The 71,578-nt window shown below is 31.2% G+C and overlaps 5 protein-coding genes and 1 non-coding gene across 17 annotated transcripts; 4 read left to right on the top strand and 2 right to left on the bottom strand.

Annotated features, from left to right (window-relative positions):
* Window positions 1-4,915: 4,915 nt before the first annotated feature.
* Window positions 4,916-15,410, bottom strand: LOC109790365 (histone deacetylase 19). 3 transcript variants are annotated; one of them, XM_020349501.3, is made up of 8 exons: window positions 15,250-15,401; window positions 14,535-14,602; window positions 13,317-13,852; window positions 7,438-7,878; window positions 6,693-6,923; window positions 6,012-6,082; window positions 5,883-5,940; window positions 4,916-5,278 (listed from the first exon to the last, which is right to left on the bottom strand). In XM_020349501.3, exons 3-8 carry the CDS (start codon window positions 13,842-13,844, stop codon window positions 5,186-5,188), a joined length of 1,422 nt encoding a protein of 473 aa, XP_020205090.1. In that variant the 5' UTR covers window positions 13,845-13,852; window positions 14,535-14,602; window positions 15,250-15,401; the 3' UTR covers window positions 4,916-5,185. The 3 variants fall into 3 exon arrangements, with proteins under 3 accessions (XP_020205090.1, XP_020205088.1, XP_020205091.1); XM_020349499.3 differs by lacking the exon at window positions 14,535-14,602 and having other exon boundaries at window positions 15,250-15,410; XM_020349502.3 differs by lacking the exons at window positions 5,883-5,940; window positions 14,535-14,602 and having other exon boundaries at window positions 15,250-15,410.
* Window positions 15,411-20,290: 4,880 nt separating this feature from the next.
* LOC109790372 (Tetratricopeptide repeat (TPR)-like superfamily protein) lies at window positions 20,291-35,591 on the top strand. 5 transcript variants are annotated; one of them, XM_029269656.2, is made up of 22 exons: window positions 20,291-20,448; window positions 20,543-20,617; window positions 20,703-20,906; window positions 21,032-21,154; window positions 21,421-21,504; window positions 21,584-21,634; window positions 21,714-21,806; window positions 24,362-24,502; window positions 24,795-24,875; window positions 25,050-25,297; window positions 25,363-25,546; window positions 27,500-27,615; window positions 27,733-27,790; window positions 28,660-28,725; window positions 28,834-29,046; window positions 29,127-29,178; window positions 29,514-29,887; window positions 29,991-30,085; window positions 31,975-32,217; window positions 32,514-33,157; window positions 34,600-34,803; window positions 35,146-35,591. In XM_029269656.2, the coding sequence occupies exons 1-22, from the start codon at window positions 20,428-20,430 to the stop codon at window positions 35,328-35,330; spliced, it is 3,555 nt and encodes a 1,184-aa protein (XP_029125489.1). In that variant the 5' UTR covers window positions 20,291-20,427; the 3' UTR covers window positions 35,331-35,591. The 5 variants fall into 5 exon arrangements, with proteins under 5 accessions (XP_029125489.1, XP_082923343.1, XP_082923342.1 ...); XM_083067216.1 differs by having other exon boundaries at window positions 20,312-20,448; window positions 20,524-20,617; window positions 34,600-34,825; XM_083067214.1 differs by having other exon boundaries at window positions 20,316-20,448; window positions 20,524-20,617.
* Window positions 35,592-39,202: 3,611 nt separating this feature from the next.
* Window positions 39,203-40,675, top strand: LOC109790371 (pentatricopeptide repeat-containing protein At4g33170). The gene has a single exon (XM_020349509.3). It carries the CDS (start codon window positions 39,203-39,205, stop codon window positions 40,673-40,675), a length of 1,473 nt encoding a protein of 490 aa, XP_020205098.2.
* Window positions 40,676-44,047: 3,372 nt separating this feature from the next.
* On the bottom strand, window positions 44,048-47,140 carry LOC109790370 (uncharacterized). The gene is made up of 6 exons (XR_014430570.1): window positions 46,979-47,140; window positions 46,702-46,889; window positions 46,000-46,116; window positions 45,246-45,323; window positions 44,674-45,154; window positions 44,048-44,305 (listed from the first exon to the last, which is right to left on the bottom strand). It is a non-coding gene; the product is annotated as an uncharacterized LOC109790370 (transcript).
* A 4,085-nt stretch (window positions 47,141-51,225) lies between these two features.
* LOC109816467 (presequence protease 2, chloroplastic/mitochondrial) lies at window positions 51,226-63,002 on the top strand. The gene is made up of 19 exons (XM_020381503.3): window positions 51,226-51,554; window positions 51,630-51,813; window positions 51,892-52,066; window positions 52,163-52,295; window positions 52,374-52,444; window positions 52,819-52,902; window positions 53,174-53,264; window positions 55,866-56,383; window positions 56,463-56,627; window positions 56,721-56,939; window positions 57,494-57,621; window positions 59,822-60,011; window positions 60,112-60,195; window positions 60,305-60,402; window positions 60,910-61,174; window positions 61,317-61,479; window positions 61,743-61,923; window positions 62,144-62,215; window positions 62,633-63,002. Exons 1-19 carry the CDS (start codon window positions 51,290-51,292, stop codon window positions 62,772-62,774), a joined length of 3,228 nt encoding a protein of 1,075 aa, XP_020237092.1. The 5' UTR covers window positions 51,226-51,289; the 3' UTR covers window positions 62,775-63,002.
* A 1,266-nt stretch (window positions 63,003-64,268) lies between these two features.
* On the top strand, window positions 64,269-66,746 carry LOC109816480 (B3 domain-containing protein Os01g0234100). 6 transcript variants are annotated; one of them, XM_020381525.3, is made up of 7 exons: window positions 64,352-64,489; window positions 64,558-64,644; window positions 64,808-64,824; window positions 64,894-65,080; window positions 65,164-65,370; window positions 65,659-65,764; window positions 65,839-66,746. In XM_020381525.3, exons 1-7 carry the CDS (start codon window positions 64,466-64,468, stop codon window positions 66,495-66,497), a joined length of 1,287 nt encoding a protein of 428 aa, XP_020237114.1. In that variant the 5' UTR covers window positions 64,352-64,465; the 3' UTR covers window positions 66,498-66,746. The 6 variants fall into 6 exon arrangements, with proteins under 6 accessions (XP_029130862.1, XP_082922591.1, XP_029130863.1 ...); XM_020381526.3 differs by having other exon boundaries at window positions 64,353-64,489; window positions 64,918-65,080; XM_029275029.2 differs by having other exon boundaries at window positions 64,269-64,644.
* Window positions 66,747-71,578: the final 4,832 nt, after the last annotated feature.

Below are 71,578 nucleotides of genomic sequence, written 5' to 3'. Positions count from 1 at the left end.
AATACTTGCGAGCACACATAACCAGCCTATTGACTTGGGAAAGAGCAAGTCACTGAGGCTTTCGGCCAAATAATATTGATTGATATTACTTGGATATCTTCAGCTTTGTTGATGAATAGTTACTGTAACATCAGAAGGTTTCTTGTCACCGCAGAAGTACTGCGTGACTAATGAAAATGGCAAAAGTTGCCATTGATGTGGATAAAACTTTGCAAAGGTGATTATTAAGTACTAAATTTTCAAGTATAATTTTAATTTTAATTAAAGAATAACACACAAAGTAAATAAACCAAAGTTTTGTTGTTTTTTAAAACCATTTTAGACACATGCATTATGAAGTGTGCAATGGTTTGCTTATTGCAATATCATTGTTGGGTCCGAGGTTCATGACATGACATGCCCTCATCTCAACCAAAACCATCAACAACACAGCATAAACTATGAAGAATACCAGCAGCACATGCAAGATACTAGCAAGGCTATTTGTTGCACATCTTCTGCTTCACTCTCACTTTTGTGTTTTTCTTTCTCGTTTGTTACTATAATATCGTTGCTGATGGGTAGTTGGTCATTCTTTTTCCTTTGCATTTACTAGGGCATTACTTTGCTTGCTGAATAGGAGATTACGGCACAGGTGATCAGAATTTTACTTCTTAAGACTTCATTTATTATGGTTGTTGTAATTGAATTTTTTATTGTCTTCACTGGATTGAGGTTTCATGAGAGGCATTGAAGGTCATTGGTCTCTTCTTGTATCGTGGTCGTGGGTGCTCTGCTGAAATATCTTGCCTCCAAGGTTAGTTCTGTTTGATATAACTGAGTTACAGAAATCTCTTATTCTTTTATTCACCGTAATGTTTTTTACTCACTGAATTCTCGTGTTACTGAAATGTGCTTTGTTTGTGCACCACTTGTCTGCTATCTGTTACATTGTAATATTGTATATAACTCACCAAAATGTCATGCACTGAGGTTGCTTTATTACTCACCAAAATGACATGTACTGGTTGGTCAATGGTCACTTGACTACTAAAGCATTACATAGTTTTATTTTTAAAACTGTTGGATTAATGTAATATAAATAAAAGTGTAGGATTTAAAATTATTGTGTGGCTAGTATAACAATAGATCCTAAAACAACTGTTTTAATAATTTAAAATTATTAAAATTATAAATTATTAAAATTATAAATCATTAATATTATATCTTATTAAAATTATAAATTATTAATATTATATCTTATTAAAATTAAAAATTATTAGAAGTATAACTTATTAAAGTTATACTTATTAAATTTGTAACTTATTAAAATTATAAATTATTAAATTTATTACTTTGTAAAAGTATAAATTATTAACATTATTAATTTTTATAATTATAAATTATTTTATATACAAATTTATGTAATTAATAAAATAATTTTTACGTTAAAGAGGTTTAAGTCAGTAAATATTTAGATGGGAGGTTTATGTCAGGAATTTTTTTTTTTAAAAAGTATTATTAAAGTAAAAAAATTCACTATCTGTTACATTGTAATATTGTATATAACTTACCAAAATGTCATGCACTGATGTTGCTTTATTACTGACCAAAATGACATGTACTGGTTGGTCAATGGTCATTTGACTATTAAAGCATTACATAGTTTTATTTTTAAAACTGTTGGATTAATATAATATAAATAAAAGTGTAGGATTTAAAATTATTTTGTGGCTAGTATAACAACAGATCCTAAAACAATTGTTTAAACTTTAAAGTACGTAGTTTGAAGTGTTTATTATGGTGGATAGAAAAAAAAAATCTTTATTAAAGAATTAGGTAGGCAGAATAATATGGCAATTGGTAGTATAACAATAACTGATCCGCTGGGTAGAAAAGTCTTCTTAAAAAATGTCTACTTAAGAATAGTATGATTTTTAAAGTCCATTTGGATTCAAATTATAAATATTTTAAAGAATTTTTTTATTTAAAAATATATATTTATTTTTATAAAGAAACTCTTAAAAAAATTATAAATAAACTTATATTTAAACATACTCTTAATATTATTTAGCTTCAATCATAATCACTAGTTATATTTATGTCTTATATATATATATATATATATATCAATAGATCCTATAGCAATAGGCGACAAAAATCAAGTGGCTATGTGGTGTAATGAAAATGAGAATGTAATACGTAATTCAAATTATGTCTGCACTATAAATTAATACTTCAATCTTTTATGTTTTTCCTAATGATTGGTGATAATTGTCTCGTCAAAGATAGCTAGGGTGTTAGTGTGATTGTAGAAACATGTAAGTCACGTAATGAGTTGTGGTTAATGTATATATCAATGAAGTGATAGATGAATTTCAGATTTTACCTTAAGTTGTAAGGGAGATAACAAGTTGGGTTGGTTCGGGTCTCTAAAATAAAATTTTAAAAGTTGGATTGGTTCAGATCACTAGTATTTATGATAATAAAGAGGCACTAATATATATATTATCATTTTCAAATGGTAATCTTATGACTTTCTAATACTTGTATTATAAATGTAATGTGTTTTATTGTATATGACTTTTCCTTTTTCAAGTCAATCTTTTCTTCAAATATGATTATTAATTTAGTTTCGTACACTTAATAAACTAATAGAACCTCACTTTATCTAAATCTCGTTATAAAGCTTATTTTACTTCAAACAATAAGCACCGTGAGAAACTAACCGCATATATGATGAACAATCAACCTATGTTGAATATCATTTGATTGCATTACTCAACAAATAGAAAATTGTGTCATTATATTGCAACATAATTAAATATAATGAACAATCAACCCATATCAAGTTTAAGTGTGCAGTATTTACTACTAAATTTAACTCACAGAATATTATATACATGATTCTCGCTCAATCACGGATTGTCCCAAGATAATAGGCTGATATCACAATATTCAGCAAACTATTAGCTATCAGCCTAATACTCTCTCTTTTTTAATAATATTTGCCTATTTAAGTTTAATAAAATATTATTATAGATTAAATTAATAAGTTATTGTAATTTTTTCGGAAAATATTATTATAGGCAGAATAATATTTTTTTATTTTAATATTGTATTTCTAATTGTTTTTAAAAATTAAAGTATTTTATCGAATAAAAGAATGATACATAAAAGATATATATAATCAAAAAAGTAAAATTTAAAATAAATTAAATTTAATATTTAATTTAGATTTAGTGAAGACTAACTTAAAATGTCATCAACCTTAAAAGACTTATAGAAATATAAAATATGAATGATAACCATATTTATGTCAAAGCTAATTATCATTTTATAAACTTTACAAGTACTTAACAATATTATTGAAATGTTATAAAAATACCACTTTAGTAACATTTTTAAAATAGTCATTAATATATGAAAATATTACTACTAAAAGTTTTTAATAACATAAACTTTATCTAACATTTAATAAAAAGTTACAAAAATATATCGATAACATTTATTCATAATTTGACATTTTTATGCTGTTGCTTAAAAATACACATTGTTGTATTGAACAAACTCATATATAAGATCAAGAAAAAAAAAAGGAAAAAAGTTTAGATAGGAAAAAGAATGAGACTTTATATATATATAAATTAGTTGTTATATGTTAAATATGAATCATTATTTTGTATTAAAGTGTTTTAGAAAATTTTCTTTAACATGAATATTTGTAGGAATTATTTAAACTTCTTATCTAATTTAATTTTTATTTATAATAATTATTTATAAATTAATTATTAATATTTTAAAATAAATTATCAATAAAAAAAATTGTGCTACAATATAAATTATTTATCATAAATAAAAAATATGACTTATATGTTTAAAACTATCTATTTATACAAATTTTAAATACAATTTATATGTTCAAACATAGAGTATATATAGAGAGGAATAATTCACTTACTCTAAGAGTCAATTTACTTAGATATATTTTTGATGGAAGAGTATGAACCAAGGGTCCAACTACTAGAGCTATGGTTAGGAGATTGCATGAAGATTTGACTGCTTCAGAATTTGGTGGGCCTAGGATAATCTTCACATGGGCCTTACAGTGACCACCCTTTTATTATATTCATTGTCTTCATTGTGTAGTGTAGGAAAAATACATTTTGATCTTGTATTTTGGACCATTTAGATAAAGGTTTTTAGGCCTTAGGCTTAGTGGGTTTGTTTTCGAGCTTAATGGGTCTTGGGTATTTTAGTACCCAATATTGGACTCATTTTACTTCTTTTATTATTTCCTATTGTTTGTATTTGGTTAGCTATTGTATTTAGGCCTTTAGGGTAGGAATTTGAAAGATTACTAAAATAGGTAAGTGATGCTAAATCTAATTTCATTTAGGCCTTAGGCTTAGTGGGCCTGTTTTTGGGCTTAATGGGCCTTGAGTATTTTGGTACTCAATATTGGGCTCATTTTTCTTCTTTTATTATTTCCTATTGTTTGTATTTAGTTGACCATTATATTTAGGCCTTTAGAGTAGGAATTCAAGGATTACTAAATAGATAAGTGATGCTAAACCTAAGTTTCATTTAGGAACCATTTGAGTCACATGTTTTAAGCTAAGGGTGGCTGAACATGTGCACGGCCAAATCCCCTTCAAATGCTTGCTAAATGTAATTTAAATGCACCTAGGGACAATGATTCACAGACATGCACATGGAGACTGAAAATTTGAATTCAAAATTGCATTTGAATTCAAATTTTGGGCACCAATTGTGTGCCATGAGACTTGGTGCCAAGGAGGCCTAATCCGTGCCTATTTAAATGACGTGACTTCACTCTTGTATTCGGCATGTTTTCTTTTTAGGTATGAAGGAATATGTTTGTTTCAACATTTTCGTAGGAAACACAAGATAATTAGCTGCACCCTTTACGATATGTTTTGAAAAGGCTCCTGCCGTAGTAAAATATACAGTAAAAGTAAAATTACAAATGTTAGTGGCAACAAAGCTTTATCTTGCAGTAATAATAACATCAAAAGCCAAGGGAAGCTTGCACTATATATCACTTCAGTTTCCAGATAAAGCAAAATTTTGAAACACTACAAACGTCAGATGAATGAATGCCAGACTGCGGTAAGAGGAAACTATAATTTACAGGTCAACATACACTAGACAGGGAGAAGGTTGACCAATGTTTATTATTGCCTCATATTGACCTGTGATCAGAAAGCTCTTTTAAATTATCCTGCTCTTCTTTGATGGCTGGTTCATCCACCGCCATTGAGTCCACCCCTGACGCCTGAAGAGATGCAATTTTAACACCATCTGAGTGATCTTATCAAAGAAACTTTAGTTTATAAAGAACAAAACATTCAACCTTGGAGCATACAAATCTCCTAGAAAGGCGTAATAAATATCTTACACAGTCTAGATGTTCATGATAACTTTCCGGAAATTTAAAATATGCTCCTAATTTGTCAACCTTAAAGGAATTAATTCATCTTAAAATTGTGAAACTGGACAAATCACCGGACAAGCACATCCTTTGGCCATAAGAAGTGTCTCACCCAATCAATAGGAAAATAAATAAATAAAGGATACACTTTATCTTGAAAACATATATTTTGATTTGTTAAGCAATAATAATAGATAGTTGCATCTTTAAAAAGAACTCAATTCGGTGTTGGACAAATCCTTTTCATGGCTGAAAATTCTTAAACCTCAGTGACAACTGACAAGTCATCAACAAAGAACTGATATGAAATATAATTTTCATTAAATTTCACTATATTGTACTCGTTACTTATCTGATACTAATAGTTCATATGATTTCAATAATATTTGGATGATTATTTGGAACAATTTTATTGTTGTTAAGGTAAAGAAAACAGGTCGGGACATACTGCATCTTTATGCTCAGCTTCAACACATTCACTTTTCACCCTTCTGCGAACAGGATTGCTGTAAAATCAGATCTGTTAATAACCTCAAAAGAAACTGTCAAGATGGGCTGCAGAAGCAGGAGAATATACCTATCATCATCAACCTCCTTGTCAGAATCAGGGTCCCATCTTTCATCTCTATTATCTTGAACTTCATCTCTCTATATATGAAAAGTAGCAAGTAATTCTCAGTATTTACTCAACCACCGAGCTCATTCAATAATGGTAAATAAGAAAATAAAATCTAACTATGAAAGTAAAAATATAATAATCATTTGGATGCTCTTACATGTTCATGAACAGAATTTTTTTTTTAACTTTTATAATATACAATGCTCTAGACAGATTTCAACGTGATACGTGATAATTGCACTTCTAAAGCGTTTATAGTGCGGCCAAGTTTCTAACTGCATTTTGTCAAGCTGCCTCTAACATAAAAAATCTGCAGTTTTTTTTCCATTTCAATTGCAACCTTGACAGTTTGGCTATTAAACAAAGTTAAATATAGTAACTCCACTAGGATGACATTAATCTAAAAAATGGAATGATTTTAGATTTTGCTCTTTCAAGATCATCATTGAGAGAAAATATTTATTTCCTGAACAAAGTAGCAAGTTTACACCATGATATTTCCATTTCAAAGGATATTCAAGTGCTTTTCAACACATCTACGAGGAAAGTTGGCAACTACTTCAACAAATAATTAAGATATGACCTAACAAGAAGCGTTAAAAAAGTTGCATTGTATTTTTCAATAAATGCAAAAGCAACCTCTTGAAGCTCAGCATCAGGTGGTCGCTCCTGGAATGGAACACTTGGTGCATGTTGAAGCCTAGATAAATTATCGAGAAGTTTTGCTCTTATTTCATCCAATAAATGTCGGGAGTTCTTGTTTTCCATGTTACTTGGAGCAACATGAAGAGTATAGTCAGGACCAAAATATTCATAATACTCATGTTGAGGCATCTTATCATCTAGTTCAATCCCAAGAGCAACGCCAGTCTGATCAACAACCAATAGAAATTAAATTGTTATTCAGAGAACACTTTCTGCTTAAGAAAATATAATATTTTCACTTGGCACAAATATCAGGTATATAGATTACATAAACACTCAATGGTGCACGTACAGATTTCATATATTATGTTTCAATAAGACTGCTAAAAGCCAAAAAAAACATACGAAGGAAATACCTCCATTTTAAATTTAATTGCTGTTTTAGATGTTTTCAGTAACTTCATTTTAATAATGCTATACAACTAAATGGTCACCGCTGTTTGTGAGTTGTGGAGACCGCAGGGCATTTCTCACACCAGCAAAAGTGTATGCATGAACTATTGTGATATTTTCATTGATAATTTAGTGCCTGTATTCATGTCCATTGTATCCCATACTCTAAAATTATTACTAAGCACTTACTTATCAGGCATCAATATTCACCTTTTGAAGGGAGACAAAGACAACAATAAGATAATTCAACAAGGAAAAATATATGAAGGACCACACAACACAATACCTCGTAACACCAACAACGTGCCACATTTCTTATTGTATAGCCACCTCCCCCAAGCAATAGAAGGGGAACATTAAAAGATCTCATATATTTGACACACTCAGCATGACCTTTTATGGAAAGATTGAAACAACCTAATCTGTCCCCAGATAAAGAGTCGGCACCACATTGTAATACAACGGCACCAGGCCTAAAAATCTCCATAACCTTTCCCATTATTGGCTTAAACAAGGACTGATAGCTCTCATCATCAATTCCATCATCCAAGGGAACATTTAGTGAATAATATTTCCCTTTACCATATCCAATATCACGAATATCACCTGTTCCAGGAAAGTAATCCCCAAACTTATGAAATGAAACAGTCATGACCCTATCAGTGGTGTAAAAGGCCTCCTCTACACCATCACCATGGTGGATATCAATGTCCACATATAGAACACGCTGCACAGTGATAAAGAGAATGCAGATTACAATGAAAGAGCACTTAAGATAAAATATTTAATATAAAACATTTAAGGTTAATAAAATTCTAGAAGGCAATGTCTCCCAAAACCCACATCATAAACAAGTTCGAACGTAACCAGCTACATTAATGCAATAATGTCTGCCTCTAAAGTAAAAGCAAAATGCACATTAAATCCCCTTCAAAAACAGAAGGGAAAATCTAGCTCAAGAATCATCCTCAGGGACAGGAAAAGCAAATAGTCATCAAATGTTGACATAGAAGTAGGATAAGTTCTCTGAACTCAGATCTTGTTAAAAAGAAGTAAAATACTAATAAGTTTGTTGAAATAAGCAATATGGAAAGAAAACATCCTAAACAATTACTAATTAGTATTAGAGTTATTCTACTATGTATCTTTAGTTGTAAATTTTTCTTAAAGATGTAATTGTGTTGAGCTGTCACTTTCATGATAGCTGTCTTTGTAACGGAGTAGTTCTTTCCATTGTAGATGTGTTGAACAAGTCCCTTTCATGAAAGCTGTCCTTGTAATAAAATAGTCTTGTTTTTCTTTTACTCAGTGTAGCTATATGGACCCTCACAAATTGTAATTACTTTTCACTTTTCATCAATAATACTTTTTCTTTTCTCTCTCATTCTCTGAAACTTAATATGTTATCTAGACAAGGTTCGATTAGTAAGAACCATGGTTTCTGATTCTCCTCCTCCTCTGCCATTCAATGCGGAGCCTCGTTCTTTGTATCCGCTGTAAAACGCAGTGACGATAACTTTTCTCATTCTATTTTCAAGAAATTAGACTCGAAGAATTATCTTCTCTGGATTCAGCAAGTCTAACCAGTGATTAAAGGTTATCACCTTTAGCATTTTCTAGTAAATCCACAGATTCCACAAACATACCTCATGATTGAAGATCACAATGCATGCAAAGTCTCTGATCCGTATCGTGCATGGGAACAACAAGATCAACTTCTACTTTCATGGCTCCGGTCTTCAATATGGTGTGAGATGCTACCGCGAGTGATTGGATGCAAGTCTTCTTGGCAATTGTGGGATGAGATACATAACTATTTTCACTCTCATACAAATGCACGCGCTCGTCAATTGTGAACTGAATTACACAGCATTACTCTAGAGAACGATACTATTTTTGAGTTTCTTCTTCTAATTCAAACTCTCGTTGATGCTCTTACTGCCATTGGTGATGCAGTTTCTCTGAAAGAACTTGATATCATACTTAAAGGCTCACTAAGGAGTATGAATCTACTGTTTCTTTAATCAATAGCAAATTTTTTATCCTCTCTCCATTGATGATGTGGAGACTTTTCTTCTTGCACATGAATCTCTCCTTGAGAAATTCAAGAAGAAGACTCTGGCCTCTATTAATCTTACTGACTGAATCGAATTCTACAGTTGTTCCTTTATTCACGAATTCACCTCAAGCTAATATTGTTGAAAACAATTCTCAACCTAATTCTGATTTCTCTGTTGATCGAGGAAATTTCTCATATCAAGGTGGATGATTTGGTGGCCGCGGTGGTTGTTTTGGTCGAGTACGCTCGAATGTTCAATGTCAAGTATGTCACAAATATGGACATGATGCATCTACCTGTTAGCACAGATTTAAATGACATTACATTCCTATTGTTCCTCTTGATACTTCTGCTTCCAATAACTATACTATGACTCCATGGCACATGCCTAAGTGGCCTCCATATGCATTTCAATCTCCATTCTCCAATGAGTTTTGGTTATGCTCCTCCTATGGAACAACTTCGACCTCCATCTATGACATGGACCAAGCCAACATCATGACATAGTGGATCTGTTCAACAGACACAGTGGTATCCCGACTCAAGTGCCTCTTTTTGAAGGACCATATCAGATTATGATAAAGAATGGTCAAGGCCTTAATATTCCTTCCTTAGTGTTACAAAATTCTTTTCTCTTATTAATCCCACAATTCCTCTTGTTCTCAATAATTTGTTATATGTTCCTCAAATCACTAAAAATCTATTTAGTGTAAGCCAATTTTCCAAAGATAATTTTGTATTCTTTGAGTTTCATCCATATTTTTGTTTGGTGAAATCATTGGATACTAATGAATTTCTCCTTAGAGGCATTGTAGGTCCCGATGGTCTCTACAAATTTTTGTTGTTCTAACCTTCCTCAACTATTGCCTATCCTCATGTCCATAATTCTAGTAGCTTTAAAATGTTGAATGTAAATAATGTTATGGCCAATATAGCTTCTAGCGCTTTAGTACCTTTTTCTAGTTGGCATTCTAGATTAGGACATCCAAGTATTGATGTACAACATCTTGTTTTTCAACGATGTAATATCCCACCTATTAATAAAAGTACCTTTGACTTTTGTACACCATGTTGTATTGGAAAAGCTCACAGACTTCCCTCACCCATGTCTAAAGTTGTCTATAATAATCCTTTTGAATTAATATACAGTGACTTGTGGGGACCTGCACCCTTTACCTCTACATGTGGTTATAATTACTATCACCTTTGTGGATGCTTATACCCAATTCACCTAGAATTATCTACTTAAAAATAAATTAGAAGCTCTTAGCGTTTTCAAACAGTTTCACTTGATGATCGAAAAACAATTTCATTTTCCTATAAAAGTTATCTAAATCAGCATGGGATTCAACATCGTATAATATGTCTACACACTCATCACCAAAATGGAATTGTTGAACGAAAGCATAGACATATTGTTGACCTTGGACTTACTCTTCTTGCACAAGCTCTTCTTTCTCTTACCTTTTGGGATCATGCTTTCACAACCAATGTGTATCTCATAAACAGACTTCCCACTTCTTCACTTAATTTTGAAATTCCTTACTATAAACTCTTTGGTGGTACCAGACTATCTCTTCCTCAAAGTCTTTGGTTGCTCTTGTTTTCGTTATCAAGAAAGTCTTTTTGGGATACTCTACCTCACTTAAAGGGTATAAATGTCTTGCTCCAGATGGAAGGATTTACATCTCTAAGGATGTTATTTTCAATGAACTAAAGTTTCCCTACCCAGATTTATTTCCCAATCCTAGTCATAAATCTAACCAACCAACCTCAATCTTTATCCCTTTTACAGTCTCTAACATTTTACTCTCTTTGTCCTCTCAAGTCACTAACTCCTCAACTCCTGGATCCCCTTCTCTCATTACAAAATCTCAACTTACATCTTCCTCTATATCTGTACACATTCTTAATCTCCTCCTTACAATGTTCACCCTTTGCAAACACATGCCAAGTCTACAATTGTAAAAACCCACCTTCATCCCACTTTACTTCTCACTCATGGAACCTAAATCCACAAAATAGGCCTTGACCAATCCCACCTAGCTTGCAGCTATGAAGATTGGATATGATGCTCTCATAAGTAACAATACTTGGTCTTTGAATTCCTTACCTGTACCCCTATAGGTTGCAAATGGGTGTTGAAGGTCAAGGAAAATCCTGATGGCTCTATCAACAAATATAAGGCCAGACTTGTGGCTAAAGGATTTCATCAGCAATTTGGTTTTGATTATACAGAGACATTTTCTCCTATTATAAAACCAATGACCATTGACTATTCGTATTGTTTTAACTCTTGCTCTTACACAAGGTTGGTCTATCAAACAACTTGATGTAAATAATGTGTTCCTTAATGGGCTAATTGAGGAAGATGCCTACATGACTCAACCACCTGGTTTTGAAGTTTTAGACAAAACTTTGGTCTGTAAACTTCATAAGGCTATTTATGACCTAAAACAAGCCCCTAGAGCATGATTTGATAAACTGAAATCTACTCTGCAACAACTTCAATTTAAACCATGTAAATGTGATCATTCACTCTTTGTTTACACCAACAATACTACAATGATCTATATTCTTGTCTATGTTAATGATATAATTATCACTGGCAATGACTACTTTACTTAAGTCTCTCACAACTCAACTCAATTCAGTTTTCTCTCTCAAGGATCTTGGCAATCTTGACTATTTTTTGGGAATAAAAGTAAAAGCCCAGTCTGATGGATCTTTACTTCTAACACAAAGCAAGTAAATTCAGGATCTTTTATCAAAGACCAGCATGGAAACTGCAAAACCTATATCTTCTCCTATGGTTGGTGGCTGCAAACTCTCTAAAGAAGGATCTAATTATCTTCTTGATGCTACTCAATATAGATCTGTTGTGGGTGCTCTTCAATATGCATCTATCACTAGACCAGAAACTAGCTTATTTGTTAACAAAGTTTGCCAACATATGTCCTAACTTTTAGAGGTTCACTAGACAACCGTTAAAAGAATTCTCAGGTATCTTAAAGGTACCATCTCTTGGGGACTTCATTTATAGCCTGCTAGTATCACTATTTCGCATCCTTTTAAGGCCTATTGTGATGCTGATTGGGCCTTAAACCCTGATGACAGAAGATCCACCTCTAGTGCTGTTGTTTTTCTTGGACCAAATCTTGTTTCCTAGTGGTCTAAGAAACATACTATAGTAACCAAGTAAAGCACTGAAGCAAAATATAGAAGTTTAGCCCTTGCAGCAACCAAAATCTCTTGGATTCAATCTCTTCTATTAGAATTGCATGTCTCTCATATAACTCCTACTATCTATTGTGATAATATGAGCTCATTGGCTCTTGCTCTTAATCTGGTTTTGCATACTCGAACAAAACATATGGAGCTTGATCTTTTCTTTGTTCGAGAAAAGATTATCAACAGACATTTACAAGTTTTCTATGTTACTGCCTCTGATTAGTATGTTGATATTTTGACCAAAGCTCTCTCTCCTACTCGATTCCTTTTTCACAGATCCAAGCTCAAAGTGGCCAACTCTCTTAGTTCTTACCCTCCTGAGCTTGCGAGGGAGTATTGGAGTAGTATTCTATGTATTTTTAGCAATAATTTTTTCTTTCTAATGTAATTGTGTTGAGCTGACACTTTCGTGGCAGTTGTCTTTGTAACAATATAGTTCTTTCTGTTGTAGATGTGTTGGACTTGTCACTTTCATGACAGTTGTCCTTGTAACAAAATAGTCTTGTTTTTCTTTTATTTTGTGTAGCTATATATAGTCGAACCCTCACAGATTGTAATTACTTTTCACTTTTCATCAATAATATTTTTTCTTTTCTCTCATTTTCTAAAACTCAATAATTAGGTTAAAATCCTCTATGTTTCTAAGAACACCACAGCACAAGCATGCAACACACCCTAATTTAAGAGTAGAAAATAGCTGGATTTTACAATTCAAGAAGAAAAAAAAAAGGAGCTATTAGTTTATTATCTAATATCTACTAAGCTTGCTGAAGGAATTAATTCACCAAAACCCTTAAACCATTAGGACAAAATCTAAATTAAAATGATAACAGCCATAATCAATAAGATCGTGTGGGAAATTAAATTTGGGAAACCTCGTGTATTTTGAGAAGTTCCAAAATAGCCAGCACAATGTCATTAACGTAGCAAAACCCAGAAGCCTCACACTTCTTCGCATGATGTAGACCACCAGCCCAATTTACTGCAATATCGCATACTCCATGGTTCAATTTTAGAGCACCACCAACAGAACCTCCTGCATATGTCTGGCAGAAAGAGTAAAGTCCATCAAATACAGGGCAGTCTTCACCAACATTAAACCTCTTTAGCTGTCTCAATTGATCTTGCTGTGTTTCAGGGGTGATGCCTCTCAAAAAGGCCACGTAATCATCAGCATGGAACTTGCAGAGGTCCCTGTCTTTAGCAGCAGTAGGCTTCAGGACCTGCATGTGTTGAAGCAATCCATAGTGGGCTAAAAGAGCATGTGTCATTCGAATCCTATGTGGTTTCATAGGGTGACCCTGCCCATAATAATAGTTTCCAACCTCTGGATCATAGAAATATGAAACCTTTCTCTTCACACCATCTGACCCTGATGGAAGGGAGTTCCCTCCACTTTCCATTACCCAATCTATAAATTACCAAAAAATAACAAATAATGTTAATCAATAATAATAATAATAATAATAATAATAATAATAATAATAATAGTTCAAACAAGCAACATGCGATAATTCTTAAGCACGAACGTTGAGAATTTAACAATGTAAGAACATACGAAATTGCAAGGTTCGTCACTGATCTATAACCGAAGTGACCAACAAGTTATTCTCTTGACTGCTTAACTCTAGCAGAAATAAATACAAATTAACTAGCCTTTATTATTATAAATTGAGGTTTCATCTAGCACCCTCAGACCTTAATTCAAAATTAGTCATTGATTTTCAGCTTTGTGATACTATGTGCACCATGTTTATAGACCAAAATAATAAACACTGGGTAGGCAGATTAGCCCATCATGTTTGGTTGTCAAGTTTAAATGATAACTTAAATTGGAGAAGTTTCAAAATATGTACGTCATTGTTGTATCTTAATGAAAATTGAACTGCCACAGTATATTCTCACTAAGAAATTCCAAAAACATGCTTCAGAGTTCAGACCTCTATTGTGAGCTAAAAACTAAAAAAAATATAAATAAATAAAATAAGTAAAAAAATAAAATAAAATAGACATGAAAGATCAGTGGAAGCATACATTCCAAATATCATCAAAGAAAGAACGCTAGAACAATGGAACATGGAAAATCACGTAACTTTTTATTTGGAATAAAATTTTTTTCCTTTTAGCTTTTTGAATTCCCTTGACATAGATATGCAAATTCCTGAAATAGAAATTTAAAAAAGTGCATCAAAGCGACGAAAGTTGCGTTTGCAAGCAATTTTTCTTTACCATGTGAACTGGAGAGATATTCTATTAGTTCAACGTGCATCAAATGTAAAGATGTTTCCCTGAGATGTTTAATGGCGCAATCAATAATGAACAAAATTCCATAGGTAAATTGGCATTAAATCCCGCGAACGTAAATTATTCAGTGGGTATTTAGTTGATTAAAATAAAGGGGGGGGGGGGGAAGCAATAACCTTTGCAATAATTTAATAATGTAGTCAAACAGAATGTGTAAGATGAGGAAAAAAAAAAAAAAAAAGGAGCAGATGATTTAGTTTTCACTCCTCAGCCTCCGGATATCTAAGACGAAGAGAAAATAAGATCTGAAAAAGGCTATATGCCATTCAACAAGAAACTAAGCTGCAAATAGAAAGCAAAAACAGAAAAGAAACATCGACAAGGAGAGAGTTGATAGAGAGAAACTAGTTTCAAATACAATGACTTGGTAACCAGAAAGAAAAAATAAATAATAAAGCAACTATGGATGTCCATAGCGCATATTCTCTCGGAAGAAAAACAAAGAGAAATGTAGATCGGAGAAAAATCCAAGACAAGGAGAGAGTTGATAGAGAGAAATCTCACTTTCGTTCTAGCAGCGCAAACGAATGGGTGAGTTCAGAAATTCAGAAGTTCGAGCAGCTCGAGTCTCCGCCTCTGGATGTGATATTCAATTTATATACGCTGCTGTCAGAGTGCAGTGGACTATTGAGGAGAGGATTTGAACTGGGGTAAATTTGGAGTCTCCTATGTATATATAAAAGCCGAAAAAGGTAATGGCTCTCTCCCTCTGTATATACAAGGGTAGAGAAATTTCTAATAGTTATTCATTAATAAAATATTAAAAAATTGTGTATAATTATTTAAAAAAAATTTAAGATTTTTTTTATATATGAGAGTATAATGGTTTATTAAAAAATAGAAATCAAAAAATGGTTACATCTCTTATATCTCTTTTATCTGGGGTATAATGATCCATTAAAAAATAGAGACAAAAAAGCGATTATATCTTCTATATTCCTTTTATAATAGTTATAAATTTTTTTAAATAAATTAAAAGAGGAAAAGAAATAAAGAAAATAAAAAGTTAACACCCTGTTTAACGGCAATAGGAAAAAAAAAATAGAGTGCACGGAAACAATAGAAAAATAGACAGGAAAAATGATGAATTTTTTTTGGAAAATTAAATTGAAAACAAATAATATTAATTTTTTTTTAATTTGGATAGAAGAGGATGAGAGAAAATAGATTAAAAATAAGAATACGATTTTACCCTTGTATATAACATGTAATACATTCACACATAGAATTAAAAAAAAATGTAATACACATTGCGTAATGTTTTAAAAATCACCAAAAACAATCATATATGCGCACAATACAATTGATCGTGTTGTCCATTCAATTGATTGTCATTTGTTGACAATCCATTAGTTTGATTCTGTAGGAGAAACTGGAGTGAAATAATTGAATTTTGTTGACAGAAAAATGATTATCAACTCAAATTAAAACATATCACAATCAAGAATAAAAGAAAATGAGAACAAATTGGTGTGCTTTGATAAAAAATTTTACAAAAAAAAAATTAAAACAAAATACGCTAATGTTATCGTTGGTGTGCTTGGATAAAAATTTTTACGAATTTAAAAGAATTTGAAATTTTTGATATTTAAATTATTTTTATTTTAATTTTATTATTTTTATAATATTTTTTTAAAATAAATCGATTCAAATTTTAAATTTTTTTTGGTAAAGTACTTGTTAATTTAGATATGATAATTTAATTTTTCATGATAAAATTAATTTTAAAAATATATTTATATATTAAGATTTTTAAATTAAATTTTATAAAAATAAATATTAATCAATTTTTAAGTATTTAATGATTTTAAAAAATTAATATTAGATAATATTTAATAATTTTTAAAATATTTTTAAATATTTAATAATTAAAAATATAAAAAGATAAGAGATAAGATAAAATATATAAATAAAATAAGAAGAAAAAAATTTTAAATTCTTTTTTTTTTTGAAGAATTTGAAATTTTATTATTTCAAAGAATTTACAAATATTTTAATTTTAATTTTTTTTTATAAATTTTTCATTTAAACAAAATATTTAATTTTAAAAAAATTGAAATTCTTCGAAAAAAATTATTTTTCTATTTAAATTTCTAATTCAAACACGAATATTTAAGAAACACACAATGGCTTGAAGGGAGTTTTTTTTTTTTTTTTTTATTTATCATAGGCAGTTCATTTTTAAAAACGGTTATTTGTGAAAAGCAAAATTGAAGATTTCATCTGTGTATTATTTATTTGTATATCAACATAAAAAATAAAAATAAAAATGGATCAACACTTTTTCTTTCTCTTTTCAATATTTTACCTTGACCAACCATCCTCGTTTTAATCTCCACTTTATTTCTACTTTCTCTTCTCAATTTCTCCTTCGTTTCACTTCTTCCTATCAAAATGTAAATAAAATATGAAACCGAGCAGTTAATTTTGCAGTAATTAAATAATAAAAACCGATAGAAAAAAAATGTCAAAAAAATTCCATAAAATAAAATATTTATGTTATAGTAGTTCTAAGTTAATATTTATTTAATATTTTATTTTATTTAAATCTCTATATATATATATATATATTAGGAAAAAGAGGTACACATTCTCTCTCACTAAACTTTTTAAAAATAAAATAAAAAAGGAATAAAGAAGAAGAAAAATTAACACTTTGATTAACGATAAAAACAAGAGAAAATAGATTAAAAAAATATGGTGAAATTTTTTGGTTATTTAGTTTTAAAAAAATAAAAGAAAAAATTTAAAATAAATAATATTAAAAGATTAGTGATATAGTTGTAACATTTTGCACGATATAATTACATTTATTTATCTTCTTCATATAATAAATAATATGATGGAGATAATATATATATATATATATATATATATATATATATATATGTGTGTGTGTGTGTGTGTGTAAGAAGGTTTAAACGAGGTGTAATTTTTTACTAAGTATTATACTATTTAATAATTTTATATTAAATGTGAATTTTATAAATTTAACCGCATGATTAAAAATTTATTCAAAATTTTATATTAATCTAAAATAATTTGATATTTTCTTCTTATAAAATAAAATTGACGTAATATATACATTTCAAAATATAATAAAATATGAAATACTTTTTTTTTGTTTAAGCGTGGATCAACCCCTACCGCTGAACCACACGTTTGAGGTTAAATATGAAATATTTTGATTACCTTTAAGTTGTTATTCAATTTAAACAAATTTTGATATAAACATATAAAATGATATAAAGTTATAATTTAACAATTAGATTTACAAAATTCATATTTAATATAAAATTATTAAATGGTATAATACTTAATAAAAATTACATCGATGTCGTTTTAACCCTTCTCATATATATATATATAAAAGAGAGAAATCCGTTTACTCTAGGAGCAGGTTTATCTAAACTTATTCCATTGAATAATTCATGTTACATAAAATTTCAATGATCTAATCGTTGAATTTAAAGTTTTTAATGCATATATCAAGTTTGCAAAATTTTAAAAAATTTGAAAATCATTTGATACTACATTTCATTAATTCAAATCAATGGATAAAGTGATATAAAATTATAATTCAACAGTTAGATTTACAAAATTCATAATTAATATAAAGTTATTAAACAATACGATACTTGATAAAAATTATATCAATGTCGTTTGAACCCTCCTTATATATATATATATAAAGAGATTTGTTTACTTCAGGAATAAGTCTAGATATACTTACTTGCGGAGTAAATGGATCCCTGTTCATATATATATATATATATATATATATATATATAATGTTTTTGTTATATATGTATCATTTATCATATTAAATTTATTTGCTTTGGATGGAAATTATGTTGGAAATAAAAATACAATTTTGTCCTTATACATGCAAACGTCGCATGTTTTTTTGAAAACTTTGGATCAATGGAATATGCGCATAAGACAATCGATTATTGTTGTCAATTTAATTATTGTCACTTATAACAATCAATTATTTTGATACTCTAGGATAAATTATAGTGAAATAATTGACTTTTATCAGCAGAAAAATGATTATCAATTCAAATAGAAAACATATTACAAATTTACAATCAATTAAGAGAGAGGGGAATGAGAACAAATCAGAGCATAGTACCTAGGTGGATCGAATCGGCCAACTAAGCAAATTAAAGAACAGACCAGCGTCACCGTTAAGAATATTTGAGAAAAACTCGTCGGCGCAAGAGTTTAGGGAGAAAGAATAGGGTTATTTACGAAAAATAAAGAATAGAGTTTCAATTGTGTGTTATTTCCTCGATGTTTTTTCATATATCAACGTGACTATGGACCCACTTTTTTCCCCTCGATATTTCATCTTAACCAAATAACCTCATTTTTAACTTCACTTTATTTTTACTCCCTTATTAAATTCTCACTCATTTCACTTTTACCGACTAGAGTGTAAATAAATATAAAAGTGAATTGTTTGTTTTGTAATAGTTAAATAATAAAAATTAAGAGTAAAAATTTCCATAAAAAAATATACACAAAATGGATTTTTTTTAACATTTATAAATTATTTACTTATCATTTATATTTTATTATGTACAACTTGATCACTCAAAAATAGTTTAAAAACTCATATTTTACGGTTTTTTTAAGATATTAGTTTAAATTTGGAAAATATTTTTTTAAGGAGACATTTGGTAAAATAGAAATTTTTCCATATCTAAAAATTATGATTTATGTAAATCATAAATTCTAGAAAGTATATGTTTTTTTGGTTAATCATAAATATTTTTTACAATGTTTATAAATACTACTTAGGAATTATAAATTTTTATTATATTAACAAAACAAAGGTAACATAAATTTTTAGCATAATAAAATCTTTTTTTTTTAATTTAAGAATGTTATATTCTCACCTATTTCATGAAAATAATTTGACGAGAAACCTGTATAAAAAGATTTTCGAGAAGTAAAAAAATAACATTCCTAACTTTAGTTTTTTTAGAAAGGTAAAATTGTTTTGCATACTGAGTATTTATAGTAAAAATTGCATATTAATTATTAATCTATAATCTATATTTTTTTAGGATTTTTTTTAATGAGTGGGTTTGTAAATTTTTTTTAACTTCTCTTCTTATTCAATTTTTATATCAATTTTTATGAATTAAATATTAATATTTTAAACTATTTGTCAATGAACAAAAATAAATTATTTTTTAATAAAAAACATTTATAATAAATTAAAAATATAATATATATATATATATATATTAATTTTAAATATAATTTATATATTTAAGTATAACATTTATTTATATATAATTTTAGTTATATATAATAAACATATCTATATATTCTAGATTCTAAAATATTAGTTAAGAATTAACGAAATATTTTTTTTGTAATGTTTTTTTTAATTGAGCTAACGTAACATCTAAAAAACTAGGCAGTATAATGTTTTTTAAATAATTAAAAGATTATAACAGGGATAGAAAAAACTAACGTGTATATGTGCAATTAGATGAAATTTCAGCCTAATTTTTGCTGAAATACAATTTTTTAATTATTCTACTTTCAGTGCAGTGCGATATAATTCTCATGTAAACTGTGTTCTCTTGCTGTAGCTTACCGCTGGGGCTAAGCGGAGCATCAGTGTGCAAACACCAAACAGTACCAAAACTTAGACCGCATGCCATGGACTCCCAAACACACAGGGTAGGTTCTTAACTTTTGTATTTTCAGTTCTTCCGCGTTCTGTCGATCGTCATTGGTGCCTGCCGTTTACTCTAGGTTTCTTTTATTCCCTCAGGAGGAAGAAGGGGTGGAACATCTCTTCCAACGCTTGCAGGATTCCTCAGAGGATGCATCAACGCATTTCGATATTGTATGCATTCGTTTTCGCCTTTTGATTTATTAACACTGGCACACTTTCGAGTTATTCATTTATAATAAACTACTCGATTATTCAGGGTTTGTTCTTATGGGAAAAAGGAGGAGAAGCGAAGGAAAAAGCTGCTGAACATTTTATTCTATCGGCCAAATTAAACCCTAAGAGTGGAGAATCTTTCAAATATCTGGGCCATTATTATGGCGGCGTTTCCCTTGATACTCAGAGAGCTATCAAGTGTTACCAACGAGCCGTGGTTCTCAATCCCGATGATTCTGAGTCTGGGGTAAGCCTTGTATTTTTTTCTGTGTTCTGTTTTGAAGTTCAATAATTACTTTAACATTATGGAAAAATAAATTGATAATTTTCCTTTGTTGACTTAACTTTTTTTTTTTTTTTTTTTCATATCAGGAAGCTCTATGCAATTTACTTGACCAAGGGGGAAAAGAGAGTTTGGCGGTGGTGGTATGCGGGGAAGCTTCTGAAATGTCACCGAGGGCTTTCTGGGCATTCCGAAGATTGGGTTTCCTGCAGGTTTTTTCTTCGATTTCTTCTGCTTCTCTAGAATTTATCAAGGCAGATTCATACTTTCATCTTTTCTTAGGTCACACCCGTTTCTACTGCACATTGTAGACCTGTGTAACAGCTGCGTTCTATAGCATTTTCATGTCAAAGTTGATCAAACAATTTAACTTTCAAGTTGAAATTCTTTTGACATCTGTCTATATATTCAACAAATCTCTCTTAAATTAACAGGCTTAACACCTGCCATTTATTGATTTTTATTTATTACATAACAGGTTCATCAAAAGAAATGGTGTGAAGCTGTTCAGAGTCTTCAACATGCCCTACGAGGCTATCCTACATGTGCTGATTTGTGGGAGGTAATTTCAGCTCTCCTTTCTTTCATTGGATTTGCCTTTCCACCGTTTTTTTTTTAATAAATATTTTAAACTTTGTTAGGCTTTGGGCCTCGCTTATCAGAGACTGGGCAGGTTTACTGCAGCTGTAAAGGTACCTCCTTGCTTGAATTCCTTTTATATCTTCTGAATGACTGATCCCTCAATCACTTTGCTTATGGGTTCTCCATCAGTCTTATGGCCGTGCAATTGAGTTAGATGGTACGATGGTCTTTGCTTTGGTTGAAAGTGGAAATATCTCTTTGACTCTTGGTTCATTTAGCAAGGTACACTTTGCTAATCATTAGTTGTTATCCTGATGCCTTGTCCAGCATTATTGTTCTCAGTTGTTGAATTTCTTCCTTCCATTTGTTATCCGTCAGTTTTTTGCAAGGATGATACTACGACCAGAAGATGTTTGAAATCTGTCCTTTTCCTAATTCCTATGATATGATTGTTAGTATCAATTTGATCATGTTAGTTGAAGCTTAAAACAATAATTCAAGAGAACATGGAAACTTGTCTAGTTGTTTTCAGTAATTCAGTGTATTAAAAAATATATTATATTCTTACTTCTGCCCATTATAGTTACTGCTTGTTCTATCTCTTTAGTTGTGTCATTATTATGGTTTGCATTTCATCAAACACCATTAAATGGGTCAGAATATGTTATGTATTTAGAATATTTTAGAAGATTGTTAAAAAATTTTGTGGAATCAAATAGTTCTATAATTGAAACAATCTTGAGTTGTTTCTAGGTTTTCATTGTGGTCCTAAATTTGTCTCCTTTTTTAATAAAGGTTAGGGTACCTACCAAGCTTAAAGGCTAGTTTTATTGTACTGTTATACATCCAAATATTTTCTATGGTAGTGAATGTTGAGCTTTAAAGGGACAACTAGAGAAAAAGGCGGGAGTAGTAGAATTTGGAATGTTAAGATGGATACCCCACAAGAAAAGACAGAGTATGAAACAATGATGAAGAAATCTTAATGTGACACCAATTAAGGAAAAGATGATAAAAAATCAGTTACGGTAGTTTGAATATGTACAAAGAAGGCCAGTGGAGAGAGTAGATTGTATGATTTTTAGTCTGCGAGAAAGGATAAAGAGACCAAAAAGGATATTGGAGGAAGTTAAGAGGGCTCCTGTAGTGAATAATATCTATGAAGATTTAGTCTTTAACTAAGCCGAATTGATGTACTGTGATCTATGCAATGGACCTCACCTAGTGGGACAAGACTTTTGTTGTTTATTTAATAAAGGTTAGTAGTCATGTTGTATAGGTGGGATATGGCTGGTACCTATGGTACTATACCTGTAATTGGCTAACGAGGTGTTTGGCAACTTTCAAACTAGTTTAACTTTAAAATGGTACAAGATGGAACCAATTACAGAATTCATTATGGGGTGGCGATTGGATTCATTATTCATCCAATTCATCTATATCTAAATCCAGTCCAGGCTGTCCAATTATACAACAACCAAAACTTTTTCCAGTAGGTGGGGTTGCTTACATGGATCAAATGACACGATCCATCCAATAATATTTACAGAATTAATGAATTGAAATTGGATTAGTTTTAGCTAGTGCATGGATATTAGGCTGATCAAAATATTTATCGAATATCCATAACTTTAAAGAATGAAGTGTATTTAGACAAAAAAGGAGTCTAGATGTATTTATTTGAGAGAAATACAAAGGTGGAAAATAAAATGTACTAATTTAGTGTGCTTGGTCTTTAAATTATTTGTACCATGCCAGTCTTGACCTAATTCTTAATAATTGGTTCCACTAAATTGGTCCTTTCCTTTAATTAAGCCCTGTAACTTCAACAGAATTGTAAAGCTTGCTATATATGATGTGAATGCTGATGAATGAAGTGTCTTCAGCATGACTATGGAATTTTGGCTGTTACTTACCTATTATTTATTTTTGACAAGTCAATAAAGGTAGAAAGGGGATGATAACCAGTAATCAACCGGAGCTATGATGCACATATATGATACATGTATTGGATATGATCTGGATCCGATATGACAATACCATTATTCTAAAAATATATAGGAATAATAAAATACATATAAGATCGTATCTAACACATCTAGATATATATCAGAATTCGCAACACATTATAAATATTCAATTGCAATTCTGCAAATCCAAATTTAGAATATACTTCTTGGACCTGGACATTACTAAAAGCAAAACAAAAAATTATAAATCATTTTCATAATAAATTACTTCCTATTATTTAAAAACAAGAATAGTATTATTACACTCATTTCTTTCTTAAAATCATCTATAAAGAGTACAATCTTCATTTTCGGTTCGTCAGGGGACAATACTTCTATTTTCTATGTTATACATGCTTATTTGTTTCATGTAGTTATATTGGATTTTCATAATTTTTTTAAAGCTTTGATACTTCACAAATATTCTGACAGTATTAGTGAAGTATCAAAGAGTATGAATATCAGATATGGATATGTGAAGCAAATTGGAATATCAATTCTCAATAGAACTAGAGTGGATAAGAAAAATGGTAGGGCCTTTAGTTAGCATTATTTGGGAATCTTTGAATTTGGTAAAGTCCTATCCCCTTGCTGCAGAATTTTTTTATTATGGTTATGGCAGGACTTATGTTAGTTCTTTTAAAGTTTTATTATCAAATTGGAGCCCCTAGGAAGTGCAGAATATGGTATAAATTACTGTCTCTAAATCCATGCTTGAAAAATCTGAAATTGTGCTGTATCAAACAAATATGATGAAGTTATTCCATTAGTGTTCAGCTGTTTCTATTTATTGAAGATATGTGTAAATTGTGAGCCTTCTACATAAAGGGGGTTGAACAATTTCGACAAGCTTTGGAGATTTCACCACAGTGTGTGCCTGCACAATATGGACTTGCTTTGGGGCTGCTTGGTTTGGCCAAAGATTGCATTAACCTAGGAGCATATCAATGGGGGGCTTCACTGTTAGAGGTTTTTCTCTTCAAATTTTTGTTTTTAATAACTTTTATGTTGTTTCTTATTAAGTTAAGAGTTAATCACCTATACACTGCCAGTGTAAAGTTTTTTTTACACTGGCGACCAATTATATCTTTTAATTGTGCCATGTCACTGGCGACCAATTATTTACTTTTAACAGTGACATGACACAATTAAAAGATATAATTGGTTGTCAGTGTAAAAAAACTTTACACTGGCAGTGTATAGGTGATTAACTCTTAAGTTAAACCCTTTCATTTTGATAACATCATTCAACTGACTGCAGGAAGCATCTGGGGTTGCAAGGGAAAGTGCTAATATTTTTAGGAATATCTCATGTATATGGAAACTACATGCTGATATTCAGGTATTATTTACTTTTTCAGTCATAAAAAGTTTTCACTGTCTTAATTTTTCTTCTTCAAATTTTAGGTATTATTTGTTGTGACAGTGATACTTGTCAATTTGTTAGTATGATAATATGGATTTTTCTTCACTTCTCATGTATGATTCAATGCTATTTGTTTTTGGTCTGTGGTAGCTTGCATATGCTAGATGCTATCCTTGGATTGAGGATGTCCAAGAATTGGAATCTAATAAGGAAGCTTTCAATGATTCTATCATTTCTTGGAGGAGGACCCGCCTTTTGGCTGCAAGACATGCAAGGTTTTCATATCAACGAGCCTTGCACTTGTCTCCATGGCAAGCAAACATCTATGCTGACATTGCTGTGACTTCAGATCTTATTACATCATTGGACACAAATTACAAGCAAGACATAAATGCATGGTATGTTATGTGCAATTTAATTATTTTTAATGACCTTCTTGACTATTATGCTCCCTTCAACATAGTTGTTTTAGCAGGCAATTGGAAGAGAAGATGTCTATGGGAGCGTTGCTACTTGAAGGTGACAATTATGAATTCTGGCTGGCATTGGGATGTTTGTCTGATCATAATGCACTAAATCAACATGCTTTGATCAGAGGATTGCAATTGAATGTATCTCTAGCTGTTGCTTGGGGATATCTTGGGAAGGTATTGTCATGTGTCACCAGCAAACATAAAAACCTGACTTGTTAATTTCCATCATCATTTGATAGAACACCAATTAATAAAAGTAATAAAAGACAATATTAAACCCTAAAATCAGTAATCACACACTACAACAACACTCTTGTTGTCCCAGAGACAAAGTCTCCTACACAAATACAGCAGTACGCTTTGCTGTCCCTGGGACTAAAATCTCCTACAGAGAGTATCTCTATCCACAAACAGAAAATAACTTCACAGTCACACTCCTAATTACATATCACAAAAAATAATTACAATAATCTCAAATATCCTAATTATTGTAATTACATGATTATGATTTTTTCTTAGATTTTGGACTTAGGGTCTAACTAAATCCCTCAAAATCGGTCTTGTACATTGAGGATTGCCCAAAATTTATAAGCATTACTTAGGTCTTATTTCTAGTCAATGCAGTCTTATCCCTACTTAGGTCTTAATGTGATTATAAAGCTTGGGAATCCTAATCGGTTTGCACATTAATCTGATAGGCTGCAATTAAGTTGAGCTAGGGGTGACCAAAGTTAAGGCAATTTTCCAACAATAAGCCTATGTACAGAAAACCTAGACACCATTGTCATGCTTTCCACATGATTGGATTTACAAATCAAATCCCATTTTTTCCCCACATGCCAAACACACTAAAGGGACTTTTGTTACCTTGAATAAAAATTTTAAAGAGTGAGTTGCTCTTGGCTTCTGATAGTCATTATCATTTTTACTCTGGGTAATCTCTACCTTAAAAAAGTTATAGCTCCCCATCCTTGTTGAATATTGGTTGATCCACATCATACATGGGCAAGAATTGTTTCATCACCACCTTCCATGAGGCTTCCCAAGATTGAAATGTGCAAATTTCACCATTGCCACAAGCTGAGAATGCAACTTCTTAGAGTCCAAACAGCTGCCTGTATCTTCTTCCTATCATGCTGTGCAAGTGGTGTTCAATGCTGATCATCCATCCTTAGGCTTCTCTTGTAAGCATTGAATTGTGTTTGAATTCAGTATCCACAGTTTGGAGCTTGATACTACTTTGTTAGAAACTGATTTTTATTGATAAGAAATAGTGGAGACTAGCTCCATACAATAAGATAATCTTTTGCTAGAACAGAAAAATACCGAAAATAAATAATAAATCTATAATACAGACAAAGGCCTATATGGCTATATTCATTCTGATGGGCAAGAAAGTCAACCACAACCAGAACCACTGGCCTTACAAGTCTATTACAGAAAGAAAAAGGCCCATTGACTGTGATTAGAATTTCTGTTAACAGGTTATAAAAGTTAGTTAGCATAGCAGACAGTTAGAGAAAAGTCTATAAATAAAACCTCTAGAGTGTGATAGGGGTTTTATCTGGAGTTTTGACAGTATTGACAGGGCTAATTTCCCTGTGTGAAAGGAGAGTGCTTCTTTGTACATTTCTGAAACATTCTTTCGTAATAAAGAAATGGAACCATTCTTTTCACTTTCGTTCTCTCTGTCTCTCTCATATTCCCATCATCTTTTTTTCTTTCTTTTTCAAAAGGATTCCTAACACATTCCCTTGTCTCTCAAGTCATGCTCGCGCCTCCTCTCTTCCTGCCCTTTCCAATATCCTGCCTGATTCGTATACTTGCTTTCCTCACTACCTGCCACATGCAAGGTGTAAGTAAATTAAAAAAAAAAAAACATCTTCATTTTGCACTCCTTGCCTACATGAGTGATTATCTACTGCCCCACGCCCCCATCTATTTCTCATAATATGCACCTTAGATATATGTGGGTGGTGGGTTGTGTGTGTATCTAACACTAAGTTATTCATGGTTTGTTAACATGGCAACCTCTGTGCATTTTGTACACATTGTGATGCACAACATTGTACGGAAGACATTGGAAATTCTTTGTTTCAGCCTCTTTTTGTTTGTTAATGTTTTCAGCTATATCGTAAAGCGGGTGAAAAGCAATTGGCAAGGCAAATGTTTGATCGTGCTAGAAGTATTGATCCTGGCCTTGCATTGCCATGGGCAAGCATGTCAGTTGAGTCTTCTGTGAGGTATTGTTCTGGTTTCATTTATTTTGGCATTATCATGTAGCAGTAGCATAAAAAGTAGTTTAGTCTATGTCAATTAGTTTACTGGTTTTCTAACTATATACTGTCTTTATACATTAGGGAGCCTGAACCAGATGAGGCATTTGAGAGCTGTTCACAGGCTGTGCAGATAATCCCTGTAATTTACTGATTCCTATCAGTTAACATGCCATGTATTAGGGTTATATATATATATGTGTGTGTGTGTGTATATATATATGTATGTAACTATGTATGTATGTATATAGTATCCTATTGCTGGGATGTGGTGTTTATTTATCATTGTTGTTTTAGTTGAATATTAGGATGTCAGTGTTACAAATCTAGGATGGAAAAGTAGATATTATTTTCATTGATTCGAACAGAAAGAACAAAAAATAGGAGAGTGATCTCTTCCAAGGATTTCCCTTCACAAGTTATTTCTGTTATCAAGGGTTATGAGTTTCCTTATTTTCTTTATTTCCCAATTTATTTGCAGTTAGTTATGATAATTATAGTAATTAAGAAATTAGATTATTGTTTTCCTTATTTTTGTATTTACCCAGTTTCCTTATTTAGGTCTCAGCAGGGTCTATAAAATTGTATCTGATTGACTATGACTACTGCCACATTTAAGGCAGTGATACAATAATGCACAGCTACATGTACAGTGTCAGGCAGTGATACAGTGACGCACAGCTACATGAAAAGTCTAACACGTCTATGTACCCTCAGATACCACTACTTTCTAAGATGCATTGAACCTAGCTATACCAAGTATCTAGGCTACTTTGAAAAATAAATGTTTAACAAGCTCTTTTTTCTTAACATGCTTCTATTTCCAACACAAGTAACTAAATAATTATGATATCTAGCATAACTAATTATTGTAACACCAAACAGTCGGGGAGTTTTCTCTCAACACTTGTTTCATTGATTTATGGGATACATATTTTGGCAAAATATTTTTCTATTGTGTGTGTTGAATTGTTATTACTTCCTTTAAAATATTTATTGATTACTGTGCAGTTAGCTGAATTCCAGCTTGGGCTCACTAAGCTTGCTTTGTTGAGCGGACATCTCTCATCTTCACAGGTAAGATTATATTGTAGATTAGTGATTTTTGCTGTGGTGATGCGATGTCTCTTCTGAAGCTGCTACCTACCTTGAAATTCATGTCAATGCTGCATTTACACATCACAGGTTTTTGGAGCTATTCAGCAGGCTGTGCAGCATTCTCCTCACTATCCTGAGTCCTATAATTTATATGGGCTGGTTTGTGAGGCACGAAATGATTATAAGTCTGCTGTTACTTTTTATAGGTTAGCACGTCATGCAATTAACATTGGCTCATGGTGTATTCAAATCTCACATATCAGGGACATATCAATAAATTTGGCCAGATCACTTTCTAAGGTAAACTATACTAGAGATCTCTCAGTCTTGTATTTTTGAAACCTCTGAATGATGTCCATAATTCATTCTATTTGATACAGGCAGGGAATGCTGCTGATGCTTTGCAGGAATGTGAAAATTTGAAGAAAGAAGGTTCAGATTTGGATTTTTCAATTCACCTGTTAAGAGTTCTTCGATTTAGTTGTTTTATATTTTGAAGTTTTAAGCTGCCTTGTTGGGATTGAATGTTAAATCACTCTATTTTCATGATGTTTTCTAACTATTGTTTGTTGTTGAGAATGAGTTATAAAGTGAATCAAAGCTGTTAGAGTGAACTGCCAAACGCAAAGCATGTGATTTGGGGATGTATTGCTTGTGTTTTATAGCCGTGATTTTGTGTGAAGCATGTTTTGACTGAGAATGGTGTGAAAATTTATTTGAATTTTTCATGTTTTGTTAACACCATGGTATGATATATATTTTTTAAGGGGCACTTGATGAAGAAGGTTTACAAGTATATGCTTTGTCATTGTGGCAACTTGGTGAAAATGATTCGGCTCTCTCTGTAGCTGGAAGTCTTGCTGCAACTCTTTCTTCTATGCAAAGAACATCTGTGGCAACATCCATTTGTTTCATTTGTAGATTAGTATACTACATATGTGGTCTGGATGCAGTCGTCACTAGGATTCTGAAAATGCCAATGGAGCTATTTCAAAGTTCAAAAATTAGTCTTGTTATGTCAGCTATCAATGCTTTTGATGAAAAAAATCGTCTTGGATTTGTTGTCTCAAGTAGACAATATTTTCTCAAATCTCATGAAGAAATTGTTGAGATGCACTTTTTAACAGCACTTAGTAAACTGGTATTTTTTCGCCTCTTAATTTTGATTCTTCTTGTCTCGTCTGCTCCCCCAACAAACGACCTAAATGAAGACATGGAAAAATGTTATTTTATGGTTTGGACAGGTGAAAAATGAGTCTGATTGCTGCCTTGACATTCAGAGTGGAGTTGCTCACCTCAGAAAAGCCCTGCACATGTTCCCTAACTATAGTTTGATAAGGTAGTTCCTTTTTTAACAAGACCAGTATTCAAATAGTATTCTAATTTAGGCTAATTGTACCTTTGGTCCTCCTCTAATATTGAATATGCAATTTTGGTCCTAGTGCTAAATGTTTATCTGTTTAGGGTTAGCCTAGTGGTTGGGAGGGGAAGGGTCGGGGTAGTTAGAAGCATGAGGACCTAGGTTCAATCCTCATTGCGACCATCTTTGTAATGTTTCATATCTTTACAAAAAAAAAATGTTTATCTGTTTACCTTTAAAATTGTAACTTCCAACTTTAAAGGTCAGCAAATAAATATTTTGTAACATTGGTATATGAGTCATGACCTGATATCAAATAGATGACATTAAGTAAATGACATCAATTAATATTTAATAATATATAATCAAAATTACACTTTTAATTACCAATTTTATCTCATAAAAGTGGTAAAATGATATGAAAATATAATGAAAATGAGGACTAAAAGTGTAATTTAATCTAAACATTATTGAATATTAATTGTAACATTGGTTGATAGGTTTAGGGTTAGGGAAGAAAGAAGAGAGAGAAAGAAGGTTAAGGCTAATGATAGGATGTAAATAATACAAACCGTTAACTCAATAATACCCAAATTTGGTCAAGTACTAGGACAATCCTTAGCCCACTAGTAATAACCGTAGTATCTGTTAACTGTCCATAAACTATCCTTTCGATAATTAGGTGCCTGTAAGTTCCAAATCTGATTATGTCCTTGAAATGACATTAAAGAATTTAGAAAATTGAGAGTTTTGTGTGAACGGTAAATTTTAAATTATTACTGTACACTTGCACATTAAAAATATGTTCTAGCATGCTTCAAGGTATAGAAATTTTTGTTTGTGAATTTTAAATACATAGTTATCAATAGCGGCTGGATAGCGACGAAGCGACTCCATGTCGCTGTAGAAACCTTGGAGTGCAGTGATTTTGTGTAGCGGTTGATGCAGGCAAGATCATGGCAGAGTGGAGTGACTCTATCTTGGTTTGGTGCGGCAATCTAGAGTGATTTACCAAAAAAAACCCAAAAATATCCTCATTAAATGAGAGTATTTTTTCCCTTTCATTGAATTTTTTTTTATCCAAGTGTGAATCAGTGGCTGTAGGTCTTGTATCTTGACCCATTGAGTGACACACTTTATCTTTTGTCCTAAGCCCATAACTTCTCTCTTTATTAGATGATGTGCTTCTTCTCCGGTGGTTGGTGATTTTTGTCTTCTCTGATGACTCTGGCATTTCTCCAGCGATAGTAATAGTTGTCTCTTCTTTAAAAATGATAAATGCATGAATATAGTTATTTTTCTGTTTTGTAGCTTTTATATATATTATTAATTATTTAATACATATAAATATAATATTAGAATAGTGGTCATCCTGCTAACCGCAATCCCACTATCCTACTTTTTGGGGTTGGCTACTCCGCTCTACCATCTAGGATTGATAACTATGTTTAACTGTAAATTCTAAGCTGTTGAAAATAAATGTGCTAGTGAGAGAATGAAAGATTTAGAAAGAATGGACAGATATTGGGAGGGAACAGGTAAAAAATGCAGCATATTTTTCTAGTTGCCTTTGTCAGTAGCATATATTAGACTGGTATGGTAATAGTTAGCAAAACTATGCACTTTATCACCCCTTTTACCCTTGTTCTTCTCCTTCCTCACTTATGATTTGTAAGTTTGCAATTGAAGGAAAGATAACAAATAACTCTTCCATACTTCTAAATTCTAATAAACATACCATGCCTCCCGAGTTTTTGGGAATGAGTCATTGTTGGTGTTTTTTCTTTGCCCAAATTTTTTAATCATGTTAATCTTGCTAGCTTTGCTTTTGCTGACATCCTTTCTATTGTTCATTTCTTTTGGAACAGGAACCTTCTTGGTTACCTCTTGGTATCCAGTAATGAGTTAAACAATTGTCATGTGGCAACAAGGTGTTGTAAACTGGACCATCTTGATCTTTCTGATCAAAAAGGTTTGAAATCAGCTTCTGATATTCATGGTGCTGGAGCAGTTGCTTGCTATACCACTGGCAACAGCAGTCCAAAGTTTACTTTTCCAACTTGTATAAAGCAGTGTTCCAATCATCCTGGAGCTATCAGATACCTACAGAAGTACCAATTTTTATTTTTCTTTATGCCCTGTAATTGCCCCAGAAATTTGTTCCTATAGTATTATTTTTAAATACTTCCTAGTCAGAATATGTATATATTACTGCTAGATCCATTTGTTTCATGTTATATTGGGAACATAAGTATTTCTTCAGGTCAAGTTTGAGTATAAGAAATGTAGTTTTCTGCTCTTGGAAATAAATCTCTGAGGATTTGTCACTTGTCTAGTGGCTCTATTTAAGCTATCTACATTATCCCTGGACAAGAATAATTATCTTACATTTTTCTCAAAATTGCAGGTGCTTTCATCAGAAACCATGGAATCAAGATGCCTGTTACTTGCTTGTTCTGAACTATCTTCAAAGGGCTCGTGAAGAAAGATTTCCTCATCATCTTTGTGGCATACTAAATCGTCTAGCTCATGTTTCCCTTTCAAATGAATTATATAGCAGGACAGAAATGTCGTATCAATATAGATACTTTCAACTTCTACTTTGTGCTTCTGAGATCAGTTTACAATGTGGGAATCATATGACATGTATCACCCATGCCAGAAAGGCTTCTGAACTTGAGCTTCCTGATAATTATTTATTCTTTGCACATCTACTATTGTGCCGTGTGTATGCCATGATAGGTGATCATCTAAGTTTTCAGAAAGAATATATAAGTTGTATGGATCTCAAAACAGATTATCACATTGGTTGGATCTGTCTCAAACTTATGGAATGTCATTATGAACTGGAAATTGATTCAAATGCCATAGACTTGAACTTTGAAGAATGTGTTAAAACAAGTGGAAAATTGTGGAATATGTGGATGGCTGTATATAACCTGGTGAGAGGTATGATTTCCTTGCAGAAGAGGGATTTAGTCTCCGCAGAAGAGTTCATAGCACAGGCTTGTTCATTAGAAGGTTTTGAGAGCTGCCTCTTTCTATGTCATGGTATGTATTTATTTCGAGCGAGAGCTTCATTTAACTAATTCTTTTGCATGCTTTCTATATAGTGCTACCTGTTAAAAGAGGGAAACAAAGACCTCATTTTCTGAATATGCTTGATTGAATCTCCCACTTAGCTGATTGATATATTTATTATAGTAGTGAGTACGAAGATAATAAATGACAACAACTATTTTCAAGAAAACAATTAAAATATCACTTCATAAGATACATTGAACACGGCTAAAAACTGTAACTAATATACTTGGAAGAGTAACAATCATTAAATACTCTTCCAACACTCCCTCAAGCTGGAGAATAAATGTTTTCCATTCCTAGCTTGCATATTATTCTCTCAAAATCTGGACAGCACAAGTCTTTAGTAAGAAATATCTTCATGTTGTCTTTGTGAAGGTACATATGGAGTACAAGTCAAACCATTGCCAAGCTTTTCCTGATAAAATGCCTATCCACTTAAATGTGTTTGGTTCCTCAACATGATTATGAGCTATGCTGATTGCTGACTTATTATCTATAAGCTTCATAGGTCCATCCCTTTTAATCTCCAAGTCTTCTAAGATAATTTCCAGGCAAAGCAATTCGCATATACCTTGTGCCATAGCCCAAAATTCAGCTTCAACACTAGATCAACCAACTTTTTGTTTTTTACTTCTTCAAATTACCAGGCTTCCCCCAAGAAAGGTATAATATCCGGTAGTGGATCTCCTATCAATTATGGACTTGCATAGTCAACATCAGTGTAGGCTTCAAGAATTGTATTCCCCTTTTTGTTATACAAAATTCCTCTTCCTGGTGTCCCCTTGAGGTTCTGCAAAAACCAATGTCATGTAAGTGAACTTCTATTGGACAATGCATAAATTGGCTAACCAAAGTTGTAGCAAATGCAATATCTGGCCTTCTGGGAGACAAGTAAATTAATTTTCCAACCAAACGTTGAATCAATCTACCTATAAAAATAATGGAAGGAGAGTAGAATTTCCCTAATTACATATATGGATAATATTTCCCAGAATATGTCAAAAACTTCAATTTGAATAACTAATCTCTCCTATTTTTGTATGCCTTGTGTTGTATTGACACTTTAGTTTAGCAGTTAGTTGTCTTTAGATCCTTTTCACCGTCATCTCTTTCCACAGTGCATCATGATGAATTTTTAGATTTATGCCCTCTTAAAATAGTTGTTATTATATGTTGTACATCTTTATAAAGCTGCTTTTTTGGCGTATCTAGCTTAAGGGTTAAGGGTTATAGCTGTAGCCTTTCCCTTGTATTGTACTTGTTCTGACCTTTATATATATATATATGTGTGTGTGTGTATATATATATATATATATATATATATATATATCAGCTGAGAGAGACTTACTGATTTTTGGCCTATTTTAAATTTCAAGTTCCATCTGATTTATTTATTTATTTTCATGTAGGTGCCATCTGTATGGAGCTTGTCCGGCAGTTTGATTGTTCTCAGTTCCTATCACGGGCTGTTAAGAGTCTTACGAAAGTTCATGAGTTTTCACTTATTCCCTTGCCTTTTGTCTCGGTATTGATAGCTCAAGCAGAAGGAGGCCTTGGTTCTAAGGAGAGGTGGAACAGAAGTCTTGGCCTCGAATGGTATAATTGGCCATCAGGTTTGGTTTCTACTCTCTCTATGTAAGTGGTGGCAAGGGAATTACTGGAGAGCTAAATGTTTTTAAGTTTCTATTCCCGTATTCCATACCATATAAAAGATTGTCATTATCATTGCATATTTGGGTGTGCTGAGCAAATTTTGCTGGATTATTTGTCTCAACTTGTCCAAATTAATAAACTACTATCTGATATTTCTATGTTGAGTTGGATGCTTTGAGATTTAGTAATTGAGCTCAGCCGATTAGTAGAATCTTATGCAGTACTTGAAAATGGTGTGTTTGTATTCATTGATTGCTATTCTTTTTGTGGATTTACCGCTAATGTCGGCTGCTTTTTCGTAGAAATGAAGCCTGCAGAGCTATACTTTCAAATGCATTTGCTTGCAAGACAGTCGAAAGTTGATCCAAACGCTGCATCTAGCATGGAGTTCTCTGAGACTCCTCAGAGATGGGTTATTCGAGCAATTCACATTAACCCTTCTTGTATGCGATATTGGAGGGTTCTACAGAAGCTTATCGAGACTTGAAATATGAAGCAACACATTTCAGGAGCGGGGGTGTCTGGCTATATTTCATTTCTATTGAATGTGGGATGGGAAATAGCTTAACAAGTTAAATGGAACCGTTTGATAGTCCAATACTTCATGTACTAATAAACATGTTATATATTTCGGGAGCGAGAAAAGGGAGGGGGGGGGGGGAGGTAACTAATGGATTGAAACTGTTGATTACAGAGTATTAATATTTTACAAGTTTCACTTATTAAATGTACACTTTTTTATGCTAAACGGGACTGTATAGTTTCAGATTGGCCCCAATATGAGTTGACTTAAAATGCGAGTTATCATTACGTAATTGGATGACAGCATTCGTACATTGAGAAAGTAGAGGAATAAAAAAATGCAATTAAGTCAAATTCATTTTCAGATGTGTTAAATTTTTTAACACATTTAAAAAAACTAAATTGTGTAAGAGTTTAATTTTCTTTAACTAGTTTTGGGAAGAGGACGTTCAAGAAATTATCCTAAAAAAGTGTAGACATGCTCCATAGTGTTGTCCGACCATTTCCAGGTGCTTCACGTTTAGCTATTTTATATGTAGCTCATTCTTGGGTTTCTTTTACATTCAACGAGATGTTATTTTATTTTAATCACTTTTTGCTTGGGAGTGTAATTTTGCATTCATTTTGGACATTGAAATTACTCCCTATGTTATTAAACCGTGATTCAAATTGTGAATTGTCTAACTAGCTTTTAATCATAAATCACAATTTGTATGGAATTGTAAGATTCATAAACAATTAAATAATTGCTTGCAAGTGTATCATATAGATGATATTTAGTATTGAATGTAAAAAAATTAAACTAAAAAATGGATAAAACCAATGCTTTAAATTCCAGACCGAAAATTGACTTGGTTAAAGTACCTGATAAATGATTGAATTATATAAATTAATATATTATTAAATATATACTTTTAAATAAAGAATTATGAAAAAACTTACTTAAGTCATGTATGTTACAATATAAGATTCTGGTTTAGTGATCATTTATATCTAAAGTATGTAAATCATCATGGTTTGATTCTTATTTAGGGGTAGTAAATAAATTTATTTATTTATCATTTATTTGATTCATTTATAAATAAATATATTCAATCCATCTATTATAATAAAAATAAATAATGAATCAAATATAATTCATCCATTTAATTTTATATATGGTTAGTAATTCATCCATTATTTTTTTTAAAATTCATGGGATTACAATATGAGACTTTTATTAACTTGATGTCTTAATACTATTTTAACATTACAAAAAAGTTTTGCAAATTTCAAAAATTATATAAGAATATGATGAATTATAAAGAAAAGAGAGAGAAATAAAATATTTAAAAAATATAAATTATTTAAGTTTTAAGACATTATTTTATGGATGGATTTAATATCCATTCATGAAAAATTTGTTAATAAATGGATTGATTTTCTTTTTTACTTTAAATAAATTAGATGGATTGAATTTTTATATGAATTTTTTAATGAATCTAAATAAATTAATGAATTATTTTTATGCAATTTATTATAATTTGTTTAAAAAAGTTATCTAAGCCATTTATTTATTGGTTGTTCCTATTCTCATCATAACCAAAATTTTCCCCCACAGTATAACACTTTCAAAAATTAAAAAAAAAAAATGGAATCGGTCAACTTGTACTGTCATGATTTCATAGTCCAAACAAATTTTTAAAATTATGCATAAAACAACTTAACCATAAATCTTATAAATCTAAGTTATTAATTACATGTGAACTCTTTATTCTTCTTGAATGACAATAAAACAATTTAATAGCTAAATGAGTTTAATGAGTAACAAATAAGATAGTGAACTAATCAAATAAGATAAGTTTCTTCGGTCCCTTTTCATTTAACAATTTAAGATTATATAATAACTTTTCAATTTCAATTTTCTCATGAGAATTGATGGAAGTTAAATAAAAACAATCATTGATTTGTGTGATTTTATCAATCATACAAAGTTGCATATATTTATGCATGTATTATAAGATACGATTAATATTCAACTTATGATATTTAACCTAATAACTTTTTTACTTATACACATAACAGCATTTTTTTTTTCTTGAGAGATTTTATTTGCACCTTCTTCCTCACCCCACTTTTTTTTTGTCATTTCAATTTTCAGAAACGCCCTTATGCTTTTTAGGAGAAAAAAAAAAATTTCTTCCCTTTTTCTTTGTACAAGTCATATCCTTTCTTAGTTGTCACCCCCTATTATACAACCCGCTTTTCTATCCACATAATGTTGCCAAAACATTATTATCTGATGCACATTATGTTTTTAATTGTCACAGCGATTGTCATTGGTCTCCTGCATTGTTGCAATCAATAGTAAGTTTCAAATTTTTATATTTTGCCTTATGTAAATTTATCAAAAACTAATATCTAGAATACATCTAAAGAGATTTCTATAATTAATTTTCGAAACAAACATGTGTTTTTTGAAAACTAATTTTCATGATGTAAATATTATTGATGTTTATTTTCATTCGAAAACCTAATTTCCAAAAGACATTTGGCTGTGTTTTGGAAACTAATTTCTCCAAGAAACAATACTATGCACAAGAAGTAACGTGGAAAGATAATGTGCGCAATGTGATGCTGAGGCCAAAAAACCATATAATGAATTTGACGCTTTGGAATAGTAAAAAGTTAATAAATTATTGTTAAAATGGTTCAGTGACTTTTCATGCACCAGTTACAGTGAATCAATTTAATATATTGTTCATCGGAGTATAAGTAAATAGTAATAATTTTAATTTTTCATTTAAATTATTTAAAATTATTAAAAAGTTTTTTTTAACTCATCATCTTCTTTGCACTTACTCTGATCTTGATAGTGTAGATTCTTACGGCCTATGCCATCAATTTTACAAAATGCTCTGAGTAGAGGTTGTTTAAGGGATCTAAGTCAAGATCTAAAAGCTCCTTTACCACACGTACTCGTGTCATGTGTAGTGCCACGACGTCGTCGCTCTAATCATGGTGTAGTGGTGCAAATTCACATCGGCTTTTACTAGTAGTTTCATGCAGTGCTCCAAGTTGAGGTTAAAGATGAGGAGGATTGTTGTGCGATCATCAACGTCAATGTCGCAATTGTCGTTGAAATCAAATTTTTATTATTAAATAAATCTAAACCATTCAATTTAATTATTCATATATCTAACAGTATCTTTTATTTCTCTACTGGTGAACCATATAAAAATTACACTTTATTTTATTGGTCCACTCATAAATCACATGATGTGTATAATAAATTTCGACAACTCAATTAATCAAATTAACTAAAATTCATTAATAATATGGCTATTTTACGATTTTAGAAATATTTTATTATTTTAAAATGGTGGCTAACACTTTCAAAGATCGGTGTAAAAGAAAAACACTTCCAAAAAATCATTTTTTCTAAAAAAATAAACGTATGAAGTGAATATTAATGTTTTTCAGTTGAGATATTTTAATAAATTATATTTAATGTTTCACATTCACTTAAAGCACTTGGTTACCAAAATTCAAGATCTAAAGTATTCATGTGTGAATCAAAATATGCTTCGGTCCACCGTTTTCTTAGAAGCGAAAAGAGGCTTCCTTTTCCAGGCATGTTTTGTATCAAAAAATGAGCATACCGTAGCCACAAGTGAGGAGATCTATTCGCATCTATTGCGAGGATACGCGAAAGACTCGAATTTGGTGAGTGGAAGAGCAGTTCACGCTAAATTAATCACAGGCTCTATTCCTTTCACTGTTTTTCTTCAAAACCATTTGCTTAACATGTACGTCAAAGTTGGAGACCTTCCTTCGGGCCTAAAAGTGTTTGACGAAATGCCCCAGAGAAATGTGGTGTCCTGGTCCGCTGTCATGGCTGGTTGCATCCAAAATGGCTGTGCTTCGGAGGCTCTTTCTTTGTTCAGCCGTATGCATCACGAGGGAGTTACGAAACCAAACGAGTTCACGTTTGTTAGCGCTCTACAGGCATGCTCTTTAACTAATGTTACTCTGGCTTACCAGATTTATTCATTAGTTGTGCGGTCAGGACTCATGTCTAATATCTTCTTACTCAACACATTTTTGACAGCCCTACTGAGGCATGGTAAATTGGCGGAAGCCTTTAAAGTTTTTGACCAAAGTCCAGGCAAGGATATCGTGTCTTGGAATACCATCATAGGGGGTTACTTGCAGTTTTCTTGTGAGCGGATTCCTGAATTTTGGTGTTGCATGAACCGTGAGGGTGTGAAACCTGATAACTTCACATTTGCCACCGCCCTCACTGGGTTGGCTGCTCTGTCTTATCTACAAATGGGAACGCAAGTTCATGCTCGCCTTGTCAAGAGTGGATATGGGGATGACCTTTGTGTGGGGAACTCACTGGCTGATATGTATATAAAAAATCATAAGTTGGTAGAAGGTTTCAGAGCTTTTGAAGGGACGCCTAACAAAGATGTGTGCTCCTGGTCCCAGATGGCTGCTGGATGTTTACACTGCGGGGAACCAAGAAAGGCACTTGCAGTCATTGCACAGATGAAGAAAATGGGTGTAAAGCCAAACAAATTTACCTTGGCAACTGCTCTAAATGCTTGTGCCAGTTTGGCTTCACTAGAGGGAGGGAAACAAATTCATGGCTTGAGGATTAAGCTTGAAAGGGACATTGATGTGTGTGTTGATAATGCTCTTCTCGATATGTATGCAAAATGTGGATGCATGGATAGTGCATGGGGTGTTTTTGGATCAATGAACTCCCGTTCTGTCATTTCTTGGACAACAATGATAATGGCATGCGCGCAGAATGGCCAATCCAGAGAAGCTCTTCAAATTTTTCAAGAAATGAGGGAGGCGGGTGTAGTGCCTAACCACATCACCTTCATTTGTGTTCTTTATGCATGTAGTCAAGGTGGGTTTGTTGATGAAGGGTGGAAGTACTTTTCTTCCATGACCAAAGACTATGGAATCTTCCCCGGAGAAGATCACTACGCCTGTATGGTGAATATTCTTGGCCGGGCTGGACTTATTAAAGAAGCTAAGGAGTTAATCCTAAGAATGCCGTTTCAGCCGGGTGCGCTTGTTTGGCAAACATTGCTCGGTGCTTGTCAGATTCAAGGCGATGTAGAAACTGGGAAACTTGCAGCAAAACGTGCCATACGACGAGACCAAAAGGACCCGTCAACCTATTTATTATTGTCCAACATGTTTGCTCAATTTAGCAATTGGGATGGCGTGGCGATTCTGAGAGAACTGATGGAGATAAGGGATGTAAAGAAAGTACCAGGATCCAGTTGGATTGAAATCGATAGGATTTAACAAATTTCATTCAAACATACGAAAAATCTTCATTTCATATCACCCTTTCTTTTACAAGTTATCACACGTTACATGGGATATAACGTTGAGTTATGTGAGACAAAAACTATTTTCGATTCCGGAAAGGAATTTTAAGAAATTTTTTATGTTGAAATATTTTGTTTCAATAAGAAATTTAAAAATAAATTAAAATTTCTCCGTATATAATCAAAATTATTATCTTGTATAAGAATGATATTGAAGATTTATTTTAACGAAAGTGTTTTTAACTGATTTTCTTTTTGACATCAATATTTTTAAATTTTTTTTCCTTCTCAATTTCTCATCTTTTACATATTTTTTAAGTTTTATTAGTGGGATTGAGGTATTTTGTATTTCAAAAAATTAATTATCCGCAAATATGGGCGGATAAAATTTGCAACAAGTAGAAAATGTATATTGAAAATGAATACTTGTCAATAACAAATACAAATATTTTTTATATTTGCATATTAATAGAGTGTAAGGGTATCATAGTATTAGTATTCACATATACTTGTATCTGCTCATATTTAATTTATTTGTATTTGTATAAATTTGATTTTATTTGGTCTTTATTTGAACTTATAGTAATTAAGTATTATACTTTATTATCTTTTATTTTGATTTATGTGAAATCAAAATATTTTATTTTAATAATTATTTTTTGAACTTTAAACTTTTATGATTGAATGCTTAAAATTCAGTTTTTAAATCTACTTATTGTTATTAGTATAATTGTGAAGAATATTATAATTTTAATATTATAATCTTCAATTTTTTATATAGATTTTATTTAAATTTTAGTTATAATGTTCATATTTTTTTATGCTGATTTTTATAACTTTTAAAAGAAAAATAGTTACAAATAATTAAAATGTATGGTTAAAATATTTTGTTAAATATTTTTAAAATATATTTTTTAGTAAATACATGTGGATACCCACGAATATTAAAAAATATGTGGATATTTGCTAAAAGTATATCCTCACAAATATGAGGAAAGACATATTTATTTGATAGGGAGGGTAGTAGGAAGCTATTACCTGCATCGACACTGTCTTATTGACATTTATAGTCTTTATATTTGCTTTAAAATATTTAAAAATTATCAATATTTGTTGAATCAACTGATATTATGTCTCTAAAAAAATTGATATTATGTCTAGTATTTGAACTTCAAGATCTTAGATTTATAAGAATAATTAATTTATAATTTTTTTTATTATTTAAAAAAATTAAAATAAAACAGTCCAAAGTTATAATTATGAATATAGAATAGTGTTTTTATACATATATATATATATATAGAGAGTTAATATAGAATAGTGCTTTTTCATCTGCTCATTTAATTAAATTAAAATAAAAAAGGCACTATTAATGGCTTTGATTGACTGTCAGTGTAAAAAAATTTACACTGGCAGTGTATAAGTGATTAACTCATATATATATATATATATATATATATATATATATATGAGAAAGGTTATAATAACACCGGTGTAACTTTTACTAAATATTACATCGTTCATAACATTATATTAAATGTTAATTTTGTAAATTCAATCATTAGATTGAAAGTTTTTTACTCTTAGATCATATATACACAAATTTATATTAATCCAAGATGATTTGATACTTCATTCTTATAAAACAAAATTAACGTAATATATACATTTCAAAATATACTAAAATATGAACACTTTGACTACCTTTAAATTGTTGTTAAATTTTAACAAAAATTGATATAAACATATAAAGTGATATGAACTTTTAATCTAACAGCTAAATTTACAAAATTTACATTTAATATAAAGTTATTGAGATGTGTAATACTTATTAAAAATTACACTGATATTATTCAACCCTAAATATAAATATATATATATATATATATATATATATATATATATATATATATATATATATATATATATATATATATGTGTGTGTGTGTGGGTGTGTGTTGAATTCAATATCTAGTTAAAGAGTAACGGACAGTTTTATTATTTTGAGGTTTGTTTATATGATAGACAAGGTTTCATTAAGATATGTAGCGTGAAATTTTACACCATTTTTTTAAAAATTAAACTTAAATGAAAAATTATAATTTATAATATATGTGATTTGTGGCGGTTATTTTGATAGTCTCTAGTGGTTAAAAGCTGCCACAAAGGACATTACCGGTGTCATTAATAACCGTCAGATCTACAGTCACCAAAAACGGTTTGCGGCGGAAATTTTGTAAACGTTGGATTTGCGCGTCAGAAAATTCAAACACTTTGTGGCGGTTTGAAACGGTCACAAAATACATTTTAATGTTACTTGTTTGACAGTTTCTGACGGTTTAAAACCGTCACAAAATTTATCTTAAGCGTTTTATATGTAAACAGCAATACAAAAGATTTAAACAACCTGGTTGTTGTAACATACAATAGCAGAATCCAAATGGTCCAAAAGATACGGGGAAGATACAAAACAAAAAAGTTTGCAAAAGTACAACCAAGGAAAGTTTGCAGGTTTTATTAACTACAGAACATAATAAAGTTCAACAAAAGGAAAATTTCCTGAGGAATGATGTCTTGGTTTACAGGGAGGAAAAATATAACTTTTACCTGATTTAAACAAATTTTAACTAAATCAATTGGGTTATAAAGAATTTTGCCAATAAACAAACAGTGCAGGCAATTATCCATGCTGCAAACTTGAAATCTCTATTTAGCACTTGATAGCTTAGCATAAACATTTCTTCTAAAATATGAGACACGTAAAACATAAAATCCAATAAAAAAAATCCGAGAAATGGATGCAAGGAATCAGTAAAACAATATTTAAATGACTCAAAGAAATTGGAAAATAATAGTGCTTTTGAAATTAATTGATAAAGAATGAAGAATGATCAGTGAAAAAGATTATTTTCAGAGATCCAGTTAAAACACTTAATTGTAAACAATACTTGCATAGAAGCTGGCTTGAGTTGAGCTTTCAGGTCCCATACTGTAGACTGGAAATGTTTAGACAACCACATAAAAAAGATAAATTAAAACTAAAAATAATACTAAATCATTTTAAACTATAATTATATAAAGTATTAAAACTTGTTAATACTTTATAACATGAATTTTGCATCTGAGACATCACTTGGTGTGGTTACTGTAAGAGCATATAACATGGCAGGCAGATTCTTTAAAAATTACTTAAAGCTTGTGGACGCAGACGCAACACTATTCTTTCATTCTAATGTGGCCATGGAATGGTTAGTTTTAAGGATTGAAGCACTTCAAAATTTGACAGTCATCACTGCAGCTTTGTTGCTTATTCTAGCTCCTCAGGGATATATGTCTCCAGGTATAATTATATGAAATGTTAATTACCTCGGTAAGGTTTTGTGCATGCTATTAACAAGATAATATTTGAGCAGAATTTATTTTCAATCAAATATTCAGCACATGCAATAAAATCAGTGAAAGTGTTCTTTTTCTTCAACAGCTTCCCATTCTCATACCACTGCCTCCCCATTTCACCACCTCCACGTATATGAGCTATTGCATATATAAAACCCCGATCAAACAATGAGAGCCTTCCTGATTTGAAACTGGGATCTATGCATACCTGTTGACAATGTGAGGTCACTAAATTATAGATTCTAGATGGAAGAACGTATGTTACATAATTGAAAGTAATTGATTGGTTGGTTGTAATTATTGATAGGCTGGAGTCATTCTTAGTTTTTTATCCAAAAATGAAATTAACCAACTTGCATTGAAGTTTTACATCGGGCTAGATAGGCCAACCCTCATCATATGTGTGAGTAGTCCAACCCTTTTTTTGACTGAAATATGGAATGAAGAAAACTGTTGTGGCAAGCAAGAGATTTTGCGTGCCGTGCTAAATAAAAACAAACCAGATTTATAATCCAAGAAGGTATAAGTTTCTAAAATATGGACAATAACGAAAAAGATCAAGGCCAATATCCTTACCGGTGGCTTCTCCCCCTTTCTCAGCAATTCCACTATCTCAACTACTTGTAACAAGTCCCACATCGGGAAGGTCTCCTCACCAAGGAGACTTTATAAGGCGGGAGGTTCTCCAACCTCTTGGGCCGGCTTTTGAGGGATGGTTCCCCTCCTTAGCCTTATGCTCGTTACAATGGTGCTTTCGTTGAGAGCCAGCCAAATTGAGAAGGGCTACCCACGGAGGGTTCTGACCATCGGAGGGTTCTGACCGGCAAGAAGGCCGAGTGAAGTGCCGGTGAGTGAAGTACCGTGGAGTGCAGCCATCGAGGGCGCTGGCTTTCGAAGGGGGTGGTAATGTAACAAGTCCCACATCGGGAAGGTCTCCTCACCAAGGAGACTTTATAAGGCGGGAGGTTCTCTAACCTCTTGGGCCGGCTTTTGAGGGATGGTCCCCCTTTCTCAGCAATTCCACTATCTCAACTACTCTCTCTAGAGTTACATCTTCCTGGAATCGACATAAATATGACATGTTAGGATCCCCAAACACACAAAAAATAAAATATTAATAAAACGGAGAGGAAAAAAAAAAGACGAACATAGTAATTATAAGTATATCCCTCCGATCCATTTGAATAATCAGCCACTGTAATCATAGGAGCATTCACACAGCACCCCTGCAAAACACCAACAACTTCAATCATTCACTTATTGGTCAATCAAGAAAATTACCCTATTTGTAAACATTGTTAATTTGGGATTTTCACCGAAGCATCACAGTGACAAGCTGTGAGTAAAAAACTCAACGAAACAATGATGAGTATGATGAGTACTTGCATAGAAAACTATATGTACCAATGTAGTCATCATCACTGGTTAAATTGTGAAATTGCACTATTATATGATCTCACAGCCTTTTCCCAAGCTGGATCAAGCGTGAAAAATCGTTTAAAGTGGGATTGGACCAGGATTGTGGAATCAGATGATTTTCCTAGTCCTGCAAATTGGCTTTTCTGGGTCAGCAACCCAGTTCAGTAAAAAGCACATAGATTTTAGACAAACCATGTATGCCAACCAACAGAATGATGCTTTTAGCAAAAGGATGTACATGAAAATCTATAACAAGCACAAAAGGATTCATTAACTTTAGCAAAAGGCTTCATTATTCTACTTAGTACTTAATAGACACTATCTATGAGCACAATAACCCCAGTTCATTAACTCGCAATCTTGTGTGGAGCACCTTTTCCATTTGACAGGAGTACATGTGACCTGCTCAGAGAATCAGACATGGTCCTTTGATGTGTTTCAAGACACGCTAAAAAGAATACATCAGGCAGAAGGCAAACATACCACATTCATTGCAGAAACAGGGAGCCACCCTCCATGCTGCTGCTGGGCCAGATCCAAAAGAGGGATCACTGCAGATTGCTTATAGTTGGATGGATAGTGCGATAAAATCTCCTTGACCTGTAATTAGCACAGAATAAAATCATTAATTTTTTAAATATGATTATGGGCTAGATACCAGAAAGGATCACATTGAACTAAATATCCATAACTCGTGTAAACATCATGATATAGAACAAATCAATAAGGCATCAAATCATATCAGTCTACACTTTTTCAGAAAATAAAGAATAAAGCTAGTCACACAAAAGAGCAATAATATAGGGGCAAAATGAACAAAGCCGCAATAAATTGCGCCACAACACATGCTCAACGACTTTTCACGTCCGCCAATTTTTTTATGTCCAAACCAACACCAGATTCACTATTACAAAATATGTAATATAGAATATATAAGATGACAGAAGATGGTTAGAACCGTTAAAACTATATATTAATAGTAATCAAGCGTCAAATCAATACACGACCCCAAAAGTTTATACAGACAAAACACTGATAGCATTGAACTAATAGTCCTCAGCAGTGCCTATCGAAACATTTATGCATTTTGATAGCTCCGGTGAACTACATGATAATAAATGATGACAAAGAAGGTGGCCACATTTTAAGTTCGGGTTCTAAAATCCAAATGCGACGAAACATTACCTTTGCTTGGTTGGCATCGGATAATTCCCATGGGAGGTTAGGGTTGTTGTCCGGTGAGTCAAGGTGTTGTGCCAATAAAAAGTGGATGCATCAACAATCACAATCACGAAACGAAAATCTGAGAAAAATTGAAGCGAAAAACGAAGAGCACTTACGTAGTTCAGAGCGGTTGAGAAAGCCCTCGAAGGCTGAGAAATGGGAAAACCGAAGAATTAAAGAAACAATCAGAATTCGGAAACGGAAGCGAGAAAAAAAGATTGGGAAATGGACGGACAACCTGACGGAAAATTTTACGGATCTCGTTGAAACGTTTCGCGACAAGGCGTGCCAACATTTTCGAGGAGCTACACGAAACAGATCGCAGAGAGAGAAAGTAAAGAGGGTGAAGTGATGGGAATTGCACGCGTCTATAACCTGCATATAAGCACCTTAGTTGTGCAACGGCAAAATGTGTCTTCAATTCATATTTTAATAATCTAAGAATAAGTTTTTGAATTTTATTTTTATTTTTTTAAAAATAATATTTAAAAAAGTTAACATACAAGTATTTAAAGATTCTGGCGGTTTTAAGCAGACGAAAATATCATTTTTTGTGGCGGTTTCAAGTAAAAACCCCTGCTAATAACACATTTTTTGTAATGCAATAATATTATATAAAAGAAATATCCTCTTCTAGTATCTAGTTTTTAAAAAAAATTATACTCCTATATTTGTATTTTTATTTTTTTCACCAAGTAGATAAAATATGAAAAGAATGTATATAAAAAATAACAACTACTTTTTAAAAAAAATATCAATTATCAAATTATTTAAAGAAAATTATTTAATTATTTTTATGAAGATATAAATTGTCTTTTTCATTGTTTTTGTAAGACTCGAGTCTCTCTTCTCTTATCTTTTCATCTCTTCCACTCACTCAACTCCTTCATTCTCACTTCTCTCATTTTTTGCATTTCCTCAAAGGCTGAGCATTTTGGGTTGAAGGAGGTCCCAAGTTCCCAAAGTTGGAACATTCTCATTTTTCTTTGGCTTCTCTTCTTTTCTGCAAGCTTCTTCTTTCTCGGACATGGTGGAGCTAGGGTTGTGGAGTCAAAACTCATTCTTCTTCCTCGTTCATTCCGTGGTAGCTCGGAGTTCTTTCTTTGAAATGGGTTTTGAAGAGAAGTAGAAATGGGATGATTTTGAGCCGACTCTTTGTTGCATGTTATAGTTCTTGGTTGATTAGGGTTTTTTTGGGTAAAGAGGAGAAAAAATTATTGGTTTGATTTTGGGTTAGGGTGCATGTGATGCTTCAAGTGGTTTTTAAATGTTCTGTGTTGCTGGAAATGTTGGATTGTGGAAAAGTTACAGGTTTTGAAGGAAAAATCAAATAGGAGTTTTCTTTTTGAAGTTTTTGGGTTAGTCACGAGTGTGACTGGTTAGTCATAGTGTAATGGCGTCGCGACTATGATCTCCTCAAGTTTCAAAACATTGCTAAGACAGAATGAGTAACGGGCGTGAATGGTGAGTCACAGGTGTGATTGACTCTGTTTGATGATTTTCTTCAAAAAAAAAATTAAAAGGCTAATATTTATATTAAAATTGTTCACGTTGTAAATTCAAGTTGATTATATGTTGTAAGTTGATTTTTAGTTATTTTAAAGTTGTTTATTGAAGTTCATTATAAGTTGTAAAGTTGTATTGGGATGTATGTGGAAAAGTTGCTATGTTGTTAAAGTTGTATAGTTGTATAGAGAGTTGTCAAGTTGATATGCGATGTCTATTGTTGAAAGTTACTTTTAAGTTGTAAGTTGCCTTAAAGTTGTTTAGTTGTTTAAAGTTGTTGAAATTTAGATTTTGATGACGATAGTTGCTTAAATTGTTTATTCAAGATGTTATTATGTTGCTTATTGTTGTAAAGATGACTATTGTTGTAAAGTTAAGATGTTTATTGTTGTGAAGTTGACAAGTTGGGATATATGACTACGATATATGTCCTATGTTGAGATACATAGTACTAAGGTGATAAAGTTGAAAATTGTTTTTAAAGTTGAATCCCTTAGTACTATGTGGGCGGCATGGAAGTAGTCAATCCATGACATGGTTGAATGACCAATTTGAGTAAGGTATCTAGTTAGAGATGTAGTCTTTGACTAGATATTGGTGGGTGCATGATACTTGGAGGGCAATGGGTGGGCTAACTCCATATGTGGATTGGTGATGCAAGCCAAGGCTGTGGTAGGCCCGCATCCAAACCCTTCTGTCCTAACAGTAGTACTAAATTTTCAAGTCTAAGTGGCACACATAAGCAATCACCTATTGTTGTCTATACCTAATTCTCTTATGAGTTCCTAACGATGCCTATACCTGACCTGATTGAGATAGGTCAAACGTTGGATTCAGTAGAGTTTATGCCACCTAGACTGCTCAACCCCAGTTGTTAGAAATCTCCTAGTGGTATATGTGTGACGACGCATTAGTTAATGTTATATATCTATTGTTGTCTATGTTGTCATTTTAAAGTTGAAAGATATAAAGTTGAATGTTGAATTCTATTGTTGTTCATTTTATGTCAATGTTATTTTATGATGATTATTGCTGTGAACTTACCTTAACATGTTTTCTCTTGTAGATTTGAACTGTCATGACCATACTTTGTATGCAAGTAGATCAGGATTAGGTGGTGCTGTGAAAGGTTAGCGGATTCTGGTGAAACTCAGTAGGAGAGCTGAGGCTTTTGTTGTGAAAATTTTGTTGTAGATCGCCAGTCATTTTGTATAGAATATTACATTAAATTATCAATCTTATATATGTATAGGGGACATTAGTTGTTATTTCCTAGTATGTATATCACTATTTAATTATGATGTATTATTTGATGCATTGTGTATGATAAGGGAAATACATGTTAATATTTTTCCCTGATGCTATAGATTATGTGAGACATGACGGATCGTTATAGTTTTTTATAATAATATAGAAATTATAGTTTATACACTTCATATTTGTACAAATTATTACACTAGTTTTTTTTAAATGAATTAATATATTTATTTATTATTTTTTTATAATTTATTTTAACAAGTTTCATAATTTTGTTATTAAAATGAGTTTTGTTTTTATATCAATCATCTTTATCCAACAAAGCATTTGTATCATGTTCCAACTCAGCCTCAATTATTTGAGATTACATAAGCAACTTACCACAGATTCACAAAAGCCGGAACATGAATTGGGGAAAAAAATAGACCTAAAAAATTAAAAAATATATTAAAAATCAATTCTTATATATTAAATATCAACTTCTATCAATAATAATTTTAAAGATTTTTTCAATAAAAGAATTTATGAATTTTTGTAACTTTTTTATCTAAGTCATTTTTTATTTATTATATTTATTTATAAATTAAATATTAATATTTAAAAATAATTATTAATAGTTAATATTTTTTACAATATAAATTATTTATCATAAATTTAAAATACAATTTATATATTTAAATATAATATTTATATATACATATATTATTATAAATTTTAAATATATTATATTTAATGAACATATATGTATGTTGTACATATTAAAATATTAATAATTTTATTAAAATATTTCCTCTACATAAAATTTTTTGTGCAAATTGGAATCATCTATGATCTATAATTTTTTTGGTTGATCATCTATGATCTATAATTTATAATTATTATAAATTTTGTATACATATTTATTTTAATGTTTTTATCCCTTAATAATAAGAAATTTTTTTGTTATTAAATAATAAATTCTGAAAACAAAATAACTATATTCAAAGTAACTGTTAGTTACATTTAAAAAAAAACAAAATAACTGTTTCTCTTTTTTTCTACTTCTTTTTTTTACCTTTTATTTTTATTTTGTACTTTTTAAACACAAATAGATGAGTGTCTCTTTTTCTCTAATCTATTTATAATTTATAACCATTAATAAAAAAATATTTTTAAATAACTATTTTCATCTCTATTTTTTTTTCACTTTTTTTATTCAGTTATATAATAACTCTATATTATAAATAATAAAATACAATATATAATATAATATAATATAATATAATATAATATAATATAATATAATATAATATAATATAATTATCTGTGTAGTGTTAGAGATACAAAAATCCCTCTAGTAATCATAAGATGAATATTATTAACAAAACTTTTCATGAAAAGCTCCCTTTTGTAAAAGAAAAAAAAAATTTAGTTAACAATTTTTAGTTTTTACAAATATTTTTATGAGGTGCAATTTTATCCAACACATTTGGGGATACTATTTTATAAAAATGATTTTTTCTTCTAAATTGCAAGAATTATTAATATAGGTATAAAAAAATTACTTCATTTTTTAAGATAAAAAATAAATAGTAAAAAAATAGAATTAAAAAAAATCTGACTTGTTTTATTGATGGTTACTAAAAGCATATTAAATAAAAAAATTAAAATGTGAAGCATGAAGGTGATTTGATTTTTGTGGGTGTAGGGAAGGGAAGATAGTTTGGGTTTGGACTTTTTATAGTTTGATAAGTGGATTGTCTGTCCATCAATCCAATCTGAATTCTGGTGAGAAAGAGAAAGAGCGATGGAAAGGGCGGCACTGGTTCGTTGTCTGCCGTGCTCTTCTGTGTTATGCCGAAGATACTTACACCTGCGTCGTTCCTATGCCTATTCCTACGGCTGTTCTTCCATTCCCTTCTCAAGGCCTTCTCCCTCTCTCTCTCTGCCCCGCCGCCGCTCCTCCAGATTTCTCCCCTCTTCTTCCTCGCCCCTTTACTTCCGTAACAGGAGACACTTCTCTTCTCTCTCCCCTCGAGCTGTTCTATCGCCTTCTCCCTCTTCCTCTCCAGGTATGTCACCTCATGCTATTGCTAACCTTCCTTTTTTTACTTTTACTTTCATTTCAATCTTTTCCTCCCATTTAGGTTTTATCGAGGTCAAGGATGAAGTTGCCCATCAGCTGGGCTTTCAGAAACTTTCCGAGGAATTCGTTCCCGAATGCAAATCAAAAGCGGTGCTTTTCCGCCACATCAAGACCGGGGCTCAAGTCATGTCTGTTTCCAATGACGACGAGAACAAAGTCTTTGGAATTGTTTTCCGCACTCCTCCGTAATGCTTTACACTATACTTTAAACATTTACACCCAATGCAATAAATGGATTTGTTCACTTGTGTTCTGTTCTACAGGAAAGATTCCACCGGTATCCCCCACATCTTGGAGCACAGCGTATTATGCGGCTCACGGAAGTACCCTTTGAAAGAACCATTTGTTGAATTATTGAAAGGAAGCTTGCATACTTTCCTCAATGCATTCACCTATCCCGATAGGACATGTTACCCAGTTGCTTCCACAAATACCAAGGTCACTAAATTCAACACCACTCAATCTAATGCTTTGCTTCATATTTTATTCTGCACTACACCTACAACATTGACATCTTCCTTTTTTCCTAAACAGGATTTCTATAATTTGGTTGACGTTTACCTCGATGCGGTTTTCTTTCCCAGATGCGTGGAGGACTTTCAGATTTTTCAACAAGAGGGTTGGCACTTCGAGCTCAATGATCCTTCCGAAGAGATCACTTATAAAGGTTTCCAGGTCCTGCACCCATATTTTTGGACTCTTAAGCATTCAATCATTTCTAATGATCTTTTATTTGTTGTTCCAGGTGTTGTGTTTAATGAGATGAAGGGCGTCTACTCTCAACCAGATAATATACTTGGGCGGGCTGCTCAACAGGCTAGTTTTTTAATGGCTTGCTGGCCTTTCCTTATCTTTATGTATTTTGTATTCAGCTTTCTCCTTTTCCTATACATTTTTGGATGGTGGATGATGCTTTAAGCCTTCTCTTCATTTCATGATCTCTTTCCCGCTGACCTTTGTAAAAGTGTCTGACAATTTACTGTGCTGTCAGCATTGAGTTTTAAATTATGTAGATAGTTATCATCGCAATTTGTGAGATCCTGTCTCTGGAACCTGAAAGCATATCACATCCTCTAAATTCATTGAATTTGTCATTTTAAATTTTATACCGTAACTTGAAAGTAGCAATTAGAGGAGTTTTATGAAATTGTTTGATAACTTTATTTTGTTGCTTTTCATTATTAATACAGGCTCTTTTCCCAGACACCACCTATGGTGTTGACAGTGGAGGTGATCCTCGAGTTATTCCCAATTTGACATTTGAGGAATTTAAGGTTTGTCTTGAGAATCCTGTTAATAATTATGGTAGTGTGTAGAGATAGCACTAATTTTCACAAGAATTTTGTTTGTATTTTTAGTGGTTTGTGGCCACAAGCATTGTTTGATTTATGTAGTGTGATGGGAAAAAAATCATACGTCTGCATTTGGACCTAGGTGACATATTTACTTCCATATAGTCTACTGTAGATCTCCCATTAGCTATTGCAAATATTTAGTTTTTTTTTTATTAATTTAAGGCAGTTTCATTTTAAACTTAATTGACAGGAATTTCACCGCAAGTATTACCATCCTAGCAATTCACGAATATGGTTTTATGGAGATGATGATCCAAATGAGCGCCTCCGCATCCTGAGTGGTAATAAGATTTAGTTTAACTTGCTCCTTTAAATATAAAGGCTGAAATTGAGAGGAGTGACCTTGTTGTAATGCTCATGTAGATTCAAGTACTTGCTCCTGATTCAAATGAATAACTAAACCATGTGGCCTAACTCTTGGTTGAAACTCCAAACGCATTTTCTCTTTGCTATGACAATGCGAGGATATTTTTAGATGACCTTGGGGGAACTCTCAGTGCTCAGAAAAGGCCTTACTGTGTAATGGTCTTAGCCAAGCAAGTCGGCATCAGAAACCTATTACATTTCCCTTTGTTTGCAATTTTTATGCAATGGCAAGAAGGGTCTTTATAGTTAATGCCAAGGCTTGTTGCTCCCTCCTGCAGCCTTTCTCAATTATGAAAAATGAAGAATTCCGGGGATAAATTTTATTAATGAAATATCATTGTCTCTTTTTCAGACGATGTCTTATCCTTCCCCCTTAATTCTCTTCTTTCTTCTCTAATAATATTTCTTCTTTTATATAAACAAAAATTTAATACCTATTTGTGATGGTCTAAAAGGGAGGAATTTTTGTATTCTTTGTAATACACAGGTAAAGTAATAAATCTACATCTACATGTTAAACATACTGTTATCTCTTCTCAAATTACTCTATGACAACAATAAAAGTCACCCCATTTGGTGAGTTCACAATTATATGGATCAGATGATACCTTTTGGCTCAGTTAAATACCAAATCCTTAGAGGTATTATTCATCATGAAATCCCTCTTAACGTCCTCCAATGTCCTTCGAGGTCCCTCTCTTCTCTTTTCCATAGGACTAAACCATACAATCTACTCTCTTCACTGGTGCTTCCAGTTGCCTTCTTTGTATGTGTTTAAAACAGATTTTCTGTCTTTTTTTCCTCAAGTAGTGCCACTCCAATATCTTGTCGTATACAATCATTTTGTATCATGTCCGTTCTTGTGTGGCCAAAATCCATCTTAACATTCTCATTCTTGCTATTCCCACCTTTTTCTCTTTTCCCTTAAATGCCCAACATTCACTCCCACTCCCATAAATATTGACAAACTTATAGTAGTGCAGTACGACAAACCTTATAGTGAGCCTTGATGAATCCTATCCCAATATGAACGTTCTTAGTCTTGCTTCTTGGAGTTCGCATACTAAAGGTTGTCAAACTCAAGAGTTTACCTAAACTAGTGGAGGCTTCATAAACTTGACACATAAACTCGTAAGAGTTTACTTAATATTAAAAAATATTAAAATACCTATAAATACTGTTAGGATATAGAATAAAGGGAATTAGAATAGTTATTAGTTAGAAAGATATCATGGGCTAGGCCCATCACATCTATAAATAGGAGGTTCCTTGGTAGAGGGAAGGATTCAGATTTGTTCACATTTGTAAATTCAGCATTAGCTCTTTGTGAAAGGAGAAATCCTTTGTGAAGGGGAAACCCTTGGAGGAGATATTTCTCTCCTATTTTTTGTTCTTTTCAACATATTCAATAAAATCTTTCTTTTCTTTCTCTTTCCTAATTCTTGGTTCCTAACAAATACCATAATAACTCAACATTTCAACTCAATACTAAAGAAAAAATAGAAAACTACAACAATGAATTAGCAAAGTTTTGAAATACATTACTACTTATTAAGATCGAAATCATACTATATATTCTCTAACAAATATTTTCACTGATATTTGTTGAAAATAATAATGAGTATTAACAAATAATTTCCTTGTAATTATTAATTATTGTGTTTCCAGGTTCAGTATTAATAAAAATATGATGAAGAAAATGATGCTTTAGTAAAGATGGAAGAGGATTGCTAATATGCTATCATGTAGAATATTGTAAGGGAAAGGGAAATCTAAATCTTTATTAGAGCTTCCAAAGACGAGAATCCATCCATATTGAGATGCTGCATGGTAACCCTGGTATGGACGAGAATTCTGACATCGAGCACAGCCACAAACGTGCACATTGGAATCTCGACGTGAGCATACGATGGTCACCACAACCACAACTGCAAAAAAGGACCCTAATCCTCTGTTTTGATGGGGAACAAATATCCAAACACGAATCGCACCATTCTATTGTCATTTTGGGGCCTTTTTTCCCACCCGCATAGATGTGTTTAATCATGTCTAAAATCGCAATAGTGTACGATCCTACTCGAGCTTTCTCAACTTTGCGCGATTCTACTAAAAAACAAGTTTGCTTACAAGTTAAACAAGTTAGCCTTACTAAACATGTGCACTCGTGAGTTTTTACGAGTTAACACTTGAGTTTGACAACCATGCACATACTAGCAGTTACCTCATCATACATGAGGCAGTATTGAGTTCCCCTTTGATGATCCTAGTCCTTATTGTCCAAGAGCTTCCCTTATATTTCTGGATTATCTTTCTTCAGGACTTATATGTTTAACTTATATTTCTTCATTTGTAGCACTTGTTTTTCATGTTTTTATTTTTGCTGCTAACTAAAAGAATATTAATGACACGATTGGATTTTTTTTTTCTGTTTATGGTCAATATCTCTTGGACCAATTATGAAGGTTTCAAACTTGTAGCAATTGGCCTCTTACTTCTTCCTCTTCTCTGTTTTCCAGAATATTTAGACCTGTTTGATTCTAGTGTGGCCCCAGATGAATCAAGGGTTGAACCACAGACACTATTTTCAAAGCCAGTCCGGATTGTTGAGACATATTCTGCTGGTGAAGGGGGTGATTTGAAGAAGCACATGGTCTGTCTTAACTGGTTGCTCTCTGATAAGCCCTTAGACCTTGAAACTGAGCTAACACTAGGATTTCTGAATCACCTTCTGTTGGGCAGTCCTGCTTCACCACTGAGGAAAATTTTGCTAGAAAGTAGACTGGGTGACGCCATTGTTGGTGGTGGGGTTGAAGATGAACTACTCCAGCCTCAATTTAGCATTGGAATGAAGGGTGTTTCTGCAGATGATATTCATAAGGTAGAAGAACTGGTCACAAGTACATTTAAAAAGTTGGCAGAGGAAGGCTTCGATACAGATGCCATTGAGGCTTCTATGAATACAATTGAATTTTCTCTGAGAGAGAACAATACCGGGTCATTTCCCCGTGGCTTGTCCCTCATGCTCCAGTCCATTGTAAGATATGCTAAATTTTGTGGTTTTGAAAATGGGTATCCTTCTCTGATTGGGATTTTTACTTATTTTTTTTTTGTAGGGTAAATGGATTTATGATTTGAATCCCTTTGAGCCACTGAAGTATGAGAAGCCTCTTCAAGATCTAAAATCTAGAATAGCAAAGGAGGGCTCAAAATCTGTTTTTTCTCCTCTAATAGAGAAATTCATCTTGAACAACCCTCATCAAGTTACAGTGGAAATGCAGGTTCTTTATTACTTTGCCCTTAAAACTTATGTTAGAGTGAAGCCATTTTGCATTCAATATGTTATCGTTATCGATGAAAATATTCCTTTTCAGCCTGATCCTGAAAAAGCTGCTCGTGAGGAAGCCACAGAGAAACAGATATTGCAGAAAGTTAAAGCTAATATGACAACAGAAGATCTGGCGGAGTTAACCCGTGCTACTCATGAGCTTCGGCTTAAACAGGAAACTCCTGACCCGCCAGAAGCTTTGAAATCTGTTCCTAGCCTTTCTTTGCAAGATATTCCTAAAGAACCTATTCGAGTTCCCACTGAGGTTATTGCTAGTTCCTCCTGTGTATTTTTTTTAAACTCATTCTCATCCTTTCTGATTTTGTTGGGTTCACTTAGGAGAGACCCACCACATATTTTTTACAAATTTATTTTAATTATATATTTTAATGAAGTTAGATATTAATCTTCAGATTGAATAAAGGGTTGAGATTGATATTAATCTTTAGATTAAAAAGATAGATAAATAGGATATGATGCTAGTTTATCAGAGTCATTAGATCATAATAAAGTTAATGGTTCAGAATTGGTATAGCTCTTTTAGAACTACACCAGTGTCATTTTATTCCTCCCCATATAGTAACAAAAAGAAATGGAAAAAATGCAGTGAGATGAGGGCAAGGAGTTACATTCCCAAACATGAAACAACCCCAATTTTTCAAGTTAGGAAAACCCTGAACCTAGTCAAAGTGAGTTTTTTCTATCAAATTTGGGTTAGGGACGGAGAAGTACCTACATATTCAGTTTACTTGCGATGCCTATTGACATGTTTGTCTTATGTTCTATAGAGCTTCACAAGGATTTACATGCTAAATGTAGGTCGGGGATATCAATGGAGTAAAAGTTTTGCAGCATGATCTCTTCACCAATGATGTCCTTTACACCGAAATAGTATTCAACATGAATTCATTGAAGCAAGAGCTTCTTCCGTTAGTGCCACTGTTTTGGTAATTATACAACCTCTGGAATGTTTTACATTTTGTTTTAGTTCATCTATAGTTCGTAATTTATTTTCATTAAACAAGTTAGATTAGTACCACCTGCATAATTAATTTATTTCATGGAAACCAAAATAAATTTGTAGTTATTGTAAATATTGTCATTATCCTTCCTCGGTCTGGAGCTTAGTTATCAAAAAATCTTTATGTAAAAACTGGTTAGGGCATGAACATGTACTCCTGCCAAATTCTGTTATATTTTCTTTTTTGTTTTTACTCTTATTTAATCTACTTTTATGCGTCTGCGTTGTATTACTATTTATATAAGTATTGGACCATCAACTAAGGAGTTGGACATGAGGTAATGTGTTAAATCCATGGTTGAATTGTTCGGACAGTGTCCTAATTGGATCGTTGGTGGAAATGATTCTTAACTAAAATGTACTTCACGATCGAACCAGATTATTCTAAAGTGAAGCCTTAGGATATTGGTGCGAAAATAAAAAAAATAAGTATAGGATCATCATAACAGTAAGTTGACGAATATCATATTATTATAATACTAGAATAGTTAAAAATAAAAAAAATGGTAACAACTATTATGATATAAAGCAGGCTTAAATATGTCTTAAATCCTTACAAATATTGTTGTCTTGTTTTACTCCCTGTTCATTTTTTTGTCATTTGGATCGTGGACATTTCTTTCATGTTCTTCTATAGGCCTTATCACTAACTTTAGTTAGTTTAGTATTAAAATAGGTAACAAAATATAAAATATTAATTAAGGTAACAAAAACTATTTTAAATTAAGATAATAAAATTATTTTTACATGCATAATTAAATTATTTATTTATTATTTTATATCAATAATGTGATTATATATATTTGCTCTTAAAATTTATTTTTAATTTTTAATATGTTATGCACAGTAATTTTTATTACATTTAATTTTATTTATTTATTTTAATCAATATTTAATTTTATTTTTACTTTTTAAATTTTTTAGAATTGTATTTTTTTAAATTATTATAATTTGCTTATAACACAGTTTTATTAATATCTTACTTTTAATGTTGTTTTTAAATCTCATTTTATTTATTTTAAATGATTGAAGTATAATTTATTTATTTTTGATATATTACAAGTAATTATTTTGGCTCCAAAGATAAAAGTAATATATTAAAAATAAATTATAAGTGTTTCAGTAAATTATACTATTTTAAAAAATATAATGTTAAAAGTAAATTAGCAGATTAAAAAGTAAGAAGAATATTAAAAAAAATAATAAAAGTTATCATTCATAATATGTTAAAAATTAAGACTAAATTATTAATAAAGTTATATGTAATTATCTTATTTGTATAAAATAATATTACTTAATTAAATTATGCACGTAAAAATTATTTAATTATCTTAATTTAAAATATCATTTGTTACCTTAATTATCTTGATCAATATTCTATGTTTTGTGAATCATTTTATTGCTAAATTAACTGGAGTTAGTGATATAGATTAAAAGAGAACACTAAGAAATGTTAAGGATGTAAAAATGACAAAAAAAAATTACAATGACTAAAACAAGATAGAGCAATATTTGCAAAAACTAAAAACATATTTAAGCCTATAATATATTATCATAAAATAATATTTTCTGCTACAGTATAATAATTTTTTTATTTAAATAATTATTTATATAATTGCTTTAATATTTTATTAAAAATATTAAGACAATTTTTTAATTATCTGGATAAATTTTAATATTTTATTATAACAAATATTATATAATGGTGTTATTGTTTTATTTTCACAACATAAAATAATAATGTTACTATTTTATTGTTAACAATAAATCTTCCTAAATTACTCAGTAAGATTGTGAGCATCAGTAACGACCTTTTTTATATTATCGTTTAGTCCCTAAATTTGCAAAATGTCATTCTCTTTAGTCCTTAAAACTTGTAAAAAAAATGAGCTGGAAAAGGACTGGAATGACTGTTTACGAAGTCTTGGATTAAAAGAAAGTTTAGAAAGGTCAGAGACTAAACTGATTGATGCTTACAATCTAAAAGACTCAGCTGAGGATTTACTAAAACTTTTTTTCCCTTTTGATGTTTATTCTTCTATTCCTCTTCATGTGTATATCAAAAGCATCCTCTTGACAGATAAATATCAAGCTTTGTAGTCTGTAACTCATGTTATTTTTGACAGCCAATCATTGTTGGAGATGGGAACAAAGGACCTGACTTTTGTCCAATTAAACCAATTAATTGGGAGAAAAACTGGAGGAATATCAGTTTATCCATTCACATCATCAGTCCGGGGCAAGGAAGATCCATGCAGTCACATGGTTGTTAGAGGCAAAGCCATGGCTGGACATATTGAAGACCTTTATGACTTGGTACTTAAATTTGTTTAAAAGTTTCCCGTTTCAACCCACTGATTAGCCAAAATATTTCTATCGTGGTCATGTAAAGCCTAATTTCATGCTGCTGCTTTAGGTTAATTCTGTTCTTCAAGATGTCCAATTTACAGACCAACAGCGGTTCAAACAATTTGTTTCCCAGAGTAGAGCAAGAATGGAGGTAATTATCAAAATGTTTCATGTAGAGAGAGGACAAAATGATAAAAAGGTATGACATGCGCTAATGCGCCTCTACTAATTATCTATATTGTGCATCTGTCTATTGTCAGAACCGGTTAAGAGGAAGTGGTCATGGAATTGCAGCTGCAAGGATGGATGCAAAACTAAATGCAGCAGGTTGGATGTCAGAAAAGATGGGAGGTCTCAGGTTGGAAAATCTAAATACTCTAATGATTTATTGTGGGGGTGCATTTATAGATAATTCTTTTTAGTTGTATCCATTCTTGTCATATTAAATGCTTCTTGTAATATTCATTTTATTTATAGTTGTTTAATACTACTTTTGTAGTTTAGTAGAAGAATTCATAATTATTTCATTGATTAATTGGAGTTGCAAAGGATGATAAAATTGGCAGAGTTGGTAAGAATCTCTAACCAAAATGATTACAACTCAAACTAGTTGGTAAGGGAAAATAAAACAAAAGTTAAGGTTGAGATCAGATGAATCTGATCTTATTATGTCCTAAGTTTCTAGAAGAATTATTTAGATTTTGAATAGAAAAAAATCCAAACAACTTTGACACTACTATTATTTGTTAAAAGGATTGAATTTTCATGATTGTCCTTTTTATTCTACTTTTAGGTTTATTATTGTAACAGTACAGGAGTATAATTTCTGCTGAGTACTTCTATTTTTCTTGATTATTCTTTCTAGTTACCTAGAATTCCTCCGAACTCTTGAAGAGAGAGTTGATCAAGATTGGGCAGATATCTCATCATCTCTTGAGGAGATTCGCAAATCTGTTTTTTCCAAGCAAGGCTGCTTGATAAATGTCACTGCTGATAGGAAAAATCTTGCTAACACAGAAAAAGTTGTGAGCAAATTTGTTGATATGCTTCCTACTAGCTCTCCCATTGCAACAACTGCTTGGAATGTTAGACTTCCATTAACAAATGAAGCTATCGTGATTCCTACTCAGGTAAGATAATTTTATTTTGTCATCCTTTGTATACATATTTTTCTGTTGTGCGCAGAGTGTAATTGTCTTTGATCCTGTATTTTTTTATTTTTCCTGTTACAATTGTGTTTCTGTCAACATATCATGGTGTTTCCTTCGATAGGTTAATTACGTTGGAAAAGCAGCCAACATTTATGATACTGGTTATCAGCTTAACGGGAGTGCATATGTTATTTCCAAATACATTAGCAATACATGGTTGTGGGATCGTGTACGAGTTAGCGGCGGAGCTTATGGAGGTTTCTGTGATTTTGATACTCACTCAGGTAAGTTGTATTATATTTAACCTTGGGCATAATTACTGAAAGAGTTTATTTTTATATGCTGTCAGTTTGATCTTTACATTATCAACCGACAATAAATCATCTTCTGTATGACTTTTAAAGAGCTTGTTATAAACAGCAATAATTTTACCATTCATAGCAATCTGATATAGGATAACAGTATAAACAATCTATACATTGTTAGTGTATTCTAATTAAGTTTTTATTTAGAAGCATTCATGCAATCTTACCTTTTTTGTTTGTAGGAGTGTTCTCCTTCTTATCGTATCGTGATCCCAATTTGCTGAAGACGCTTGATGTGTATGATGGAACTGGCGATTTCTTGAGAGAACTACAAATTGATGACGATACTTTAACAAAAGCCATAATTGGAACCATTGGGGATGTAGATGCCTATCAGCTTCCTGATGCCAAAGGTTATAGTAGGTATGTCTACGAGATAATTAATTCTTTCGGTGCCCGTTTTCTGTGGATATTTGGTTCCTTTGCATCCCATTAACAAAAATCACATAGACTAGACACACACACTCTAAGCAGGATTAATTGCTGAATTAATGAATTATTAGTGATTGCTTCTAAACGTGCAATTATTGTTGATTTTCTTATTGTAGTTGCAAACTGTGCTTTCTTTTCATTTCATTTGCAGTATGTTGCGGTACTTACTGGGTATCACAGAGGAAGAAAGGCAAAGGAGACGTGAGGAGATATTATCTACTAGGTAAATCTGATAGATGATTAATGCATGATCTACTTTTTATGAATATATGCAGTCATCTGATCAGTGGCTATTGATGAAGCAAAATATGTTGTCTGCTCTCAATACGTCTCTCTCTCTCTGGTCAAACGATTTTCTGATCTGGAATCAATTTAAATTTTATCACGGCTGATTTTTTGTGTCCCTTTCGTTCGATGATATTGTTTGCATGTAGTTTTGCTGCTCTAGAGACTAGTCTTCCTGAATTTGTTGTGTTGAGACATTTTATGCCTCCTTATTGTCCTTGGATTTTGTTAACCCCTTATGGCAAAAGGACTAATGAATCAAAAGAATATCGGTGCCTTGACATATTCCCACTGAATTTGATCTTCTGAACTTCCAATCCGTTTGTTCTAATTCGGTTTTATATTTCCCCGCCAGTTTGAAGGACTTCAAACATTTTATGGATGCAATGGAAGCAGTTAAGGATAAAGGGGCTGTGGTTGCAGTGGCATCTCCAGAGGATGTAGATGCAGCTAACAAGGACCGGCCCGACTTCTTTCAAGTGAAGAAAGCCCTTTAATTTCAGTATTTATTCTGCATGGATTACAAATTGTAACTTTTCTTCATTCCCTATAATGTAGAATATAATACCTCCTTGAATGGAGGTTACATTACGTCAATTCACTTTTAATTAAGAATCGAGAGTAGCACGTAGGTAAAGGTAATTAAATCAATCCATTATTTATGTTGTATGAATTCCAATCGTGATTTTTTTTTTTTATTTATATAAGATTAGATTACAATGACATTCTCTAGGCTTCATGAAATTGCAAGTACACTTCCTGAGTTTTCTATTATTATACTAACTCTACTTTGAAAAATATTATACCAACACATTCTAGATGTTGTACAAATTCTTTTTAATTATTTGAAAAAATATTATACCGTGTCTTCCATAAGAGGTTGCTATAAACATTAAAAAAAAAAAAAACAGGGTGGGATATATTTTATCTCACCAAGCTTCATTAATGTTGGAGCAATTTACGCTTTCAATAATTGATTTTTCCTAAATTTTGAATTTTAAATCCCTTCTCTAAACTGAACCTAATCCAGCTTTTATTTAATTCATTCTTGTTTTAATTTTAATTATGTAGTGATAGTTGCCGACTCCAACGCCCACTACATTGCCGCTGTCTCCGCCGCCACCCCGCCATCACCTTCCACCGCTTCCCCTCTGCCTCCTCCCCTCCTCCGTCTCCTCCCTTTCCACACCTCCTCTCCCTCGAACCCTCCTGCCACAGCATGCACAACGTTGTGTTGCACTCTAAACCCTAAACGAAAAAAAATAATCAAAATTGGCCGCCTGAAATTTGGTGTCCTCAAAAATTGAATTTCGACAATCCATGCTGGCGAGAAAGGAGTCAAAGGACACAATGAATGTCAGAATTTGGTTCCTCAAACCGAATTCTGACCTTAAACAGTGAAGGATATTACTTGGATAAATAATGTATACAGAGTGTTATTTTAATTTTTTTTATATAAAAATAATAATACAGTAAAAATTTGGCTTATCATTTTATCAAATATGAAAAATGGGAAACAATTATTTTTGTTTTGCTACTTTATGAATGAATGATGTCAAAGATTGGGAGTCCAATAACTTATGAAGTTATATATATTGGATTCAAAAAATTTAACAACTTTTAAATTATGTAAAAGTTAAAAATAATGATACATAATATTCAAAATTAATAAATAAAGACATCAATCACTACACTCACATATTTTGTTTATATCATACATTTAACAGTTAGAAACTTAGTTATTAAATAAAAATCACATCTTTCAAAATAAATCTTTTTAAAAAATTAGTATAAATTATCAAATATCTTATAGAATTATAGATGAATTTATAAACTAAAGTGCATGAATCTTATTCGTAGTTTTTTTTTTTTTTTTACTTACAAATCTATTGATAGATAATATTTTGGAATGGACAAACTAAAATATGAACATTTTTAGTGAATTTGCTTTTGTCTTGGCTGCTCATTTTGTTGATTGACAAAGGTAGAAAGGAAAAAGAAAAAAGAAAAAAAAGGAACAAGTGTTGCAACTAGAAGAAGCATGGCATTTGAATTTTTGGTTCTCCACCACATTAACGTTGCTATTATAATAATAATATAATATAATGATATAAAATTATAGATTGTGTTCTTATGGTAGCGGTACCCACACCCTTACTCTCAATCTCAAAAGCCTTCATTCTCAGTCATGGATGTAGCTCAAAACTCAAAGGTTTCCCTGCCAACTATGTATTAATTTCTTTCTTCCTCTGTTTTATTTATTACTTATTTTTATTGCAGGGGAAGAAGAAAGGTAGGCCAGCAAAGAAGGAAATTTTGTTTAGAAAAGAGACGTTGGGATTGAGCCTAGCAAATCCAGGAAAGCAAGTGAGTATCTATTTGTGTTACTCATTTTTTGGAAATAAAATGCAGTAGTGTTGTTTCCTGGTATAATTATCCGCGCTAGTTAGTTAGTAAAAAAGGAAGAGTTTGAGATGAGATATGTTACTGATGCTTGTTTGTTTGAAATTTGAATCTTGAACATGAACAGGCTAATCCCCAAAAAAGGTGAGTTAATTTTACCCTTCTACTTTTGGTTTTGGTTTTGGTCTCTCTCTAAAAGTAGAAGACAGACAGACTTGTAATAGTCATTGCATTTAGACGAAAGAGAGATGGCATTGTCATTGATGGTCCATGTAATACTACTCAAGCTCACTCTACTACTTACCAACGTGCAAAAGAGGTTCAAGCTACCCTATCTCCTCTATTCCCAAGCCTTATTAAATCCATGCTTCCATCTCATGTAACCGGAGGCTTTTGGCTTGTAAATTCTCACTTCACTTTTTCCATTTACTACAATCATCATCATTATTATTATTATTCACCATGTTATTCAATGTCGATCAGGGTCTTCCCACAAAATTCTGTCAGCTGCATATGCCCAAGGTTGATACTATCTTTTCTTTGGAGGATGAAAGTGGGCAACTTTATGAAACCAAATATCTTACTCAAAAGGCAGGCTTAAGTGGTGGATGGAGGGGGTTTTCCATGGCTCATAACTTACTTGAGATGGATGTTTTAATATTTCACTTGGTCCAACCTTCCAAGTTTAAGGTAATTGTTTGATTTATCATAGAAATTTTGTGTTAAACTTTGTTTCAATACAATATGTGCAAGTATTATGAATTGAAAGGATAATAATAATAAGGATTTGAAGTTTTGAAAAGTTGTGCGACTTCATACACCGCAAAATAAATCCTTTATTTCAATACATTTATGCTTTGTTATGGATTTTAATAAGAAACAAAGGAATGAATGAAGAAAAATAAAATATACCTTCTGGTTCCTGCTAATTTATACTAGTTTTCCAAGTTGTAATCTTCAATATCTCGATGTTCACAGGTGTACATCATAAGATCTCAGGGATCGGATGAAGTGGATGGTGCTCTGGGTCTTCTTAAGTTAGATGAATGTAGAAAACAAACGGATGAAGTGAATGGTGTTCTCGGTAAGTGGTCGTTGTCTATGTTATGTCTTGTAAAAAAGCAGAAATTAAGTTTACTGAGTCATTTCATTTCTCAGATACTACTGAAGGAAATGATCATAAGAATAGCGAGATGGTTTTTGGTGCTAATGTATCTCAATTAGATGAGGTTGAAAATACTAGTGAAGATCTAGTCTCTGGAATTAAATTTTCAGAATCTGTTGTCAGTTTCAAGCAAGTGAATGGTGTGGAGAATTTCAGGATTGTGGTGAATGGTTTGGTTATTGATTCAGAGTTATCCCAATATGATAGAGGCAAGTATTATGAGCTGTGTTTGAGCCAGGGGTCGTTTCTTCATGAGCAGCTTTTTGAGGGTCTTAACTCTAAACTGGCGGCTGGAATAATCTCTGAGACCATTAACATTGCAGATGCCATTAAAGGCAGCAACCTTACAACCTCTCCAGATGGTTTTGCCATATGGGACAAAACTCTGAAAGCCTTTGGGACCATGGGTATGAACGTCGGCTTCTTGCTCAATCGGCTAGACCAGCTCATGAAACTAGCTTTGAAATTGATGAGGTACAAAGAGGTAATACTTGAAAGGGACCGTGCTGAAGAGGAGTTGAAAGCTCTGGAAGCAAAACTAGTGCAAGTAAAACAAACCATAAATAGACTTGACCAAGAGACCGACATACAACGTATGCACCCTGATAGGCTCAAGACTATGTTCCAACAATTGGCTCATGCTCCTTGGTAATGTTAGACAATCAAAGTTGTTGTTTTGGATTAGGATAATGAGAGAGGGTAAGATATTTTGTTATTTTGAAGGACACCTAAAACTAGTTCTCTTTTCTCGTTCCAACTTTACCCTTTTTCAGTTTATTTTATGAACCACTGCTAGCACGGCACTGTTTTATAGATAATGTGACTGCAAATTTGATGCATAACTGTTTTATATGTACGTACTTATAGATGGTTATATTTTACTGAAAATATGTTAGTAGTTGCTTTTAAGATACTAGTAAAGGGGATCTTTTTTACAATACAGGGTATATTAAATGTGAAAACAGGGACATAATCCAAAAGATAGTAATTGATGTTATCTTTGATATTTAAATGATATGTAAATTAAAAAATAAATAAATAACTATTACGGACAGTTTAAGATAGATAATCCTTTACATATATAAAGTAGAATAACTATGTTGCACAACACTACATGAGTATTCATTGAGATCTTTCCTTAAACGGAGTGTTTTGATGAACTTTTATGGAAGTGCATTTAGAGATTTTTCTAATTCCTTACTTCTCTGAATTTTTGTAAAATTAAATTGTAATATTTTTAAAATATTTACAAATAATCTTATATATCATAATATAAATTTTTTATTATAAATTCAAAACATAATTCATGTTTAAAAAATAAAAAATAAAAAAGTTATGCTGTGACTATATATGGTAATTTGTTGAGTTTTATAGTAAATAACTACAAAGTTATATTAATGGCAATTTCTAATTGGTTAATTGTAAAAAAATTTACAGTATATAATTATTAAACTCTTAAAAAAAATTATTTATTATAATATAATTTATAAGTTTAGAAGTATTTACTTATTTTAAGTTTTAGTTATATAAAATAAATATTTATCATATACATGCATATGTTAAAATAATAATTGTAGTTCATATTCTATTTAAAAACAATATGCTCATTATAGATGTATTATTATTATACATAAAATGTTATATATATATATATATATATATATATATATATATATATAAATGAGAGAAATTTATTTGCTCCTAAACTTATTATATCTCTATTTTGAATTGATATATTTGATTATCAAAGTTTTTAAATTTTGTTAAAATTTATAGAGTTAATTTATTCATTAAAAATTTTTAATTCAATAAAAATTATTGAAAAGTTCAATAGTTCATGAGTTATTAAGTAAAATAATTTTATCAAAATTTACTTAAAATAAGTCAATTCTTGTATATGTGTTTATTTCAAATAAGAATTTTTTTAATATAAAGAAATGGGAACTATTGATAATAACCATTAGATTCAAATAGACAAATTAAATTAAAAAATTACAAAAAAAATATCACATATTGTCACCATAATAATTATCTTTATTATATTTATTATAATAATTATCATTATTACTATTATTTCTTGTACCACTAACAAACATGCAATTTTTCTTCTTATATTTGAAACCCAAGAAAATATGTATTGACGAGCTTTTAATGTATTTTTTATAAAAGAAAGTAAATGATACACTAATTTTACAATGTTTTTCAATCACAAATTATCATTTATGATTATTTATTGACTTTTATAATAAATAAATAAAATATCATACTAATAATAATATTTAATTAGTTAACATTGTAATTTACATTGTACATATATGACAATTAACCTCTTTTTAATATTAATAATAACCAATAGACTCTATTATTTCAAGAAGTGCGAGGCATATTTGTTTATTAATATATCGAATTCTGCATAGCGACCATTATACGTCTTTATGGGCAGACTTTGGACAATGGGCAGTCTCAAACTTTATTATAGCTTAGTGGAAATTAGTATAATTAATAATTTTGGATATTGTTCCTTGAATTTGTCGCATACTTGGGTGTATTGGATTAGGATTTTAAAAGACCTTTTTAGTTAAAAAAAATCCTGCGAATTTTAAAAGACTTTGCAGGATTTTTATGATTTTTAAGATTTTGCAAGATTTTACCAGACTTAAAATCAGGATTTTAATAGATTCTGCAAGACTTTTAAATCAGGATTTTAATGGATTCTGTGAGATTTTGTGAATTTTGTAGAATTTTCGTGGATTTTTGACATTTGATAAGATTTCAAAAAAATTTTCATACATTCAAATTTAAAAAGAGTCAAAAACAAAAACAATAAAAAAAATAATGTCTAGATAAATAATAATAATAATAATTCTCCATATCTTATCTTCTTAAATAGCATTCACCCACATATTCATAGCTATACTAGTCCTCCAAACATTAGCGTCTTTTCGCTCTTGCTCCTGAGTTTGAATAATAGGTTCAAAAGTATGATCTTCATTAACTGGTAACGTTGGAGATGAAGGTTCATCCACCGCTTTAATTGAAAATTCATCAGAACGACATTCTTTATGTAGAAAGTTATGTAATGTTGCACATACTAACACAAGTTCTACTTGTGTCTTAAATAAAAATGGAGGTGATGACTTAAAAATTGTGAACCTTGATTTAAAAATACCAAATATTCTCTTGATCACATTCCTTAAAGACGCATGACGAAGATTGAGCAATTCTTTCTCATTTTCAGGGTCATTACCCTTACCTGCAAAATCTTGTAGATGATATCTTACACCTCAAAATGGAGCTAAAAATTGGCGTCGATTAATCTACAAAAAAATATTTACCTAATTACATATGCAATATATATAATATTAGTATAATAATAATAATAATAATAATTATTATTATTATTATTATTTAAAGAATAAGCATTTAGATATATAGAATATATATATATATATATATATATATATATATATATATTATTTTAGTTATATATTATATGATAATTTTTAACGATATTTATAAATGTAAATTATTCTAACAAATATTTTAACAATATTTCCTCTTTTAAAAAATAAGCTAATGAAGGCATAAATCCTAAATCCTAAAAAATTAGATACAATAATGTCTTATGTTAATTTTCTTTTTTTAAAATATAAAAAAGTCCTAATTTCACAATATAAAAATAAAAATAAAAATTCATAGTAAAAAAAATAAAATAATTGTTGCGTCATAAAAGGATGAGGGATAAGAATAACAAACTTAAGGAAAAGAGAGAGATCGCAGTTTTTATGCTGAGATGATTCTTCCCCCAACTAAGATCTATTTTCATCTCATTCTAGTCACAGAAACCCTAACAAATTCATCTTATATATATATATATATATATATATATATATATATATATATATATTATAGAGATTATGATATCAATTTCATCTTTCACCTTTTTCTTTTCTTGACGTGTGTTATAAAAAAATTGCCACTTAAAAGTTAAAATTTCAAGCATTTTTTTGTGTTATATAAAAGAACAAATTCAACTACATAGAATAAAATAAAGCAAGTCAATTAAAGAGAACGAACAGAAAAATAAAGCAAGTCAATGACACTATCATTTACATATCTGAGTTTCACAAAATAGGGGAATGGGATGAGAACAGTACTATAATATTATATATGAACAATGAACAATAGTGCATTATTATTAGCAGAGAAAAAATAGAGAAGACAGAAGCATAGAAAAAAAAAGATGAAAAACTCACTTGAAAATTCTTGAAAAGTCACTTTAAACAATCCTTCAAAATCCAATGGGTTTGGATGAGATTGTTTTATGAATTTGGTATTTATAGATAACACTAGAAAGTCCTTCAAAATCTCTCACACACAACAATCCTTTAAAATCCTTATATTTTTTAATACAAGTGGGTTGTTTTTAAGTTGTAAAAAATCTCAAATGAATACTAATGGATTTTAATGGACTCTTTAAAAAATCTTGAAAATCCATATTGAATATCACTGGATTGTTTTTAAGTGACATAAAATCCTGATTGAATACCAATGAACTTTTTTACTCAAAAAAAAGTCTTTTAAAATCCTAGGAAATCCTAAACCAATACACCCCCTTAAGAATATGTGAAAGTAAATATTGACTATCACATTAATTTCAATTTAAAATAAAAAACATGTGAATAAAATTATATATATATATATATATATATATATATATATATATATATTCAAAAACCAAAATGAAAATATTAAATTTAAAAACTTATTTGACCCTTTTGGAATTTAGTTTTCCTTAGTTTTACAAACTAATGTGGCAACGCACACTACTTTGATAGAATAAAATGATTGCTAAATGTAAAGGTAATCTAAGAAGTTGTATGGAGTGATTTTCCATGCCAAAAATCTTGATGAATAATATCTAAAATTATTTTAATAGAAGTTACTACCTACGGCTACAATCCTTTGTAAAAGAAAAAAAAAACAAATAACTAATTTATCAAATTCAATAAAAAATAATTAAATTAACTAATTTTAATTAATAATGTTATGAATTTAAATTTCATTCTCAAAATACTATGAATTAAATGATTTAAATAATTATTATATTTAATGCCATTACACTGACTGAAGATATTTTTTTTTACATCAATTATGACTTGTGTTATTAATAGACAATAAATATATCTATTTATATGAGGATTGAGTATGTGTTTCATAAACCATGAATTAAAATTATAAAAAAAAACAATTAATATATATTAAAGTACATTTTTTTTTATAATTAGAATTAGAATTAAAAAAGAGCATATATTTCTTATATAAACGAGAGGAAGGTTGTATTTAACCGTAGAGTTAATAGTATTACTTTCCCATTAAAATTTACAATATCCTCAACAAACAATATAATCCTACCAGAGTGCATAATTTCTTATATATAGGATATGAGTGATATTAGTTCAGTAATTAAATGATTATTTTGTTCTCTGAATTAAAAAAAAGTATTGAGTTCTTAAAACTATGAAAATGTCAAATAAACCTTAAGGGTATAAATTGACAAACATTAATTCAAAAAATATATTTTTATTAAAAATTAAAATAATAATAATAGATAATAAAATTTAGCGATTTATTAATATTCTAAAGACTGATTTAACATTTTTAATTTTAAATATTTATTTATTAAAGATTAAAATGATTGGCTACTCTATCCCGCATAAAATACAACTTGCC

This window comes from Cajanus cajan, chromosome 11 (assembly GCF_000230855.2).
Source record: "Cajanus cajan strain Asha chromosome 11, NIPB_CcT2T_4, whole genome shotgun sequence".
Classification (NCBI taxonomy): Eukaryota; Viridiplantae; Streptophyta; class Magnoliopsida; order Fabales; family Fabaceae; genus Cajanus; species Cajanus cajan.
This window is presented reverse-complemented; position numbering and strand designations above follow the sequence as displayed.

Excerpts from the sequence above, each read along its gene's own strand:
- LOC109790365 (XM_020349499.3), bottom strand. The coding sequence starts at position 13,844 with ATGGAAAGTGGAGGGAACTCCCTTCCATCAGGGTCAGATGGTGTGAAG. Across the intron at positions 7,879-13,316 it reads AACTTCTCAAAATACACGAG|CGTGTTCTATATGTGGACAT; the intron begins GTTTCCCAAATT and ends ATCACTGTGCAG. Across the intron at positions 6,924-7,437 it reads CACGTTGTTGGTGTTACGAG|ACTGGCGTTGCTCTTGGGAT; the intron begins GTATTGTGTTGT and ends GTTGTTGATCAG.
- LOC109790372 (XM_083067214.1), top strand. The coding sequence starts at position 20,423 with ATGCCATGGACTCCCAAACACACAGG. Across the intron at positions 21,155-21,420 it reads GAAGATTGGGTTTCCTGCAG|GTTCATCAAAAGAAATGGTG; the intron begins GTTTTTTCTTCG and ends ATTACATAACAG. Across the intron at positions 32,218-32,513 it reads GCTATCAGATACCTACAGAA|GTGCTTTCATCAGAAACCAT; the intron begins GTACCAATTTTT and ends TCAAAATTGCAG.
- LOC109790371 (XM_020349509.3), top strand. The coding sequence starts at position 39,203 with ATGCCCCAGAGAAATGTGGTGTCCTGGTCCGCTGTCATGGCTGGTTGC.
- LOC109816467 (XM_020381503.3), top strand. The coding sequence starts at position 51,290 with ATGGAAAGGGCGGCACTGGTTCGTTGTCTGCCGTGCTCTTCTGTGTTA. Across the intron at positions 52,903-53,173 it reads TGACATTTGAGGAATTTAAG|GAATTTCACCGCAAGTATTA; the intron begins GTTTGTCTTGAG and ends CTTAATTGACAG. Across the intron at positions 61,175-61,316 it reads CTATCGTGATTCCTACTCAG|GTTAATTACGTTGGAAAAGC; the intron begins GTAAGATAATTT and ends TTCCTTCGATAG.
- LOC109816480 (XM_029275029.2), top strand. The coding sequence starts at position 64,411 with ATGGTAGCGGTACCCACACCCTTACTCTCAATCTCAAAAGCCTTCATT. Across the intron at positions 65,081-65,163 it reads TAACCGGAGGCTTTTGGCTT|GGTCTTCCCACAAAATTCTG; the intron begins GTAAATTCTCAC and ends AATGTCGATCAG. Across the intron at positions 65,371-65,658 it reads TCCAACCTTCCAAGTTTAAG|GTGTACATCATAAGATCTCA; the intron begins GTAATTGTTTGA and ends CGATGTTCACAG.